This window comes from Amia ocellicauda, chromosome 2 (assembly GCF_036373705.1).
Source record: "Amia ocellicauda isolate fAmiCal2 chromosome 2, fAmiCal2.hap1, whole genome shotgun sequence".
Classification (NCBI taxonomy): domain Eukaryota; kingdom Metazoa; phylum Chordata; class Actinopteri; order Amiiformes; family Amiidae; genus Amia; species Amia ocellicauda.
Window position 1 is genome coordinate 61,476,498 of NC_089851.1, and position 60,948 is coordinate 61,537,445.

Genomic DNA, 60,948 nt, shown 5'->3' on the forward strand with positions numbered 1-60,948 from the left:
AAAAACATACCTAGAAGACTTGCACATTATGATTTCATTTCATTTCATATTTTTAACAAAAGGAATAATTCAATGACTTAAGTGCCAGAAAGTGTTACACATTATTTCCCCATTTATCCTTGTTTATTTATTATCTGAGCAAAAATCATTTGGCAGACATTTCTGTTAAAAAGAGCCCAAAATGACTTACTTCGCATGAAATCCTGCCGAATGAACAAATTGTTTTCTACTGACAGAATATTTGATATTTCATTACTTTCCACTCTTATCATGCCAAGGTGCCAAAGCGCAGGATGGAACAGAGAAACTGCCATATGAAGACCTTCATCAGGGCACCTTATTTTATAAAGAAGAAACATTATGTTTTTAGCATTTCAACATTGGCCATAAAGTCATACGTTACTTAGCCTCCTTCTCGGGAGGGGACAGAGAGTGCCGTTTGTAGGACTATCTCTCTGTGAAGGTTTTGAAAGACACATCTTGAGAAACAAGTAAAGTCATTATGTTCCCGGTAGATAGGCCAGCAGATGAATACAATTACAAAATGACTGATACGCTGTTAAAACATTTTCCTTTATATCTCTTTAACGACAATTTGCTTTAAAAGGCCATTTGCTTTGATGGGGAAAAGGCCTCCACGCGTGAAAAGAATAATGCTTTCATAATACATGTAATTCAGGGTGCTAATGCGAGTGAGAGGGGGAAGCAGTGTGTGTGGAGGGGGAGTGGGTTCGAGGAGATGTACAATTGTCCCACTTCACCCTGAAAGCTAACATGCAAGCCAGCGTTTATGGGCTATAAATTTACCATAAAAAATATGTTTCACACTTGGACCAGAATTGGAATAGACTTTGTATAACATAAGTAGATTTCATATAAAATAAATATAAGGTCCAAAGGACACAAGATGTCACTGTGTTTTACTCCAAATAAACTCCAGGTCATCTTCCAAAACTTATACAGTGGAATTTATTTTTTATATACAAATAAATCCTAAAGTCCAAAACCTAACCTGTCAGTCATGATTGGCCATGTTCTCAAGCTACTTCAGCCTGAGCTCTGCAACTGTCTCTTTCCACTGGGAAGAAGCCATTCATGTTCTCTAAACAGTTTGATGTGCCTCTGTGGGTGACAATGTTGGTAGAGAGTCTGCAGTTCGCTTCCAGTCTCCTCAGGATTCCACTAATAAGCGTTTTTATTTTTTTTGCACTTTTTATGTAACTCTCCGGCAACCTCTTCAAGCTGGCACACCCCCAAGCCACATGCAATGGAAACACAGCGGCAGCTGTTCATAGCACACGCAACCCTCTCACGATGAATCGGCAAACCAGGAAACAGAAGCGCCAAAGTATTTTCAATAGCTTTTTTAGTCTACTATGCCTATAACTACACTTAGAGACAGGACTCCAGATATAGTCTTTACATAATCCACTATGACATATTGAAGAGCTGTGCAGCCTGTACACTCTCTGTGTAGTTTCATCTCTGAGAAACACTGCATTCAATATATCTACACCGGGTGTGAAAGGTGTGAAAATGGCCAGAAAATGTGTGGGTAGACCTCATATTCACATTTGCTCATCAGAAGGTAGTCAAAGGTCAGTTTGGTCCATAAGGTGTTTTACTGGAGAAACAGAGCCAGGATTTCCACATCCAGGAATAGTATCTCATCACATCTGAATGAAGCTTGTGTCTACATAAAACTCAGTTCTCCTGTGTTGATTGAGGGGACCTAAACAGTTTCATTCCCTTCTTCAGGAGAGCAAATGTGAAAGAAGACAGACACCCCTGTCGTTCTCATGCAGAACACATATCTATTTTGTGTGATGCATATACTTTTCATGTTTCACATTTGCCCCCTTTTTGTGTATTTTAAATAAATGGGATATATTTCAGTCTGTAATCTATATATTTCTATTAAAGGCTGAAAATATATTGTAGACGCTAACCTCAGAATATATATTCTGCCTGTAATGCAATTTAATTATTTTCGGTTTTACCTGCAGTGTGCATGATTTGAATCCAAGATACATTTAGCAGGTTCTTAAATATTAGTATAATTATTTTGTGGATTAGACATTGATTTCTATTGCAATACATTCCAACCTTTGATATACATTGCCAAAAAAAAAGGAAAATATAGATTCAACTTACATATCTTTTGTTTTTGTAATGCCAGGTGAGAAAGCTTAAAAGTGTGTGCATACATATCAGTAAGCGTATAAGTTCAGTTCATTCGAATAGGGGTTCATTATCCTTTCAGCAGCTCGAGTAGTTGAACAGATCCACAGGCTAGGTGTTTAAACCATGAATGGTTCTTCGTTATGTCAAGTTCATCTGCATAATGACACAGATCCGCAAACTGGAACAAAATGCTAAACCAAGTTTTATTTGTAGAACTTTTGCATAAATTAGATCAAACAAAAAAAGTGGATGGCAAATATTCAAATGCACCAAACATTAACATAAGATCATTAACTAGCACAGGCCCATATCTCTCTCTCTCTCTCTTTTTTTCATAAACCCAGCCGTCCATTAATAACCTGATCCACGCGCTGACAATCATTACCACTTCACTGGTGCTGATAGGAGCAATCTGCTCAATTGTTCCTCCAGTTCTGTTTGATACCCACTTCGCCTTGAAGGAAGCTAGGCCGACGTACTGTAGCCCAGGTCCACAGTGGGACTGACTATCACGCAGTACTTCTTAACAAATTATTATTAAACCTCTCCATTGGGACCAGGAACAAATTTAAAGTGGAACACAGATGGACCAGTGAGCCACGTGCTCACGCACATGCCTCAACAAACTGATTAGAAATAGATCCGAGATTCCACTGTGATTGGCATGTGTTTGTTGTGGAGACTACTTTTTTGAAGACATGTTAGGGAGTATCTGCACCTCTTCTTAAACCAGTTTTCCACTATTTTTTTTGTCTGGGGGGTGGTTCTTTAGTTGAGAGTTTGTAACACACCTCCAAACATTTCATTATCAGTAGGGGAAACTATGAGCAACAGTGCAATTACATTATTTAAGAACATAATATTTGTGACAGTACTTGTAATATTAGTCCTTTTAATCCGCTGTAAAATAGCACTTCACAACATTTTACCATGCTTCTTGCGCTACTAATACTTGTATTATTGATTTGATTTCCTCCTCGCTTCCTTTCCCGTAGCCCTTGACTGTGACCCAACATCTTGACAGCACTTAGTTTTTACTTTCCAGGATGTATGACCTCACTTATTGTACTTACCTGTGTAGATTGGAAGTTGTAAAATGTATTATACTTTGAATTGCTTTGTATAATGTAAATTTGAAATTGTAATGTTTGATGCCTTGTACTTAACTGAATTCTACACTTTGTATTGCACTTATGTTGTCCTGGATAAGTGCATCTGCCAGGAAATAATAATAATAATAATAATAATAATAATAATAATAATAATAATAATAATAATAATAATAATAATAATAGCATAACAAAGTTTACAAACAAGAGGAGGACATTCGACCCAATGTGCTCGTTTGGTGTCCATTAATAACTAAGTGATCCAAGGATCCTATCCAGTCTGTTTTTGAATGTTCCCAAATTGTCTCTTCAGCCACATCGCTGGGGAGTTTGTTCCAGATTGTGACGCCTCTCTGTGTGAAGAAGTGTCTCCTGTTTTCCGTCTTGAATGCCTTGAAGCCCAATTTCCATTTGTGTCCCCGGGTGCGTGTGTCCCTGCTAATCTGGAAAAGCTCCTCTGGTTTGATGTGGTCGATGCCTTTCATGATTTTGAAGACTTGAATCAAGTCCCCACGTAGTCTCCTCTGTTCCAGGGTGAAAAGGTTCAGGTCCTCAGTCTCTCAGTAGGACATTCCCTTCAGACCTGGAATAAGTCTGGTTGCTCTCCTCTGAACTGCCTCTAGAGCAGCGATATCTTTCTTGAAGTGTGGAGCCCAGAACTGCACACAGTATCCTGATGAGCTCTAACTAGTGCATTGCACAGTCTGAACATCACTGCCCTTGTTCTCAATTCTACTCTTTTGACAATATACCCTAACATCCTGTTTGCCTTTTTTATTGCTTCCCCACATTGTTTGGATGGAGAAAGTGAGGAGTCCACGTAGACTCCTAGGTCTTTCTCATGCGTTACTTCATCTAGTTCTATTCCTCCCATAGTGTAATTATAGTGGATATTTTTGTTACCTGCATGTAATACCTTGCACTTGTCCACATTGAATTTCATCTGCCAGGTGTCGGCCCACAACTGAATGTTATCCCTTTGAATAGCCTGTGTTACCAAGATTGTATCTGCTGAGCCACCTATTTTAGTATCATCTGCAAATTTGACAAGTTTGTTGACTATCCCAGAGTCCAGATCATTAATATAGATTAGAAAAAGCAAAGGCCCTAGTACTGATCCCTGTGAAACTCCACTAACAACCTTACTCCAATTAGAAGCAACTCCTCTAATTGACACCCTCTGTTCATAATCCATCTACTTACATTACCCTGAATGCCTACAGCTTCCAATTTGAGGATCAGTCTTTGGTGTGGGACCTCGTCACAAGCTTTCTGAAAATCTAAGTGTATCATATCATATACTTTCAAATGATCTACAGCTGCAGTTGCATATTCAAAAAATTCTAATAAATCTGCCTTGTCTAAACCCATGTTGACTATCTCCAAGAATATGCTTTTCATTAAGATGCTCCTCTATTTTCTGTCTAATAATTTTTTCCAACATTTTAAAAGTGATGCAGGTGAGACTGATTGGTCTGTAATTTCCTGGCTCAGTTTTGTCCCCTTTCTTGTGGATTGGTATGACATTTGCTGTCTTCCAGTCAGTTGGCACATCCCCTGTTCTAAGTGTCATTTGGAATATTTGAGTTAGCGGCCTATAAAAAATGTCCCTAATTTCTTTAAGTATTGTTGGAAATATACCATCTGGCCCAGGTGATTTGTTTGTTTTTAGTTCTGCGAGTCCCTTTAGTACCTCCTCCTCATTTATCCTGATCTCTCTTAGGGTTTGAAAGGACTGGTTGTTAACCTGTGGCATGTTATCCATTTTTTCTTTTGTAAAAACCTCTGTGAAATACTCATTTAGAACATTTGCCACATCTCGTTTTCCAAGATACCTCAATTTTTGCCCTTTATCTGTTTCACTTCCTCCTTTATTGACCTCTTGCTGTTGTAGTATTGAAAAAAGCTCTTTGCATTAGTTTTAGTTCCAAGAGCGATGTTTCTTTCTATTTCCCTCTTTGCTTTCCTCATCCCTTTCTTAAGATCTCTTTGCAATTCAACATATTCTTTGTAGTTTAATCTCTATCCCTTTTGTATCTGCTATACATTTTCTTTCTCTAGTTTTTTTTGCATACTTCTATTAAACCATTTTGGACACTGTTTTTTGGTCCTCAATTTGGTAAGTTTTGGTTCAAATTTCTCTTGAGCCTCAAGTAGTATAGTCTTAAAATATAATCATCCATTTTCAACTGACTCTGTATCCAGTGTGCTCCAGTCTACCTCTTCTAAGTGCCGCCTCATACCTTCAACGTTTGCTTTTCTAAAATTGTAGACCATTGTTTTAGACTTGGTCCTTGTTTTTTGAAAGAATGCCTCAAAGCGAACCATGTTGTGATCACAGTTTGCCATTGGTTCTCTAATTAGTGTCCCTCTGACTCTATCTTGGTCATTTGAAAAGATCAAGTCAATGCGTGCTCTTTCTGGTTAGTTCCTTGACAAACTGAGTTAGAAAGCAGTCATTTACCGTCTCAACCATTTCTATTTCTGCTTCGGTTGTCCCAACTGGGCTTTCCCAGTCTAAGTTTGGGAAATTGAAATCCCCCATGATAACAGATGTGGCTGTACAATGCAACATCTTTCTGAGTTGGGTGGTCTGTAACACACTCCTACTGCTAATCCTCTGGATCTTTTATTCAAAAGTTTAACCCACAACAATTTTGTTTCATTACTAGGATCTAATTTGAGTTCTTCTGCCTCAATGTCATTTCTGACATATAATGCTACCCCACCACCTCTTCGATTTTGCCTGTCTCTCCTAAACTGTGTGTATCCTTTCAACTTTTCTTTAAGCCATGTTTCTGTCACTCCTACAACATCATAGTCACAGGCCGGCACTGTGGCTTCTAGGTCTAACATCTTGTTCCTTATACTCCTGGCATTGAGGTACAAATACTTCAGGACTTTCCTACTAGCATTTTCCCTTTGTTTTCTTTCCTTAATGGAACATCTCCCATTGTCAGAGCTCCTGGCCCCCTGGTCCCTAGTTTAAAAGATTCTCAATTACTCTGCCCATATGCTCTCCCAATGCATTAGTCCCCCTTCTGTTTAGCTGTGGACCGTCCACTTTGTACAGGTCCCATCTGTCCCAGAAGAAAGACCAATGCTCTATAAATCTAAAACCCTCTTCCCTACACCAAGATTTCAACCACATGTTAAACTTTCTAATCTCTGCCTGTCTCCCTGGCCATGCACGTGGTACCAGAATTATTTCAGAGAAAACTACCGTGGAGGTTCTGCTGTTTAGTTTCATTCCTAACTCTTAAAATTTGTCTTGCAGAACCTCCGTCCTACCTTTTCCTATGTCATTGGTTCCAATGTGGACCATGACCAGTGGATTCCCCCCGGCTTTGGCCAGTAGCCCGTCTACTAGTTTAGGGAGATCTGCAACCTGAGCACAAGGCAGGCAAGATACCATGTGGGTCTCTTTATGACTAGAACACACAGTGTGATCTACACCTCTAAGAATTGAGTCTCCTACTACAACTACATCCCTGTTCTGGAGGGGAGTGGGCACCATGGTGCTCTGGTGCTCAAGTGCCCTCCCGTCACCCTCGGAGCCATCACTGTCCAACTCGGTGTCCAGCAGTTGGAACCTGTTGGGCATTTATAGCTCTTGGGATGTCACTAGGGGTTGTGTGCGCTCTTTTCTGCAGTTACGACCTACTGGAACCCAGCAGTTCTGTACACTTTCCTGCTCTAAGGTCTGAACTCTCCTAGGTTTTGTAGTTCACACCATCTCTCTTATGGGCTGATTGACTAATTCTTCTATATCACTCATACAGCGCAGATCAACAAGCTGAGCCTCAAGATCATGGACCTTGATCTCTAGGACTTCAACATGCTGACAACGTTCACAAATGAAATCTTCTTGGATGAGTTCATTCAGGAAGGCAATCATTCTGCAACCCTGACACTGTAGTGGCCACATGCTTCTAAATTTAGTAAGTTGTTAGTGCCTTAAAGACTGTCTCTTGGTTTTTGTCCCCTAATTCAACTGCTTGACCTTTATTTTTTTGTAACCAAGAAAAAGCGCAGCTGCTTACATACCTTTGTGTTCAGCTTCTGTCCACCAATTGACACCTCACTGACTCACTGACTCCACCTCCAGATTCCAAACTAGATCCCCTTTCCTTCAATCTAGTCTAACCACACAACAGCTGGACTGAATTAATTACAATTAATTAGGAATAAGATTTGCTTCGATTAAGGCAAATCTAAAGACGACTGTCAGAGAATGCTAAGACTTTCTTAAAGTAAAAACACAACAAAATACCTCTCTCTCACCTGTCCTGTTTCTGACTTGGGTAACTCCCAAACATATCTTTTGTTACATTAGTATTATTTCAGTCAGTATGTATTAATTGTTGCTAATGCAGTAGTAAATAAATTAATGTATTTTGTTGCTAATTATTAGCATATGTTAACAAATGAAATAGTTTTGTAGGTCAATATTAGTTAATAAGCCATTAATAAACATGTCATGAATAGTTTAGTATCTATTCATGTAATCAGCCAGACACCATTAATACATAACCATCTTAAATTGCGTACTCTCTGCCGACCAACGATAGGTTGCAAATGCAACCCTAGTTATCTGAAAAATCTGTCAGTAAGTCCAAGAGCAGCTCATGTGGGTGCTCAACTGGAAGGCATAGTTGGAGCTCAAATGGAGCTTGGGAAAGTTCGTCCAGCACTACATCAAGGCACCATGCGGGCAGTGAAGGGGTGGGAGGAGGCCACAGCCGTGGTTTGCACCAGGGGCACGCAACAACTGAAACGCCACTGCTGAGAGCCTAGCGGGCTGGCCGCTGTAAGTGTGTCTCCACCCGTCAACGTTTATGTACACGGGGCCCTGTAACACCAACCAAATACAACATTGCTGTTGCCGGACAGAACGCTGTGTATGCGAGCACCAGGTGCTGGATACAAGCACCGCGTAGGTCCATAGGCTTAACCACACCGTGTGTGCCAGGGTTTTCCCGGGGACACCGGGTGACGCAGAGTCCGGGGTCCAAGAGGGCCAAGGGTAGTAGACCACCAGCCGTAGCGGGATCTAAAACTGAGGCCTGCACACATGGACAAGGAGGCTAAGCAGAGCTTGTTCTCAGCGAACTGAGAGAGCGAGATCTCCTACAGCCACAGCTGTGGGCTGTAGTGCGGGTGCAAGCCAGTGGAGGAGCACCTCATGTGGGCGAGATCTCTTACGACACACCGAGGCTCAGGCCGGACAGCCGGGCATCGGATTTTACTGCTGCTGCTAGCGCTCCTGCTGTGGAGGAAAAAGTCCTGTGGACGATAAACCAACACTACAAGCAGTTGGAATATACACTCACCTAAAGGATTATTAGGAACACCATACTAATACTGTGTTTGACCCCCTTTCGCCTTCAGAACTGCCTTAATTCTACGTGGCATTGATTCAACAAGGTGCTGAAAGCATTCTTTAGAAATGTTGGCCCATATTGATAGGATAGCATCTTGCAGTTGATGGAGATTTGTGGGATGCACATCCAGGGCACGAAGCTCCCGTTCCACCACATCCCAAAGATGCTCTATTGGGTTGAGATCTGGTGACTGTGGGGGCCAGTTTAGTACAGTGAACTCATTGTCATGTTCAAGAAACCAATTTGAAATGATTCGACCTTTGTGACATGGTGCATTATCCTGCTGGAAGTAGCCATCAGAGGATGGGTACATGGTGGTCATAAAGGGATGGACATGGTCAGAAACAATGCTCAGGTAGGCCGTGGCATTTAAACGATGCCCAGTTGGCACTAAGGGGCCTAAAGTGTGCCAAGAAAACATCCCCCACACCATTACACCACCACCACCAGCCTGCACAGTGGTAACAAGGCATGATGGATCCATGTTCTCATTCTGTTTACGCCAAATTCTGACTCTACCATCTGAATGTCTCAACAGAAATCGAGACTCATCAGACCAGGCAACATTTTTCCAGTCTTCAACTGTCCAATTTTGGTGAGCTTGTGCAAATTGTAGCCTCTTTTTCCTATTTGTAGTGGAGATGAGTGGTACCCGGTGGGGTCTTCTGCTGTTGTAGCCCATCCGCCTCAAGGTTGTACGTGTTGTGGCTTCACAAATGCTTTGCTGCATACCTCGGTTGTAACGAGTGGTTATTTCAGTCAAAGTTGCTCTTCTATCAGCTTGAATCAGTCGGCCCATTCTCCTCTGACCTCTAGCATCAACAAGGCATTTTCGCCCACAGGACTGCCGCATACTGGATGTTTTTCCCTTTTCACACCATTCTTTGTAAACCCTAGAAATGGTTGTGCGTGAAAATCCCAGTAACTGAGCAGATTGTGAAATACTCAGACCGGCCTGTCTGGCACCAACAACCATGCCACGCTCAAAATTGCATAAATCACCTTTCTTTCCCATTCAGACATTCAGTTTGGAGTTCAGGAGATTGTCTTGACCAGGACCACACCCCTAAATGCATTGAAGCAACTGCCATGTGATTGGTTGGTTAGATAATTGCATTAATGAGAAATTGAACAGGTGTTCCTAATAATCCTTTAGGTGAGTGTATATAGCACTATATAAACACGACTATTATTTTTAAAAGGCTCCTCTTGTGAACGAAACTGAATCTGAAAGCGCAGCCGGACCTCTGGTGCATGGACGGGATGGAATCAGGATTAGTTATCAATAATAACTAAACACACACAAGACAGAGACGATGTGTAGCGAAAAGAGCTCACGTTCTCGAGTCCAGCGAAATGGCAGAAGAGGACAAACCTGTGCTGACGTCACATTTTATAGAACAGGATGTGGGAAGGGGCCTGTTCTGAGTGACGAGCGCAGGGGCCAAGGGCAGCTTGGAGCACCTACATTTAAATTCAGGAGCTATCTTGAAAGAGATGTGCGCAACAAAACGTTACTGTCCGCCCTGCTTTCTTCCCCCCCTCTCCCCGCTCTACGCACGCTGGATGTCTTTAGGTAGATGTCGTTTATCACAGGCATGCCACTTTTTCGCTGAGGCAAAGTAAATACCATTGGCTTTAGTTCTCATGGCTCTGAAGGAATAGCTCACCCCAGACAACGGTGTTTCCTTTGTTTACCAGGCCGGGCACTATCAGTCATCGTTCTGAAGACAGATACTGTTGTTTTACTGTGATGTTGGTCTACTTAGGGGCACTGTTAGCCCTCACAGAAGCCTGAGGTGAGGTTAATGGCAATTCTTCATTGCAAGTTTTCTTTCTTGCTTAAAATTATACCATTAAGATCTCTCCAGGCCTCCTATAGCCACATCAGAGGTTGCCACTCCTTCTGTTTTCATTCATCATTTATTTTTCTACAAAAATATACCAAACTCAGTGTAGTTTTACCATTTATTATTCCAATGGCATGTTTTGAAGAAGTGTATTGCTTCCTCTTTGATGTATAGGTAAGACTTCACAATAATGGTCACCAATTCTTATGGAATTAATGTATGAATCCCACATGAATTTCCTCATGCACTTCCACTGAGTTCTGATCTTGATCACATGTCTCATTTTTCCATCTGCAGAACAAGAAAACCTTTCCACTAAGTATTACACCCTTTTTTCCCTTTAGAAGGAATGTCATAATAGACTGTAAAATGTGAGGGTCAATATACAAAGAAAGACAATATACAGTTTATTTGATTTGATAAGGGGCAACAAGTAGGAATCAACAGAACAGATACAAAAGTAAAAAATAAATTGTATGTTTCTAGTTCTTGTAAAAAATAACATCTAAAATAATTGTAGTCAGCACAATAATACAGTGTTTTTATTCCATGTTACAGATATTAAACTTTTTGGGGGTTCAATTATTTTCCAATTTTTAAATCCTATACACTTTTTAGATTTTTTAAAAATATGAAATAAAATACATCTGTCTAGTTATCAAGCTATCAAGACTTATACTTTCCTTTATTAAAGTTAGCCCATTTTAAGTAAATAACATCCCAGGTGCAAATTTAACAGTGGTTTTGCCTGAAGTAATTTAGATTGTGAGAGATGGGGAAAGCCATGGCAGCTGTGGACCTCAGCTTCTGTAATCGGAGAAGATCAAGCTCTTCTAAAAGCAAAAAGAAATAAACAGAACTTTGTAAAGAAATCTCTATAAACCTTAATTGATGTTGTTTCCGACACCTTGGAAAGCTCCTTCACAACGCAGACCTCAGCACAGTGACAGCTCATCGCCTCCACTGGCAGTCCTCTCCCATTCAGCCTCTTCATTTGTACAGCGCAGACTGGATTCACACCACCACCTAGTGTCCCATCGCTCCGACGCAGAAGGGATACAGCTTAGGGTTGTGCTTAGTACGTCACTGCTGAGAGTGGAGGACAAAATACAGTTAATCCAAAGATCACGTCTTCATTTCAATTGTCAGCATATAGTGAAGAAATCTGTGCTGGTGAAAATAATAATAGAAGAAGAAGATGATGAACAGTAATTTATAAAATACTACTATAATAATAATAATTGTAATAGTATTTTAAAAACTACTGTTATTTAATCATATTATTATTATTGTCATTATCACAATTCTAACATTTGACCATATTTCTAAAAGATAAACTATAGGTGAAACTATTCCTCTAGATGAAACTTTTGTGAAATCTTAAAATTACATAAACTTTTCAGGAATGATCATATAGTTGAAACTCAGCAGATAACTCCTATCCAATGCACCTGATTTATTTAACAGAGATACAGGTACACACAGTCAAATATATCTCAGGCAGACACATGTATGTCATGGTCCACTATCTTATTAGGATAGTACCTCCTCACAATTACATGAAATCGAATGTATAAAAAGAGAAAGGGCACATTTCCATAAGATGTTACTTAGAAACCAGGCATCTTTTTGTGCCCCTTATTACATTCTTTGGTTTTCTTCTCTGGAGAGACTGAGGGACCTGAACCTTTTCACCCTGGAACAGAGGAGACTATGTGGGGACTTGATTCAAGTCTTCAAAATCATGAAAGTCACCGACTACATCAAACCAGAGGAGCTTTTCCAGATCAGCAGGGACACAAATGGAAATGGCTTCAAGGCATTCAAGACAGAAAACAGGAGACACTTCTTCACACAGAGAGGCGTCACAATCTGAACAAACTCCCCAGCGATGTGGTTGAAGCTGAAAATTTGGGAACATTTAAAAATAGACTGAATGGTTTCCTTGGATCACTTAGTTATTAATGAACACCAAATGAGCATGATAGCCTCCTCTTGATTGTAAGCTTTCTTGTTTCTTATGTTCATTCTGTGTTCAGGGAATGTGTTTGACTTTCACATTGAAGATCATTTTCTCCCAAGAACAATTATGATCCCGCTGAGAAAAGGTGTAGGTTGCTTTGAGTGGGTGAATATGAATAATAAAATGGAGAGGAAGTACAGATATTATACTTTCAAAGACAGCAGCAAAGGTATGCAGTGACCTATACAAGGAAACGACAAGAGGAAATTAAAATATGATTGTATCGATCAAGGGCGAGTGTTGTATAATTACAGTTGTCATTACGAGTTTGGCATGAACTCACTCACAGTTACCAGTGTCTCAGGGGTTAGAGTGGTTCCAAGTGTCTGTTCACCTGTTCACAGAGCACACATAGTAACTATACTGGCTTTAAATGAACAATTGAAAGTGCTTTTCTCAACTGCCTATCCAAATACAATCCCTGACTTCTTGCATCTGCTGGTTAAAGTGGGATTGGGTGTGTTGTTCTGAATCTTGGATATTTGTTAAAGTCACAGGAAAGTGTTGGATCTCGTGATCATGTTTTTTTTCCACAAAAGTACTTTTTAGGTGTCAATAAAATTGTTAGCACAGCCTAATAATATGTTTCTTGGACTGCATTCAGACTGCCTTCGCTTACCCTCCCTCTGGTCCAGACGCATACACTTACACCATTTAGTCTGAGTTAAGTGCTTTAAAATGATCTGACTGCCATACCTATGTGGTAAATCATTTTAGTTACATTTATATTTACTTTATATATATATATATATATATATATATATATATATATATTTACTTTTTACACGTTTTTTGCGTAAAAACCAACAAACTCTTATTCTGTAAAGTGGAGTTTTTTGAAATTATAAATATGCTCTGTAACCCTGACTGTGTTCCCCTCATCCTTTCAGATGTGTTACTGAAAGTGCTCAGGAATATACGTCTCACATTAGTATTACTTCCCTCCTCAACGATGCACGGTCCAATCAGAGCACAGCCATCAAAGTCCTGCGACTGCTTCCTTCAGTAGGGACCCAAGATGGAGTACAGAACCAGGCAACAGATATCCATTCAAGAGGGCCAACAGACAAGCCCCCAAACGCACCTCTAGTATGACTACAGCACAGGAGGCCGAGGAGGAAAGCTAACATCATTCCTGATCTGAACAAGGGAATTCAGATTACATATGTGCATAGTTATGATTCTCCAGGAAATCCAATCATTTTTTGTTTGTTTTTCTTGGCTGTTCATTTAGAAAATATGTGATTCAGTGTCTCCTTTTGTTAAATTTCTATTGTTCATCAAGATGAATCTGACCAGTATTTATCAGTGATGCCTTTTCAGAATGAGTTGAAAACTGATTTTGCAGCCTTTAAGAAAACTGTGATAATTGAAAGGGGGACTCCCCATAGAGTCGAACTAATCTCGAGTCGTGCTCCAGCAGTCGTGACTTAAACAATACGCACAACTGGGATCAACTGGAATGAGGGTTGAAGTCCTGGGGCTCTAGTTCACTCTGCCTTGTTAGCATAGAGGGAAACCACAACACAAGCTTGTAGCACAATTTGAGAAGGTAAGAAAGAGGATAAGAATAAATGTATATGCATGAACCAAAGTAACATCCTTATGACCCCATTCCTCCACCACTGTGTGTCAGATGCATCTTTCTTTCTGTACATCAGCATCTCCGAGCAATGTGGTGTTCAGGGAGGGAGATAGACCAACATACATTAGTAGTTTGAGGACAAGTTATGAAGTGTTAGTCTTCACAATGAAGAATAATACAAGCCCATAGTAAGGTGAGTTGATAAGTCTCTGTGGTATAAAGTATGTAAAGGATATTGCATGTGTTGTGTACCATTGTAATTGAAAACATCAGTCAGTCAGAACGTAATGGGTGTGAAGCGAACCACTTACATTTCAATATTCCTCACTTTAACAGTAGTAAGAGACATCTTGGGCAGCAGTACATTATATTGCCCCTTTGCTGTCTTTCCTCTTCAATTTAATTATATTTAAAAGGCCATAATTAAATTAAATATGTCATTATGCAATGGATTATTTTTTGCCCATTAACCAAGAGCAACTAGATGTTGGGGGGGAGACCACAGCTCATAACAGCTGGGCTCTCAGCAATGCTTGCTCTGTTGGGAGTGACTATGCAAGGGACAGACTCGAACCACAAACGTGAAGGATGGACACAGGTACATATCTAATAGGAAGTCAGAGCGAAGCAGGACTGGTTTCTCTTTCCTGCGAGGCTCTTTCTTTGTATTTTTTCTGCAATTAAATTTTATTACCATATGCAATATGTCATCATTCAATTGCTAATTCATTCCCTCCTTAGTATTATACACAGTTTGGGAAGTTGGTGAGGTTTGAAACCTGAAGAACAGAAGCACACAAGTTCCACAGAAATGACGGTTGACAAATACTGACACCTTTTTTCTCTCTCATTACAGCTTTATTGATAGAAAAGAAAGATGACAGATATTTATATTTCTTAAGTAAGCATGAAGAAAGACACAACATACACTCAAACGCACATATACAATCATATTATATGGTTCTAACCCAAGGTTTAATCCAATACCAAAGTTTCTGAGTGAGAACGAAGCTGAAACTCGTACACTTATAAATAAATATGCAAAGGCTTGTAGAATAGATGAGCATAAAAGGAAGTAATTTTGGCTGAAGTGTCTTGAAATTCACCACACAGTGTCCGTATAGTTCTCCTGAGTGCAATCAAAATTATCTTTTATTCAGTGTAGAAAATCAATACACTCAAATGCGTTTTACACAGTGCTATTGTCTCCTGGCGTAATATTTAATGTATTCCTGCTTATAAAACCAATTTGGCAACATCAAAATACTCTCCACTCCAGTGGATAGCTGTGACAAGATAAGGGAAGCCTGGAGAATTTCAATGTGCCAGGTTTCCTCAAGATCTTCACCTTAAGCTCTACACAGCGCATTTTCCATGTGAAAATAAAATAACAGAAAGATAATTGGGGTTCAAAAAGGTACTGTTCTAGTAAAAGGTAGTGTTTGCAACACAATTCCACTCACACACAAAAACACAAATACGTGCATTAAAGGTATAACTTGTTTCAGGACTGATTTATTATGAAGCTGTTAATAATTTAATATTCGTTTGGGATGGAACTTATCTCTCCTTGAATACTCTCTTTGTGAAGTGATGCTATACAGTGTGTGTGAGCGTGTTTGTGTGTATCCTCAACCATCCCATCGCTGGGGATGTGCCAGGAATCCAGAAATCATGCCACGGGCCACACAGAGGTATTAAATATGTGTTTCACTGTAGTGCGTTAATGTTTCTATATTGTAGTGATGTAGTTATCCTCGTCATGTTTCATATATGTTGAGCATTGTATATCAGGACACCTTTGTATAAAAGTCACCATGGAAACAAGCATGTGCCAACAGTAATATTAATAATCATGTGGGGAGCGTGGGGACGGTATCTCCGACCCATATGTTATTGCACCTAGACACAGGCATGTAAATAGATTGGGGCATTTGTACATGACACTTATTTTAGTAATAAAACAAAACTGGACAAAGAAAGGCAAGTTTTAATATATTAAAGGGAAGTGCAAGCTTGGGGAATAGTGTCACATTATAACAGGTCAGCTTCTGTGTCAGATAGAAACGACCCACCTTATGTATAGCCATCTACATATTTTAGACTCAAATTATTGAAGTGAAGCTGAAGTCTTAGCTCTTTATGACACCTTTGTCTTTTCATTCCTGGGTAAATTATTGATAAATTCCATTGTATTGCCCTGCCCTGGTTTGCATCGATATCGCTCTCCATTCCCCATCTTACCCCCATTACAGTAACCACAATTTATTTCAAAACCCCCCCACCAGCACCTCGCTTCCACTCCCCAGCTGTCCCGAACTGTAAATCCCCTTCCTCGCCACACTGAACACATCTCTAATTCTCGACCTGTTGGACATAAAAAGTGAAGCCTTTTGCACTATTCTTCTTGGCTTAGGGTTATTGAAAAGGAACCAAAGCTTGTTAAATTGTTCCATTTAAATACAATCTGATATTATTTATTTTCGGAAAATAAAGTCCATTGCCTAAAGATTGAGATGAACGTACGTTAATGTCACACCCCTCAAAACGGCACACCTGCCTACATGGGAACTGTACCCGTTGCTTAGTTCTCAAAGTGTGAATCTGTCCACATACAGAAACTGAGACAAATGCGTTTTGTCATTGGGATGGAACTGTGTAAACGTCTAGATGGAGAACTGCTTGACCAAGTCATGGTTTTTGGGCTAGAACCTCACAAAAACATCCAGGGCAGTGAGTGAAACAGCATATTAGCAATTAGAAAGAATAGTCTAGAGTGGGTTTAGAGATACGACATGATGGATTAAGGGAATGGGGTATTTGGGGTAGTAAGTTCATGTTCCAGATTCACACACAGCCACTTAGGAAAACAAAGCAGATTTGTGTTACAGTAAAGCACGTATCTGAAGTCGATCGAGTCGCCAGTCATATTGTTGTGAGGTTCTAGCTGGAAAAACAACAGAGATGGTTGAATTGAAACAAGACCAAATAAAGACTTTGAGTTACCCATGAATCGCAAAGTACAAACCTGTACCCTTTAATTGATTAGTTTAATTTATTATCAGAAGACACTTTCTACTGTACATTGGATACATTTGTAATGTATGGTTTGTTTAGGCCTTTGTCTGAAGGGAAAGGGATACAGAATACGGAGAGTTGTGACCTTTTATAGGTTTATGGAAAGATGCTTTGTTCATATGAACACACCAGCATAATCTCTACTTCCATTGTAAGCACAATGTCAGTTCACTTTCAGGTGGGGCAAACTTCTGGGCTGATCAGAAACTCAGAGGAAATCACCACCAGACATATTCTAACTACACACACATTATTTTTCTTTTTAAGGTGCACATGTAAATGTTTCCAAAGTAGATGTGTGTTCCTCCTTGTATATCTACGTGTTTATCTATTTTCATCTGAAAGCCATAAACATGCATTTACCCGCTAAAAAATCTAAGACTTTAGTAACTCACATACTCCAAGTGGTATGGCAATAAAATAAAAAATAAAATAAGTCGAACGAGCATTATGCCAAACAATGTACCCTAATGAAAGATAAGCCTTTCGTTACAAAACTGACACAAGTTGTATAAAGTTTCTGCTCATTTATGTACCAGAGATCTATTATTATAAGGATTCCACATTGACAGGCAACTTGTTTGTAATAAAAATGCATTTGATAATTAATGATAAAGAAAGTCTAAAGAGTTTAAGACACACTTTGGCACAAAGGCCGTGTCGACTGGTGGCTTAAGGTCTTATGTTTCCTGTAAATCCACAATTCATATGCAGCATGCAGTGATTGCATTGAAGAGCTGAGAGACAGGGGAGCAAAATGACATGTCAGGGATCATCTAGAAGAAAAACAAAGGGCTGTTTTATCTTTAATCCAAATGTAAAACTCTCATACAGCTACGGCTGCAGGTCACCCGTCTTTTAAAACGTCGTTCCAGTCCGCTGGTTGCATCTCTGCGTTTTTTTCTTCCTCGCCTCCTCCTTTTGCCTCAGCTTCTTTCTCTTGCTGTCGAGGGGTCCTGAGGAAAGATGATTGATGAAGAAAAGGAAAAAGAAGGAAAACAAAAAAAGGGCTGTTCAGAGCCCTTTACCAAGCCGCACGGTTTGTCTGCACTTTGTGGGAGGGGATCTCTGTATTTGATTAAGAGTTTCCTCCACTGTGGATGGAAACTGAGCAATGGGAAGCTGCACTTTGGATTTATACTTCCTAGGCAGACAGGGAGGAATAAAATGAGGCCGTTCAATCAGGTGATCAAAGGGCTGAGAGGCCAAATCAGAACTCTGACCTTCCTGCAAATCACTTACTACAAACTAGCACCCCAGCAAGATTTAATTTTGAAGCAGAAGAAAGTGGCTTCTGACAAGGAATTAAAACAAACTTGGATACAGGTTTGTGATGTCATTCACAGGCAGGGCAGGGTTTTGATCTGACAAGACCAAGCTCTGAATTGAGTAGAATTTTGTTTTTAGATTCTACTAACTTGTTGAATAGGCATTCAGAATTGAGGTTGGTTAAGGATGTACAATCTTAACCCCATGTGCACTGTATATGGTAATTGTAATGTTTTCAACTTGGTCAGCATCAATACAGCAGTGAAATCATGAGGAACTGCGTGTCTGTCCTGTGCAAGTCAATCGTTATTTGGGTGACAGTGTCAGTCAGGGATTTTTTGGTGGGGGGGGGAGTTCACATATAGACATAACACACATAAAGACATAATTCGCATATTGATCCCTGACATTATGACATGAAAACGGGGCTTAACCATTTAAATATGGCCAAACTAAACTCCAGTTTGTAATGCAGAATTATGTCACAAGTATGCAATTACAAGGACTAAAACATACTGCTTACCTTCCTTGGACAATTACAAATCTCTACAGGGACAAAGACCCTCTACTACTTATTCATTGGCTTAGACAAGCCCTACATAGAATCCGACAAGGAAACAGCCCATTTCCTGTCAGGGCTAGAGCTTAAATGTTTTTCCAGGTAGCCAGAGATGCACTCATGTGCCAGACACAGACGCTGTGTCTACACCTTCAAAATCAAGGAGAACGCTCTACTTCCTTGCACGTAAATACAGGAGGTGTTAATATAATATTCAAACTTCTTAGATTAAGGCATCTGTACTGTCACCCTCCTTCTACAGTGCATCCTTGTCAAGTCAACATCACTTCCTTTCTTCCAGATTTTGGTGGGCAAGTGCACAGGAAGCAGCAGATTCAAGTGTTAGTGCATTTCAAGGCAAAGCTGCACTACAACACAAGTACAACAAAAGCCCAAGCATGTCAGTGTTTTCAATATCAGATTTGTTAGTGTCTCTGGGATGATGAGGGAGAAGGTCTATCCTCATGGTATGTTTACTGTGGCCCTTCTACACTTTTAACATGGTTTCATGATGGTTGCACTATAGTTTTACAGTGTTTTTCCTATGGTGTTAACACTACAAATAATCTATGGTCTAGTATAGTAAACATGCCTTTACAATACATATCACATGAAGGCATGCTAAACCTATAGAAGCCCACTGGAAAACTATGGTAAAACCATGTTCAAAGTACATTTCCCAGGGTAAACGTGCACAGTAGGCAACAGTCTGTGTCAAAGTGATTCCCAGAGTCACACCTGAGTTGGACCTGGCACCCGTGCACTTTCTTTTAATATCCTTTATTGCCTTCAGTATTTTGGCAAACAACAACTGGCTCCTGAATGGCACAACGTCTCTTCCAGTTATACCCATCTACCCAGCTGGTAAAACAATCTCACAATGGACTACCGCACATTGGTCATCGTGATCAGTTCTGGAGATGAGATTAAACATAGCACAGCACGGCACGGCGAGCTATAAAGTCGACGTGGGGGAGACGTCACAACGTATGTGAACCACAACTTTCCTGCAGTGACCTTTGAAGAGACAAAGCCTATTTCATACTGCATTATCCTACATTCCTCATTAAGCAGAAAAACAACTGTAAATATATTGAAATTAATAAATAACACTGTCTTCATGCTACACGTGTTGATAAAAATATGATTATTATTATTATCTTCCCAAACTACATATTTCAAATAGTATTAGATCAATCAGATACCACTGCACAACCACTTGCCATAGGGCTGATAGAAACACATCCGGGTAAGAAGAACTTCACACCAGGCCGTGACAGTTACAGATAACTAATGGATTTAACGCTGATCTAGAGCACGAAACAGCAGCTCTTGTCTGCGGAGGCACAACGAGTCTGTGGCCCCTCCCCCCCCACGCCGGCTCCCGGGGAGAAAGAAAGGTCAGGATGCGCACCTCTGCCCCCAGTGCCGTGCAGAGCCCCAAGGTCACACCCCTTCTCCTCTGGTGCACCAGGGCCCGGGCCGGCAGGTCTGTGATTCCTGGAGCCCGAGGGCTGGGCTGGGAGGGCGTTCTGCCGCCTCCGGCTGCGCTCCTCTTCCAGGGCCGACTCGCTAGCGATCCCTGCGGGGGGGAAGGGAATTAAAAGCTTTTATTATTATTTACATTGCCTTTGTAAGTTGTTGCTTATATTTCTTAATTTGAAAACAGGCCTGTAACTCCACTACAGCTGGAAACTTTATACCAGCATTTTTCTTCTCTGTTTTTGAACGTTTTATTACTGCCATCATTCAGGAATCCAAAGTGTCAACATCTCTTTCTGCAACATCGATTTTCCAGCTTGGTAGATGTAAAAGTACTGATTGTAACCCACTATACTGTGTTTGTGGTTGATGGTGTCGCTGGTAAAATCATTATTCATCAACACACTAGTGCGCCTCACCAAAAAGAAAGAGGTTAAAGTTCAAACACCCCTTCCAGCTGTCGGCACCATTTCCCTTTAACTTCCTCTCATATCCGCGCATCTCTTCTACCCCATTCATATTTCATATAGCACATATTATTGTGATTAGTCGTGTAAATAAAAATGAGATTTCTTTATTCCCTTTTACTTGGTAATTTACATTTATATTGAATTAGCAGAGAGGCAAGAAAAAAAACGAGAGTGATTATACAATGAGATTACAGAGAGATGACATCGGCATTGTGTGGTGTAATTAAATAGGAGCTGAGGAAGAAAGGAGCCCAGATGCTCTCCACTTTTGCCGATTTCATTTAGAAAGGTCTCAGACATCTTTCAAGCATCCTGTAAATATTTAATAGCGGGGCCTTTTCAGGAGTCACATATCATTAGAAACAAAGATCAAAAACAGTTTTTGAGGGGGAAAGATACAGACTACAATTAATCAAAGGAGCTCTTATGTATGTATGAGTTTATCGGAATATTAAAAAGAAAAGGAAAAACCTGGATTTAAAAAAAAATGCATCGTTCTTTGTGTTAAATGTTTTATACATTTAAAAGGCAGCTGCAAATAAATAAAACACACGCAAGGCCGCTTCCCCATCACCTTGTATGTTGGTGTCCCATATGCTCCACTCTGCTACTCCACATTAAATATTTCATGCCACCAAACTCTTTTCAATAAACATGATTTCCTGTAATGTATTTGTGCATTAGAAGTAGCATAAAATAATTGATATCGGTTAATTTATCAATTATATGATATGAAATAGTTTGCTGAAGGACTCTCGTTAAAACATTATGAATATTTAATTCTTCGGTTATTTTAATGAATCTAGAAAAGCGTGTTCGATCAAAACCATTCCAGCACTGCTTTCTCATTCTCAGGGGTGTGCGATTGTAATTGTATAGATGTCCCATGCACGGTTACAAGGATCAAAAATCACTAGCTTCCACATCCAAATTACTAATTTATAGCAAATATTGATGATGATCAAGTTGCAGTTGTATAGATTGATATGTTTAAAGAAAGACTGAGATTGTGGCCTCTGCAGACATGGTGTCAGAAAACGATTAAAGCACTTTGGATGCTGGCAGAGTACCAAATTAAATAAGATAAGATGATTAGGTCGGTTATACAGGATGTTACACTCCATAGTTTTAATGATAGACATAAGAAAAATAATAAACTTTTTCAGGAATTGGCGTCATTAATCATATGGTTTGCTAAAAATAAAATCTGTGTCACCGATTTGCGCCATTTACTGGCAGCTTCATTAACATAATGTTGCTCTCAATCATTGTTTATAGACTCATCACTGCTTGCAATAAATAGTAAAAGTGGGTGTTAAAGTCAACAGCTGATTAAGATCATTTTGTTTTCTATTATTAAATTTAGTTTGGAACAATAATAATATTAAATGAAAATGCATTCGTATTATTATTGCATAGTTCATTGTTTGTCTGTATACATATGTTTTAATCTCACTATCACGACAGCAGGACAACAAGGACACCAAATAATTTGATTTTCCATTCGTCTCAGTAACAGAAGGAAAAGGTGCAACAGCCAGTGCTCTCCCTCTGTGGAATGATGCCACTAAAGCAGGAGAGTTAAAGGACTGATGCCTTGATCTCACTCTGCTCCTGTTTTTGAATTGCAAATCGTATTTATTCATGCCTGAACAGCAGCACTGGAGATGGTATCAGTTTTTCAATTAAAAAACATACCGGGTAATTCTCAATTGTGTGTTCCTGAGAGGGGAAGGGAAGCTCGGCTGTATTCACATGTTAAAACATCTCCTCTTACTCCCCAATCAATATTTGTTTCTATTATAAGGTCATTACCTGAGCGATAAGATTTCTGCCCCCAGAACAAAACACAAAAAGCAGCATAATCCATTATCATTTAATTACTTTAAACAAAACAAGGAGCAGGAATTTGAAAGTGCGATGGGCGATAATAAGATCTTTTAATACTCATAAAGGCTCCCTTTTATTTTCTAGATCAAAGACCATTTTAATTTAAACTACAGAAATGCACACTAATATCCCCACATCATTATTCATGCATGACTTTAGTAATTGTAGTGATTTATTTGTCTCTCGGTCTTTTCCTTTTTTTCTTCTCTAAATAAATATGCATTAAAGCCTGGAACAGAACACATAATATATATAAATAAATGTATATACTCAGCTTTTAGTTTTTCACTGCGCAAGTGAGAGATTTAGGTCCATATTTGGTGCAAAGACTTTCGGAAAATGTGCTAATTGATATATATAATAAATATATATTAGATAGATTGTGATTGATTATACAAGGTCAGTCTTGATATAAAGGATAATAAACCACCTTAACTGTTAAGAGTGAGTAGCTAGAGAGATTTATTAAATCACAGACCAAAACAAGTGTGGGCGTTATTCGGGGCTGTGATAAGTTATATGTTTTACCGTGTTTAGGACACCCTGACCATTGATTCTCAGACCTGCTTCTGTTATCCTTCCCCCCAGTTCTAGACAACCACCACCACCCCTCTCATTACCAGTGGCCCCTCAGCTCACTAAAGTGAGCTCACGCACACACACACAATGGCTGGATCTGTCACCAGATAACAAGGAGTGACAGTGTCCAGCTGTCAGGGGCAGGGGCTCTCAATATAACCCACAGCTTTCCTTCTCACTGTGAGTGGAGGTGTGCAGGAGTGTTCAGGGGGGTTGATCAGGGCAGTTTTTAATTATCATTATTTATTTATTTATTTATTTGCAGGTGCACTTACTCACAGTATTCACAAGAAACATTTTTAAAGAATTACAAAGTGCAGTAGATTCAGGAAGTTAACCCGACATCCGAGTACAATTGATCTACAACAGATCACAATATAGGACACAATAAAGCTCTATCCCCGCTGTGTCCCTACATAAGTAGTAAAATGACTGAGGGAGAATAGTTTGATCAAGAAAGGGCATAAGAACAAGAGTGCTGAGCAGCCCAGGAGATTGGGTCACACGGAACAATAGGTCTCCCTAATTACAGTGTATTTGAATAGTAGGTACTCAGTAACTACATCTTAGTTACTCCTAAGAACAGTGCATTCTTCATTGGACTTAATGTGTAAAAAGTGGGCCATGCCCAGTATAGATCCAAAGGCATCCTTACCAGACAATTGCGTACTTATATATTTATATATATATATAATTAATAATTTTCACACATTAAGAACATGTTAACAAATGCTTAATTACACCGTTCTTATGAGTAACTAACATGTTGTTACTAAGTACCTACTATGTTAATACACTGTAACTAGAGAGTGTTACCGAGATGAAATCTGTAACCTCAGTATGAACACATGCAGAGAATAGCTGCTTTAGGTTAATGAAGATCCCCCCTAACATGTATGCGATTGTACAGTCACAGATCAGTGATGGATTAGTTGATGCCTTGCCACAGACATCATGCATCGAAACCAGATGCTGGGGTTCACTGCTGTTTTTGAAGGCTACAACATTGATCATTCCTTCTTAAATATCAGACAAACTGGTCACACGTGCCCTACACAAAATCTGCAGCATCTGCATCCTATAGCTGCTTCCAATGCAGGAATAACTAAGAATTCAACATCATTATCAGCTGAGCTCATGGGCGGTGAAACTGGTGGGCTCTTGTCCCTCTGTTGGGGAACAATATGGACTGTGTTTTCTGTGGCTGTGGTGAGAATTTGGCATCAAAGTGAAATGGTGTCAGTCTTAACCATATAAACCAAAGAATCAAACAAAGAAAAAGACTTACATGACAGTTTTAGGCTTTAAAATGGAGTAGCAGGCAAAGGGGGATGAGTGTGCCAAGTATCAGTAAAGCAACTACAAGTACACAAAACAACAAAGTAGAGAGGTGGTGATTGTTGAAAAGACAGCAAGTCAACAGAGAGGCATTAAACTGCTCAGGTCATCAATAATGTCAAATCACTGCACTCACTGCTGGGGGAAATAAGAACTTTATTTTTAAGCCATGAGAGATGTAAGGGAGATGTAGATGGATTCGCTAAATGCTCCCTAATCTGCGAATTGCTACTGTCACCGAACATGCATAACAAATTACAGTTCCTTCTCGAAATCTGGAAATAGATCAGATTTTTTTTTTTCCAAAGCTTGCTGCTGCTGCCCTTTTCGCTTCCAGTGAGGATGTTTTCAAATGCCTACAGGGGTTATTTTTCCAACACATGAATCTTGTGGAAGGGTTTTTGTGTGCAACATTTTCTTTGATAAATCTCCCGGTAGGTGAAAACATTGTGAGTTATGTGTGATTTCTTGGTCCTTCAAACAAACAAACGAATCAAGCCTTTTTATGATTCTGTCAGGTTGTATTCTTTGGCAGGAATAATTGCCTGAACATTTGTTGTGCTTTTTATCTGTACTATCTAAGAGACTTTTATCCCACTCAAATAACTTTCTATGAGAACACTCTATACAGTTAATTTGTTCAGTGATATTTTAAACACAAGGCTCCTGCTCCAACACACACACACACACACACACACACACACACACACACACACACACCAAACAGGGCCAAAAAATTGTGAGAATTACCATAGTTAAGTTCTTCAGATTTGTACCATTAATTAGTGTGGAGCTAATTGAAATGTGATACAAATGGTCTTGTAAATTTCACAAATGTTTGTAATGCCAACTGAGCAGACATTTCTCTAAAAGCTGCCTGAGGACAAGGGTCTTGTTCGGGGAGATTTTAACTTGGCATTGACAGCATTTTCTTTACAAATTCATAACGTTCCTTTGCAATTAGTTATCAATGTATCAGCAAGCTGTGGCATCGCTTTAAACATTATTGAAAAAATTCACACTTGCAGACATGGCAGTGATTGTGAAAAGCTACATTACAGATATTATAACTGTCTCATTACACATTTTTACACACGGCTTTAAATTGCCGATTGACGCTAATTAAGTTAATGCATTTACTCCTACATGCTAGGCCTAATTGTTGCCATCAATGTATTTCTGATTCACGGCCACAGAGAAACCGAGGTCACACGCCAAACTGGAACCATGTTGGCAAATATTCAAATCGTCACCTGCCAAAATGTCACTCATGTGAAGTTAATGTAGAAAGAATTTGGTTTAGATTTTATCCTAATGTTTTGTGTTGGTTCCAGTTGCTCACAGACTTCCCTAATCAGGTCAGTTTCCTCAGCGGTGGGAGACGCCCAGATCTTAAGGAAACACTCCAGCGAAACCAGAACAGTTGGGCAAGAAATTAACTAAATAAATACAAATACAACCGCATTAGACAACTTTACTAGATTGAGAGCTCGGTTGTAACACAAACTAGCAGGACATTGGGTCCCGGGACCAGGAAAGGGAACCTTGTGCAAGGACTGCAGGGAAATGCAATAACACGTGAACAAATACCAATCAATTGGATTCGTATGAACCTGATAAAAGTTGTGGAAAAGCAACTTCGATAAATACATTCTTGTACATCCACCAGCATTTAGCCGGTCGAGGGGCAATAAAGATGTGATGGTTTTCAAAAGCAAGAATTTAACAGGTTTAAGAATTGTGCATGTTTTTTTTTAATTATTTGGAATTCAGTCCTTTGGTGGCCCTGATGTGCATAACAGAAAAACATAAATGCAAAAAGAAAAAAATAAATAATAAATATGAAAACAGCACAATGCAAATGCAAAAAGAAAAACTTTGTATTTGTTTTTCTTTTTACATTGTTTTACACTTCAGGGCCACCGTACATCCTCCTCCTTTATCTTTGGAAGCAGTACAAAAAAAAAAAAAAAAAATTAATTACAGTAGTGAAATACACACTATAACCAACAGAGGGCGATATTGCACTGGTAAAGTCAAAAATGTACTATTACAAACATAAATCAATTACATTTCCTTGTGCCTTTAAATATTTGTAAAACTATCCCTTGCCTTTTATAATATCAGTATACTTTAATCATACATGATTACTGTGACTACAACTACTAATTATAAGAATTCCAGATGCACACACACAGAAAACAACACAAACACACATTCTCTAAGAAATGTCTGAAGAATAGGATCAGAACTGTAGTTTGGACATTATTGTGTAATACAGCACATTATAATATAGTCTACAGTACAATACAGTGTATAATTGTACAGTAAAGTGTGCAATACAGTGAACTACAGTAGCGTATATGAGGATGAAGATGACAGGCTTCTTTAAGGCAACAGACTAGGCCATAAATAATGACTTCTATATGTATACAATTGTGATGTACATCCAGCCTTTCCCCAGGACTGGATGCGTAATGATTCTGCCCAACCCCTGAGACAATTTCTACTTCTGTATGAAACATTTGTGTTCCTTATTTTGCTCCCATATGAAATTGTTTGTTAGTGTGCTATTATTCTTCCCGTTTACACATATTTGAATCACCCATGGCAGTTTTTTCTCCTGTGTGGTCACGTGATGATTTTTGGTAGCGGAAGTAAAGCCTTGCACTCTTGTGTTCTGCCCCACAGTCACTGTCGCTGTGTGCATTATTGCACCAGGGTCAGGTAGTCGGGGTACTATGACGGTAATTAAGAGGTATGCATGATAATAATAAATTAAATTGTACTTCTCCTTAGCTTAATTTACAAACCATCACTTATTCTAATCTGCATACAACCATACAGAATGCATATGCAATACAAATGTACAGGGAAAAAAGTCACAATCTACCTACTTAAATATAAAACTCCCGCACACCCCATCACTGATTCTTATCAACAGAATATGAATAAAATATTAAGCTGTGCTTATATTTGCAATTAAAATATCCCGGATTTTCAGGTTCCCGTCACATTCATTACGGAGCATAAACACTTCACTGGGAGGCTTATAACTCTGACTGAGAAACAGAATCTGAAAAAACCCAAAGCAATGGGAATAGAATTGTACAAATGTTCAGGAAGCACCTTATTTCTTGCCTGAACGGCAGGCAGATCGTGCCCCTGTCATCCTTCCTTCCCCACCACTCTCCTACACAGTGGGCGTGCAGAGACTCCTCTAGCTCTCACAGCAACCCCTTCTGTATCTAAAACTGCTCCTCAGAGTTTTGCACACACAACTTTGCCTTCTCCGAGGCCGTTGCTGAGGACCTGCCGTTCAGTACTTCTAATACCAGCATCCTAAAGCCAGCACTGGATGGTACTCCAATGTGAAGTTGAAATACTGCTTCAGGCTCACATATAGTCTGTTTCACTGTATTCTGTTTTCTGCCCCAGTGATGTCCTGCGGTAGTTAATACATTGGATTTAGTGTGATGCCACTAAACGCCAGCACACCTGTATACTCCTAACATGCAAATTTACTTACAAAGCAAGCATTCATTAATGTACACATAGTAAGACCATTAGTCCACAAAAAATAAAGGAAACGGTAGAAACTATAAACTAATTTATACCTTGCAATCCCAGTAATGTAGCAGGGATTCTAGAGCAGAATTAAGTTATCGAAGTGTTGCAAGTCATTGAATTTGGGCACCTGAGGATGTGGTAAAAATAATGTCCTTGGCGTTATCTGGCGTCCATCAGTGGACTCATTTTCTGTTGTAATCAAGTTTTAAGGCTTTGGAGGCTGCTGTCTGGGATTATCCACCCATGAAGCAAATTGGATAAAGCTCTAATCTGCACTAATGCCAATCCCTTTCTGTGGACAGATGAAGGAATCCACAATACCAGAGCTTTTCTCCCACCACAAGAGCACAGCGCTATCCTCTCAGCCCCATGGTTAAACACGCAGCCCTACTTCATCTATGGACCCAACGTCTCCCGAAGCGCAGCCTCTCCTTCAAGCAGCACAGACCGTGTGCTAGTAATGGTCCTGTGATCGGGCACTGGGTTCTATGCATTGGGATTCCAATAATTCTGAGACAGTAGAGCACATTAAACCTTGCAGAAGCCAGAGAGATGGAGGTGTCCAAACTATAACTATAACAGAGAGCAGGATCCTAAATCGCACACTGTGGGAGCGGCGAGACGCGTGTGGTTATGGGAAGCACAGACCAGTGGGAGAAGTGAAAAAAGTAAAAGGAGTGACTTACCTGTGAGCCATACCTGTGATTCCCACTGTGAATGAAACGTGCAGCAGCAGCAGCAGGTTTATTGTAAGCCTTTAATGTGCGGTATTAAGCAGCAGCAGTGAGGATTTGTGAACGTGTGGCGGCGTGGTTAAATACACCTGCATTGTTAATCACTTAATTTATTCCCAGTACAGGAGACAGCAGAGCGCACGCTGGACTAACTGCTGCAGAAATCTAAATCAGCACAGGCTGGGGGGCTTCAAAGTGTCACCCCCTTCAGAAAGCACATAACACAAATGAAACACAAATGATCCGATAGATACTCAACCATATGTAATCTACACACCCTGGGAAGTTTTAGTTTCAAACTAATTCATTTAATTTGGAAAACCAAAAAAATGTATTTAATTCCCCCCACACCCCGATGTGCGCTTCCCTGGGATGTAATGGTGTCCTTTGTGGGTTAGATTAGTGCATTTTAGTGCAGTTGAAAGCGTGTTAGGGTTGAATTTAAAAAAATCATATAGACAGACGCAGAGGACCCCCTAAAAAGGTCTTCACTCCACCAAATTGAAACCTTAACACACCCGATTTTGCTTCATTTGAGTTACAAAACACTGGAGAATTCAAAATGTGACTTGAAACCATATGTTTAAAGCCATTAATGAGCTCTGATTAGGCAATTGAGCTCATTGAAGTAAATCGGAGTTGGGTCGGAGGAACTGTTACAGTGGAGATGAATTTGCCCACACGGCTCACACAACACAAGTACAGTGAAGAGCAGGTTAGTGTAGCAGGCCACCGGACAGAGTCCATTAGATCAATCACAGCCGATTCCTCCATTTGTGCCCCGATTATTGTGTGAAACAGCCCCCAGTCTTTCCTCAAAGCAAGAAAGTGAGAAATTACGTAAAGCAAGCATATAGGCAAGACCCCCGTTACTAAGAGAATGACGTCCATCGCAGGCATTGTTTTAAAAGCACCAGCTGTTTAAATGCCTTGCACTTAAATCAGCAAGCTTTTAATATTGTCTGTACTATGGCAATTAAATTATATATACACAAACACCTTATTTGGCATTCATTTAGAAATATTACATTTTAATAATATACAGCACATGTAAGTGGAATCTTAAAACACCCTTCATATTTCTAAATAACATATCAGATCATTTGAGGGATAAGTATATAGACCGGTCATGAGTGCGTTTCACATTTTAAGAAAAAACAAATACAGACATACATGTGAGCTACTCGACTCTGAACACTGCCATGTTCATCTTAGTTAAGTGCACATACTAATATTTAGACTATCCTTCCCTAATCAACAGTATTTGCAGTAATGATTTAATTGAAAAATATTATTGTGACCCAAAACTGTAGTGTCTTTTAGTGTTTCTCGTCCGTATTTTTAAAGAAAGACAGACACAGTACTTGGTCTGACACTTACTAATCGCCGTATTCTATCATGTTTTTGGTGGTACTGGTTAGACATGAATTTACATGGACCTAAAGGGCCTCTTGCTTTAGCAGGGGTCTGTGCCATCACGCCAAATCACCACACAGACTCGGAAGCCGTGACGTCCCCAAAAAGGAGGCAACATACATTTATTGATTCCAAACGGTTTTACAAAGTTCACAAAATCCCCCTCGAACCACGTGTGTTCATCTGTATATTATCCAGATCTTTAAGCCTAGGTAAGCAACGATCACATTGAGAACATGAACAGCTATTACTGGCATTCATGCAGGAACGAGGACACTTATGTTTTTAAACAGAACCAAAAAAAATAAAAAAATAAAGCATATTAATACCATTAATTTATGAACAATCTACTGACATTTACAAAAAAAAAAAAAAATTACTGACAAAGGTTAGAAAGTTGTAACATTTTAATATTAAAGCAGGGTTAAGTAAGTTTCCTAATTGAACAGTTCAATCATCAAATGAAAAAGCACAAGTCATGCTTCAGTCAATTGTACATGTTGCTCTGCCCCAACACCAGGTCAAAGGCAATGTGCACCTAAGGGGAAAATTGCAATACAGCAAAGTGCATACAGAAAATAAAATAAAAAACCATAAGAACAACTTCAACAACATCAACAGAACAGACAGAAAACTCTGGTCCTACTAATAGAAATGGTCCCAAATGAAGTAAGTGCAACCTGCAGCACAGGCCGCCATTCACACTATCAACTAAAAACAGAACCGAGTGGAGAGAGTCCATGTCGGGGTGTCGTCTACATCGGTCTACGGTATACCAAACAAAACAAAAAAACAGGAAAATAAAAAAGGCTGACCGACGCGTGCACATGGTTTAAGGTCTATGCTTCCATACCGACAGCGCCCGGTGGGTTACTTGTTATCCAGCCGCAGGATTTGCTCCTTACCATTCACAGTCAGGGATTTTAACTGTCCGTCTTCCTCAATCTCGACACGCTCCTGCCCGTTCTCCACGATCCTGCGGACGAAGGAGAGACAGGTTGGCACTCGGAGGCCTGTGTGCGCGTTCGTCCGCTGCTATGGCTGCGGAGTCTGAGCCGGAGAGCTGAGGCGGGTCAACGCAGCAGCAGCAGCAGCAGCAGCAGCAGCAATAGTAACAGCTTTATAAGGACACTATTCTGCCCTCTAGTGGTGATTCCAGGCAATACCCATTCAGTCAGGCTCCCCAGTTCTAGAACCCAAATCAGAACTACAAAAATCCAGGGCTGAGACTCCTGACCTCTGGGTTTCATTTTGATTGCTCAGTAAACCCAGAGTTACTTTCCGTTTGGAGTAAACAGACCTGTGTGGTTATTTTGGCCTAATGATGCAGCTGTAGATTTGAGCTGGGTGCACATACCTCTTTGTGGTGATTTTCCTGCCGTTGATGAACTTGGTGGAGGTGGAGACGGACCTGAAGTTGCCCATCCCGCCCCCGCCACCACCGCCACCTCCCCCGCCTCCCCCGAAGGAACTGGAGGAGAAGGACGCGAAGCCACCGCCGCCCATGTGCCCGAACGAGCTGAAACCTGGAGGACGACACCAACACAGACGACTTAAAGACGACTGGGAACCACAATCTAATCGCAGAAGGGAAACAGGTACAGGAGAAACAAACATGCTGGATCCAGATACAAAAAGGTAGGAAACGTTTCTGCCCTTCCTGTCCATCTACTTTTTTGGAGATGTCCCCGCCCACCCAGAATAATTTCTGTTCAAAGACGGGACGCCCCCGCGGTCCTTACCTGGGTCGAATCCCGAGAACCCAGCTCCAAATGGGGGAAAGCCACCGAAGCCGTGGAAGAACGTGCCTCCGGGTCGGGTCCTGCTCACCCCGCGTTGGCCCCTCCGGCTGCCAAAGAAGTCATCAAAGGGATCGTCTGTGCCGGGGGGTTGGGGGATTGGGGAGACAGCAGTTAGTGAATGACACACCAGAGCTCTAGACAGGACCACCAAAAGTGTTCTACAGCTACAACCTTGGAGAACTAGCACTGACATTGGGAGAGATGACCCAAGCGTGCGAGATCTTTACTAACAACTGTAAAAGCACAGAGACAGGCAATGTCAGACTAGGTTTGCGTTCACAAAATTGTACACTGAAGCACTGGCATCAGCTAACCATACCTTTGTTCCAGATAACTCCAGCCCTGTAAACATCTGTAACAATAATTTTGGTTTGTTAAATCAACAGCTGGAAGGAGGCTTGAGATTTTCTGTGTGTTCTTTTTTAATATGAATTACAGTGCAGAGAGGCCAGTGGGACAGTTGTAGGGAACTGTCACAGAGACAGATGGCGCCATTGTACTGTGATCCCAGGGAGCCCTGTTAAAGGGCTCTACCCACACAAGCACCTCTCTCTGTACGAGCTGGCACCCTCACCAGAGCGCAGCTCAGAGCCACACAGGTCTCCTGGAGTGCTTGGGTTTGGGTTTGTGTTGGGTTTGTGTTGACTGCACACTGGTCACACGGATCGCTCACAGATTAATAAAATGAACAGCAACAGCTGAACGTACTCTCTGCATTTAAATATAGAAGTGATTCTGTACACAAGAAAGTTGTTTTCCGGAAGCAATCAAATCGTTGCTGCAGATACATAACTCAAGACGGCCAACTCCAATTCCAGGAGAGCCTCTCAGGTCAGTGGTAAACAGAACTGGAAGAGGAATTTAGAAAGTGTGTGATATAGGGATTTGGAGTTGAAAAAGTTGAAGTGACACCCCACCCTGCTCCAGTCATTGCATTATTGCATGAAAACTGCAATCTAAGATGCAGTAGATGTGTGGCCCTTATCCTCCAAGCTGGGCATTGAGTCTTAATTAAGCCCAGAGAAAGTGAGCAAGACCAAAGCCATCTTCCACAGTTCAAGAGAAACGTGCAGAGGAAGACTTATTCAACAATTAATAACACGGAGGCCTCGCGGTCCAGCTGTAGAGGTACAATGCATTAGCGAGTGTGCTTTCAGATCGCTGTTTTGTGTGGCAGACATTGACAAAACAATCCAGAAAAGAGATGAGACTCTTCCTTGTTTGAAGCGAACATATTGATTTATGTCTTGCATGCACTATGCATTCATCCAAAAAAAAAGTACTTCAAAATGGTCTCCACTCTAAAAGAGATAGAAATGCAATATTAATTGCATATGCTGGTTTGGGTCCAGTAATTCTTGCTCAGATTATTAGTGATTGCACCGATTAATCGTCCAGCAATCCGTATCGGCAGATTACAGGCAAAAATTTTAATAAAATTGTTATCTGCCGACTACTTTAAAAATGGCCGATTATTGTGGTGTCTGAAAAGCCATCAACACGTTTTTTTTCCCCCCAGTACTGTGTCAGTGACATAATATAGCGCCAGGCTGCTATGTTGTCTATAAGGCGAGAGCTTTCACACTTATGCCCGTTTTATTAGCAGCATGGAGTGAAATCCACGTACAGAAACTGACTGTTTATTGTTAATATCAGAGTGTATTAAACACTTGGATTTCACAGGACTGGTGCAATGCCTGACTAGTTAAAAATAAACTGAAGGATAATAAATCGGAGCGGTGGCAGATGATTTTATTAATATTTTATGAACAACTGGACGGTGTTTCAGGCTGTTATCCTGTGAATGGTGTGCAGGTCTGTTTATCAGTCCCAATCAGTATGAAGGCGAACACCATTTAGTTAACGTATGCCCATTTACGAGTTAATGAATACATAAATACAGCAGATCTGGGTTTCCCTCTAAAACATTAAGGACTGGTTTAATAAATGCATCCATAAATGCCATGACTGAAATGTTAGTTAACTTTAGTTAAATTATAACCTGCTATATTGTAGCTGCTGTTACTGTTTGATTAAATCGTGAAACGTGTGTATGTTTACACAAAACGAACTAACTTGCTCTGATTAAGGACGTCTGCTAAGTAAATTAAAAATAATGCGGCAAAAAATTAGTAGTAAGAGTAATAAGTTAAGAGAGTCAAGTTGTGCCATTTAAAATACATATCTACTAGGACATCTTGATGATTACAATAACAATTACAATAATAATAATAATAGCAAATATTTGTTTTTCTGGTGCAACAATAACGTCTTCTTACGGTAATGTAATGCTTGTCTGAATATAATGTTGTCTATACACATTTAGCTCTTCTTAATATATCTCTTAACAGAGTTACGCATTTATTACGCTGCCTCCAATCATGTAAAGCATAAAGAATAAAACAGACACAAAAGTCCTCCCACATCAGGCTCTATCACTCGTAGTGTTATTTTCAGTCTTTGTTTTTAAAACTAAACAGTTCTTCCATTTAAGTTTTTTAAACTTTAAAATACAGACAGTGTTAATAAATGGATGTTTACAAGTAAATGTTTTAAAGTTCGTTCTTTTTGCAACTTACTGTAATAAACTACTTTATGAACTAGTCTGTCTGAAATAAATATATATACATATATATATATATATACACATATGTATATATATACATATACACATATATATATATATATATATATATATATATACACATACACACACACATATATATATATATATATATATATATATATATATATATATATATATATATATATATACACACATATATATATACACACACATACATATATACACATACATATATATATATATATATATATAATGTATATGTTCCTTCCCACCTCTTTTCTTGATAACATATGCATAATGCATGAAGCCTGCTACTATAGTAGTGAATAATAATCTTAAGAAGAATTTGAATAAGATGTGCACTTACGTGCATATTTAATTAACCTACTGCGTTAGCCTATATTGTACGTTATTAAATACACTACTCTGTAAAGAAATCACAAATAATGTGTTCTTATTGAAACTATTACCACCGTATTAATTACAAAATGCCACAAACACTTTCATACACTTTCACCCATTCATACAAATCCAAGGTAAAATAGACTACCTCCTTGCAGGAAATAAATGTATCGGCTTTGTAGACGGGTTTCCCTTTGCGTACCTTTCATTTAAAAAAAAATACACCATGTCAAATTGGTGGCGTTTTATGCCGTGTCTGATTGGGGTACAAATCTTTTCTTATTTCAAATATATGGAAAAATAACTTGTATAATTAAAATGAGTTGAAATTAGAAGCCTCATCAGAAGCAACATTTAATTTATGACAGGGTAGAAAGTTACAGAAAGGTACACGACTACCTGGACAACTATGCTATTCAATACAGTATTGGTAATATACTTTTATTTTTCTACAGTAACTAACTAAATGTGTCCAGGTCTCAACAGGAAAACCACGTCATGGGGTTAAGAGATCCAACAGGCATTCCTCTAGTTAAATCATGAATTTCTGCTGTTGCTCTTACAAGGCCCGGGCATTATGAAGGCAGAGTGCTGCCAAAGCATAAATAAACCTCCTGAAAAATTAACCAGCTTGCACTGCTTTGGATTGGTCTGTACAGAAAGCAGCAGAAGAAAACCTGGCAGCAGGAACTGGGCTGGAGGCTTTGCTTAGACTCCTTGGAGAGTAAAGTTGGCAAATGGGACCGACCGGGAGCAACTGGCACAGTATCCCTATGGCCTTCCAAAATAAAAACATCCCAAACACACATAGAACAAGAGATGAGACAAGCCTGGTCTCCAGTGTTTAACTCCAAACATCTCACACACTTAACATCTCACTAGAGCCAACGCATCCACAATAGACTGTGCAAACCCTTTGGAAATGGGATTAAATAAACCACTACTCGACTCATGATGGCCTTAACCGAATTTTGGGAGGTGTTTTCAACTCTTAAACAGGTGGAGATCAGTCAGTCAGGTAGGTGACAACAGGGCTGGGATAAAAAAAAAAAAATCCTCTACCTTGCCCCACCACCACCCAAATTGTTTAGTAAAAACTTACCAAAGAAATCTGCGAAAGGATCTCGCCCACCAAAGAATTCCCTGAAGACGTCCTCTGGGTTGCGGAATGTGAATCCAAAGCTGTCGTTGTTGTGATAGTGCCCACCTGGACAAAGGGGCATACAAACAGATTCAAAATAAGCGATTCTGCAAATGACTACCAATCAGAAGTAGCACTGGCACCATGTGAAATCCTAGCATTGATCAAGTTTGCGTTTTGTAATTAGTGAGTCAGTGCAGGCAGTTACAAAACATGTAAGAGTTCAACAGTGACTCGGAGACTCGGTGGGAAGTGTTTGTCGTCAGAGAAAGTGAGGATTGTCAGTCAACACTGCGAATGGGTTTACGCCTCTGGGCACATTTTGCCGTTGACACTTGACCCACGACCAGAGACGCTTCCTCATTAATAGACACTCTGGTTTTACACTTCAGCTACAAGTTAACATCGAGACCACTGCCGGTGTCGTGCAAAAGGATTTCCTAAGCACAAATACACCTCCCAGCATATAAAATAAGATGCTGGGGTAGAGCCAACCTCATTAAGGGATAACAAATGACAAATGACCACTCAGGGCTCAGAGTAACCACCGACTTTACAAACGGTCGACAGCAATTTGTCTGCCTCATTTGAGTCTTATGAGGTTGAGAAAGTAAAAGCAACAAATGACATGAGAATGCCAGACGCAACTCACCACCACCACCTCCTCCATTCGCACTGAGGCCTTCTTTACCATATCGGTCATAGATGTTCCGCTTATTGGCTGCAAGACAACAGGGAGAAAGAGCAACGGTTGCAGTCAGACTCTCACCGCAGGATCATTACACACAGCCTGAGCACAGTGCGTGTGCTGGGTTCAGCCTGAAACAGACTGGGTGGGTTTATTACAACACGAGCACCACAATCACCATGATAAGCAATCATTACAGGAATACTGTTTACATTGTGAGGCAAAGCTCAAGAGGGGAAAAAAAAAAAAAATGTACACAATCAGTGGCTGTTAGAATCACATTGTAAACAGCTGAAACAGTGAGGGTGCAGAAGCATGTCCAACAAGCATTCGTGTGGATATGCAATGTCTTCAAGTCACCCACTTGACAACTGGAGCGCCTCGTTAGGGCGCCTTTAAAAGCCGACTGTTCCCAGCAGTCAAGCAGAGTGATGACATCTCCTGCCTGGTCATAATTGGACACACTTGCTAGTCATAGTGTCGAGGCAGCACAGAGGATTTGCAAAATCTGCACGTGTTTGGTTTGTACAGCTGTGCACACAATATTGACAAATTAGGTGCCATAAGAGATTCTTTGTAAAAGTCAGTGGGAGTGCAGCGAGCTTCACAACAACACCAACGCTGGATGATCAGCTGCACCATGAGGAACCCCCCCTCAGAACTCTCAAAGGCCACTATTGTTTATCACCAAATCACAGCGCAGCATTTCTGAGCTCCATCAGCAAATTTCACAGAAGGAAAGTTTCCTCGTTTTTTTCTTCCCCTCTTTTGTTAGCAGCGGTGCAGTCCTTCAAGCGCTGCAGAAAACGGGGCGGGGGAGTACTGTGTATGTGCGTGTGTAAAGCATATGTCCTGGAACACGCCAAGTGATCAAACGGGGTATTTCAGATTAGTTTTAATCTGCATCTTGTCTGTGCAATGTGGGTATAAACAGTGGAAGAGTCTAGCCACGCACAGTCCCAGCTGCTTTTGAGGAAGAGCACATTACGCAACGTAAGCAATTAAATGCTACTGGAGCAGAGCAACATGCTTGTTCCAGAATGGAAGTCCAATGGGCAAGGACGGCATGACCATGAAGTTACTGCTTCACCTTTTCAAAGTGGGGGGGGCGCAATGTTTTAAGGAGACTGTTACTCACCATCTGAGAGCACTTCATATGCTTCGGACAGCTCTTTAAACCTCCTCTCTGCTTCATCCTTGTTTTCTGGGTTCTTGTCAGGATGCCATTTCAGGGCCAGTTTTCTGTAGCTGAAGTCAAGACAAAATCACCAAGACAATAGAGAGCAGAGTTACAAAGGCTTGTATCTGCCAGCGCTTGCCTGACAAAGAGAGGATTTATGACTGTTGAAGTTTGTGGTTTCTTATAATAATCTAAAGTGGTAAAAAGTAACTTTTAAATAGAATTTAGGATGAAGAAAAAACATTCCCCAGTATGGGATAACCAAAATGACTTCAAACATGTAATTATTTCTTGATAAATGCAAGTTATTTTTGAACTATAAAACATTGCTTTTGAGCAATATTCCAATATTTACGTTTACACTTGTTTCATTCCATTATTGTATGCAGTTTTTGAGCTTTTTGCTTATTGTAGGCTTTATATAGTTATGTTTTGAGTGCAGTGTTCGCATTTAGAAAAAAAAAAAAGTGCTTTGATGTTATTTATAGCAATAATATTAATGTTTTATGATCATATTTCAATTTAAATACTCCATTTGTGTTATTTAAATGTGGGATTTGATGTTAATGAATAAAACTTCTGAGTTTTATAGGATGGTTTGCCTTTGATTATCATATCACAGCTGTTAAAGAGCTATGAGCAACAATGACTGGCTTTGGCACATGTAGGTAGTTTGAAATATCGGCGCTTCTAGTATTAATAAAATGTTGCAATGTTACATATTACACAGGACAGAAGCATTTAGGAAAGTACAAAACATAAGCCTTTTATCCATACCCCTGCCCCCCCACAACACACACACAAGCCTTTTAATACCTCCCCCCCCACACGCAAGCCTTTTATCCATACCCCCACAATACAAATACAAACATTTAAGTGCATCAGTGAAGAGGAATGTGAACAGAGCTGCAATAATGTGATATTTAGAAAACTACAATCTTTCACATTGGTGTAACCATCCAACTGACCTCACTGCCTTACCTAGTCCTGTTCTGTAATATCGTCTTCAGGAGTGCTGGCAGATTACTACATTTACGCAACAGATCAGTGATTTACTCACTTTGAGTAGAATCAATCAATGTGTGGAAAATCCCAAAGATTTGGTTTTATTTTGTAATTTAGTTTGTGTATCGGTTAGTGGTTGAACAACTGATAAACAATTCTATCAGAACAAAACATCCAAGTCAGCAGTTTTTGTATGCGTTTAATTGTTGCAATAATCTTGCTGCTCCTTTTCTACAACCTAACAGGAGAAGTTAAACCCTGCTGTGCTAAATCCGTTCACTATTACTATTACTATTGATTACAATTACTTGTGTTATTGTTGTTATGTGACAGTAAATCATACTGTGTATATGTATATATGTGCTCTGAGGAAGATAAGTCGAAACGTGTAAGCATTATAATGTTCACTTTTTCTCAAATAAATAATTTGAGACATCGGTGAATATGGACTGTTTTTAGACGGGAGCTGCTGTCCTTCCTTCCTTGACCGGATAATTGTTCTATATAAAATCCCTGGGATAAGGCACCCCGCATTTAAGATTTATTAAAACTATTGTAACGCCAGCTATTTTTAAACTTATGTGTATATATATACACATCTCATAACAACATAACACACGTAATAGTAATCACACAACACTTGCCCTGTAATGTGTTGCATTCTGTATTTCCCATGACAGCCTGCATGTAGTATTTGTTAGTTTTGCTTATTGAAGGATTAACGAAATTCTTGTAGTTTGAATGTCTTTGGTCTTATTTTGTGGCTTGATTGGATAAAAACAAGAAATAGAGATGTATATATCACCCAAACTTCTAAAAATAGAGATTATTTTTAAGTCATATTGCCCAGCCCTAAATCTATATAGGATATGTACTGTGTTATATGTAGTGATCGTGTTCATGAATAAATCACTTACTTAATCATATCCCTTAGCAAACAGTCACATTTATTGGTTTGTGGATGCATTTAATTGTTCTGATGTTTTAGAAGTACAGGAGGTTATATAAAATGATTCTTATTGGGGCAATTTAGATGAATGGGTGTCTGGGGTCACAAGGAGGCCGATTTTGAAAACCCTTGGCGTTTGTAGTTTTTTCTCTGCATTAACCGTGTGTGAGTCAGCCCAGTGGGCAGGGGTGTGAGCTGACGGACAGGCAGGCTACACAAACTGGGTCTCTACAGCACAGCCCGTCAGCAGTGGGACAGGGCCACGCTTCAGCAACAACCCCCTCAACTCACCCAGAGTGATGACCTTAACACATTCCTTTTTTCTCAACATAAAGGTTTTTTTTTTTTTTTTTTTTTTTAAAGAGACAAAACCATAATGCCTACACACAGGCCATTGCCATAACCCTTACTAAGACCATTCCAGATTGAGGAGCTTTTTAAAGACAGCTGATACCCCCGCATTGCACTGCTGGAGAAAGTACAGATCTACAACACAGCTGAAATGCAGGTACTTTCCACTTCCCTAAGTTGACAGATAGGGAATCTAATGGTAAAGGATTAAGTTAATCTAAAATTTCCTTTGCATAAAGTACAGTACTTTCAACCAAAAACATCAGATAAACTGCTCAAGGCATGACAGCTGAAAAATGAAAAGCAACTCTAAATCAAGCTTATTCTTTACACAAGTGCCATCAAAACTGCAAAACACTTATTGTATACATCCATTATCGTAATGGGAAAAATGTCCTGCATTGCATTGGTCCATAACCAAGTGATCCATTAGTATATATACTAAAATGCTCTCTGAAATATGGGAAGAAAACCTTGTATTTTACAGAGAAACCTAACAACTTCACAATTTTATTTTTTCTAGTTTGAGCAACACTGCCTGAAACACCATTTTGCGCTGACGATTCCCCAGCTAGCAAGGATGTCTACACTTTCCCAGAATCATCCAACCAATTCCATGTTAAAATGACCGAGTCACAAGACGTGCTTAGGACCGTATTGAGGAGGGTACAAAGCACTGCAATGGGCTTCATTTCGTGGATGTTTTGGCCTGAACTGAAGTTTCAATCCCCTGAATGCTTTCTTTACCCGCAGAAGAGAGAAAACATTACAATGTAGAACATTTTAAAAAAGACTGCTTTGTTCCTTCTCAAGTACATATCCCACCGCCCTCCTCCAGAGTGGTCTGAATATAAATAAACAAAAACATCAATTCTAGGGTTATAAAGGGTTTTCAAGAAGCATTAAAAGGAAAATAGCTGATTATCAACACCACAGCCCTGAAGAGGTTACACAGCCACTCCAGCCCTTATGTCAGTTGGATTTTATATAGCGGTCACATGGCACGCGTATGCTTGGATAAAATTAGGTCATGACACGACACCCTTCAGAACTCTGGGATACCATCGTCTCCAACCGCCACCTTAAAAATAGACGCCCTTTCAGGACAGGGAGACTTACGCTTTTTTGATGTCCTCTGGCGACGAATTTCTTTGCACTCCCAGAATCTCGTAATATTCCACCATCGTCACGCACAGCTGCTGTCTACCACTGCGTCAACCTGAGAGAGGGAGCGGGGAAGAGGAGGAGGAAGGGACATGCATATATTAGCTCAGGAAGAAAAGACTGAAAACCGAATAGAAAACTAAAAAATAAAGGCTATTTAGTATGTCCAGAAATAAATAATTCAGACCAGTTTCTGCTGAATGCAGTATGCACTTTAAGAAATGAACCGCTGATAAACAGTAGGCAAAGCACAAGCGGTTCTGCAGTGAGGAACACCAGTACACAGATGCTGTTCCTTTAAAGAGTGACATACTGGCAATATTGGCAACTACATTGCACAAATATGGGAGAATCCCCTCTTGGTTTATTGATTCCTTCCTTAACAAGCTGCTTCTCCAATAATACTCTCCTTAACAAACAAAACTGACTATGGCAGATTCCTCAATTTTACTGCCGGGAGCAAGGAGGGGGAAAGTGACATGCTGACAGCTGAAACACATTCACTGCTCTGTCTCGACCGATCACAGGGTCGATGGAGCTCTCGGCTCCTTAACACAGCAACACCCGAGTCAATCCTGCCATGGCAGCCCTGGCTGACTGTACCCCTTGCTGGTTAGGCCATTGCGAGGCAGCCACCCAGCCCAGACAATGGGAATTGTGAACGAGCAACAACTCCACGCAACACGTTTGTCAAAAACTGCGCTGCATGGTCAAACAGGGCTCTAGTACATATTAGTGTATTTCAATCACTCATTGTTGGAGATTGTAATAAATCTAGGTCAGGTAAGTATTTCAGTTTTTATGCCAACAGTGACATGTAGTAATGTACCATTCAGGTGACAATTAGGAATGAGACAAATATCCCAAGAGAAACAAAAACAAAAAACCATTATAAATCAAATCTAGTGAAATTCACACTTCTGAAGTGGAAATTTGCATTGGTACCTAAGCCTTTCCCACATTCCTGCAAAATGACTCATCACCACCTTCCTCTTTCAGCCAAGAAATCGAGCTGAAACTTGCTGTTCATATACTGGGGCCTTGAAACACTCCTCCTATCCCCAGTGCCGAGAGCAGCAGGGTTGAAGCCAATTGAAGATTTAAGTCTAAACTATGCTGAGAAAAGCTAAATTCGGACAACTGAATAGTCCACTGCAAATATTTATAAAAAGCACTTCCATGCAAAGTCTTTCAGACCATTCTGGCATCTTAGGGAGTTAAGACAATCTCAAAGTTGAAGGCTTATTTGAGAGCGTTTTCTATGTTCTCCAAGCCAAAAAAAAATGCATTCCTACCCATCATCCTTAGGGTGCACTTGATCACTTTCTGTACATTGCTTCAGGACAGAAATATTAAATTGGCTTATGTACAAAAACAACTATTCAGAGTTCAAATGATTACCTGTAGTGTTTTCTACTCCATGATCCTTAACCACAATTATTTTTTTAAAGCATATATAAACACCACAAACAAGTGCAGTTTAGATTAGCACTGGGGCGGTTTGACTGTAAATAGTAACAACTCACACAATACATATAAACAATTCAAAGCAGGCAAACGTTTGAGCTGAAAAACAAATTGCTGGCATCGATGTGTCTGGCATTTTAATCATGACAACTCGTTTCGTCACAAACTTCATCTAGATCTTACAAATCATTATGAAGCAGAATTATTAGTCTAAAAATCGACCTATTCGGTGTGATGCACAATGACTGTTGGGCTTAAGTAGAACAGATGTTTGTGAATACGGCCTCACACAGCTCAATGACCCGTCACACGCGGTTCAAGGTGTCTGAGCGGATTATAGTGTGGTGTTTAGAGATGCCGAGGTGCAGGTTTCTACACAGATCAGGCTGCGGTTACTCCCAGGAGCCTGTGTGAGGGGGAATATATAAAGCACACTGTGGGGAATAGTTGTGGGAAGGTTTCCGTGAAGAGAAGATTGGTCTACAACTCAATACAGAGGTGTAAAAACATCAGAACGACATCCTGAATATTGTCTTCTCCCTAGCACATGCACCATGAAATTCAAACAAACCAAGGATAAACTTTTACACTGATGAAAACCATCATAACTACAAACACATAGTACAGATAAACACATACAAACTGTTTCCAGAGTTATCAGCTGCTGTTAGATAAGGCCACTGGTGCACAATATGCACCCTTTTGCAAAACTTGTCCTACCACAACAAACTATTTTGGAAGGAGTGTTTAAAACAGTTGTAAGAAGCAGATGTAATGTAACATTCGGTGGGAGGTGCAAGCTATAGACTTTTTTTTTTGTACAATACATTTCTGTAACTGTTTTACTTCTTTGAAACACTCCGTCTGAGGACACAATAACGGATATCTTCTGATATTGTGGTGATAATCAAAGGACTAGACATTTCACTGGTCTAGTCTTCACATTTTTAAAGCAACAAGCCAGTCACAATTGGTATTGCCAATAAATAATTAAAATTGATTTACAGGAATGAGTTGCCTTTCTTCTTACATCACGAGGAAAGGTATATTTTAAGTTTCTATTGAAAGACAAGAAAATAAAAGAGGACCCATCAGAGATGCTGTAATCTTTACCAGCTTCCATTGCTGATATTATTAATCTAATTCAATACACGAAAGTCTCAAGATAGGTCTCTAACCTGTACGTTTTTCAAGGTGGACTGTGCCGTGCACTGCCCTGAGCACACCCTGGCATCCCCTTCCCAGGTTATGGCACGGTGTCCAGCAAATCATTAAATACTGATCATAAACCAAGTTAGTGTGTTATGGAGCTTAAAAGGGCTCACGACAGCCACCAATCCACCATAAACGCCAAAGAGCTGTTATTTAATCTGTTTGAAACTTATTGAAAAACAAATATTAAAACCTTAAAATCAGAAAAAAAGATCCAAGTATCTGTAACAGGAGAATGAATCTTTAACATCACAGTGTGGCCAGAGGCTAGGATAAAAAGGCCACTGCCCCTGCCTTGTGATAGGACTTAAAGCTCTGGAATGGGCCATCAGCCAATCAGGCAGCTGCCGAGAAGGATGCCAAGGCCCATGTGCAGCTGCTGGGTGGGCAGCGCTCTCACAGCGGGGCGGCAGAGGGGCAGCGTGGCCATGTGCATCAGATCAGTCTAAATCAAGGCGATCGGGTTTCAGCGCAAACTTATCCTTTCCTTACAACAAGCAAACAAACAAGCTACACAGCTGTGCGGAGTGGCGTTTTCCTGGTACTGCATCTGACATACAGACACACACAAACACAAAGAAACTATTGACGACTGACAAACTTTACAATTATTTTGTAACTTGCATAAAGAGTGTCGATTCATTTATATTTGCCCATCACCCATCATTTACATCTGTAAACTGGATTCTGGCTAAAGTGCACAGACAAGCCTCAAACTACTTCAGTTAGCTTTGGATTCACCAGAAAAGGAGTGAACTGTAGAAAACAAAAACACCCACAGTTGCATCATGGAACATTTCTAAAAGCATTTTGAAGGAAAAGTTATTTCAGAATGAAGAACTTAAAAACATACCATTCGTCACACAGAGCAGATAACAATAAGACTACTGCCTTCCAGTCGCAACACAGGTACTAGCAGTCCTGCACAGGTATTGGAGGCAGTGTGGAGTCCACAACCCAACATCAGGTTTAGGATTTGTAATGCACGTGGCGCAATAGTCTGTGCTTTGTGGTTCCACTTTGTACTTTTCCACAGAACAGCACATTCAAAGGCTTATTCCTACCAGGCTGTGCTCCTGCATGTTGCATTGGCACCATGCCCCAGGGCTTCATACATAAATCAACCACCCCTGTCCTTCACAAAAACGAAAAATAAAAAGTCTGCCCTGGAGTGGCTTAATTAGCTGAAGTCACTCTTTTCTCATCACCCTTTGCACCTCTGACCTGCAAAGCACCCAATCGGGCAGGGAACAGTGTGGTGGGCGACGGGAGATGCTCCATGTACCTGGCAAAAATTAGCATGTCAACACCTCACTACTATGAACATTAAAAGGCCAGACCAGATTCCTGTCCAACATGCAAATTTACATTCCAGCTGAATCACCAACTAAAAATAAAGGTTATGTTGAGAACTGTGTGCATGTGATATGCAAAAGTGCAATGATGACACATAGATTGTATACAGGAACTTGTACATGTACTCATGAACACTGACTAGAAACCACTGAAAGCAGGAGAAAATTCCTTCTAAAGTTTTCCCTCTTGAAAACCCAAGCTGCAATTTTCCCTTTTACAACGTAGCTTGAAAATGACAGAAGATTTAGCAAGTCTTCATAATAATCTACTGATGCGTCAAAACAGGATTATGACAAGAGACTATCAGAGAGATTTTACATCAAACTGCATTAAAACAACCCTGTAATGTAGTGGTGTGCTGTGATGAACTGCTGTAGCAGTCTCGTCATCTCAAAACATCTTTACAAAGTCTGTAAAAGCATAAAAAGGGAGATGGAGGAGTCAGTTGGGCATTTATTTAAACTAATCTTCCTGTTTAATTACAAGAATGAACAGCTGAATTTCTTGCACAGAGTAAAGCTGTGCTTTCCAGAGGTCCTCGGGGTGTAACCATTTACTACCACCACTGCCAACGCAAAAAATGCAAGCCCCATGAAGTGTAAATGGAAGCGTTCAGCAACTTAAACCATTACAAGAGAGGCCTTGGAAGGGTCTCCATGAAATGCATTACTTACAAATCCCAAGGTGGACTTGGCTTGTAGAATTCAGGGTGCACGATTTGATTTGATCAGGGTGCACAATCAGTGGCCTGAATCTCTACTAATTAATCAGCATTGCTTCCTCAGAAGAGTTTTGTGCAAACTGTGGTTCAGTCTACCCAAGCAATATATATATATATATATATATATATATATATACAGTGAGGGAAAAAAGTATTTGATCCCCTGCTTATTTTGTATGTTTGCCCACTGACAAAGAAATGATCAGTCTATAATTTTAATGGTAGGTGTATTTTAACAGTGAGAGACAGAATAACAACAAAAAAATCCAGAAAAACACATTTCAAAAAAGTTATAAATTGATTTGCATGTTAATGAGGGAAATAAGTATTTGATCCCCTATCAATCGGCAAGATTTCTGGCTCCCAGGTGTCTTTTATACAGGTAACGAGCTGAGATTAGGAGCACTCTCTTAAAGGGACTCTCCTAATCTCAGCTCATTACCTGTATAAAAGAAATCTGTCCACAGAAGCAATCAATCAATAAGATTCCAAACTCTCCACCATGGCCAAGACCAAAGAGCTGTCCAAGGATGTCAGGGACAAGATTGTAGACCTACACAAGGCTGGAATGGGCTACAAGACCATCGCCAAGCAGCTTGGTGAGAAGGTGACAACAGTTGGTGCGATTATTCACAAATGGAAGAAACACAAAATAACTGTCAGTCTCCCTCGGTCTGGGGCTCCATGCAAGATCTCACCTCGTGGAGTTTCAATGATCATGAGTACGGTGAGGAATCAGCCCAGAACTACACGGGAGGATCTTGTTAATGATCTCAAGGCAGCTGGAACCATAGTCACCAAGAAAACAATTGGTAACACACTACACCGTGAAGGACTGAAATCCGGCAGCGCCCGCAAGGCCCCCCTGCTCAAGAAAGCACATGTACAGGCCCGTCTGAAGTTTGCCAGTGAACATCTGAATGATTCAGAGGAGAACTGGGTGAAAGTGTTGTGGTCAGATGAGACCAAAATCGAGCTCTTTGGCATCAACTCAACTCACCGTGTTTGGAGGAGGAGGAATGACCCCAAGAACACCATCCCCACCATCAAACATGGAGGTGGAAACATTGTGCTTTGGGGGTGTTTTTCTGCTAAGGGGACAGGACAACTGCACCGCATCAAAGGGACGATGGACGGGGCCATGTACCGTCAGATCTTGGGTGAGAACCTCCTTCCCTCAGACAGGGCATTGAAAATGGGTCGTGGATGGGGATTCCAGCATGACAATGACCCAAAACACACAGCCAAGGCAACAAAGGAGTGGCTCAAGAAGAAGCACATTAAGGTCCTGGAGTGGCCTAGCCAGTCTCCAGACCTTAATCCCATAGAAAATCTGTGGAGGGAGCTGAAGGTTCGAGTTGCCAAACGTCAGCCTCGAAACCTTAATGACTTGGAGAGGATCTGCAAAGAGGAGTGGGACAAAATCCCTCCTGAGATGTGTGCAAACCTGGTGGCCAACTACAAGAAACGTCTGGCCTCTGTGATTGCCAACAAGGTTTTTGCCACCAAGTACTAAGTCAAAGGGGTCAAATACTTATTTCCCTCATTAACATGCAAATCAATTTATAACTTTTTTGAAATGCGTTTTTCTGGATTTTTTTGTTGTTATTCTGTCTCTCACTGTTAAAATACACCTACCATTAAAATTATAGACTGATCATTTCTTTGTCAGTGGGCAAATGTACAAAATCATCAGGGGATCAAATACTTTTTTCCCTCACTGTATATATATATATATATATATATATATATAATCACACACATATACACACACACACATTGAAAAAAATAGTTTATTTTGCCATTTTGGTAATGTAGCACTGATGCAATGATGCAAAAGTATATTAATTGATCTTTATTTATAGTAAAAAAGATTTATAGTACAAACGCTTTGCTAATGCAACCTGACCCCGTCTGAACAAAGGCCACAGCAGGGCATTGAGTGATGGCTTCCAGGAACAAACTACAGCACACACCGATCAATTTCAGAAGCAAATGGCCTGAAGCGGACTGCTCCCAACGCTCATACGAGTGCGGTTCAGGGTGTAGGACACTCCAGGAGCGAGGCCCAGTGAGGAACACTGTGGAACAGTCAGCACACTCGCGGGTATGTAGGCCTATATAGATCACGGGTCTCAGTACCTGGAAGGAAGCAGAATCTCAGGTTGTCATGGAAACCGGAGCCCTCGATCGTTACTTATTTTCTAGCAGACGCCCTATCCCAGGGTGACATACATTCACACAAACATTACAGTAAGTGTATTTAAGGTCATCAGTAGCGGGGCAGAACTGGCTGAAGTGCCAATAGTCCAGAAGAGGTTACAATTAGGGGATTCAAAGTACAAATCCATTCATAATCATAGGGATCAACAGAGGGGGAGCACATCAGTCCAGACGACTAACAATGAAGTCACCTGGATAAGAGTATCTGCTAAGAAATCTAATACTAGAGAAAACGCCAGGCACCAAGATCTGAACAATGACTTCGTCCTAGATCTCTATCAATTAGACACATCAAGCAATCGTTTTTTGTTTTGTTTTTTAACCCTGGAGGGGAGTGTTTATCCAACAGGTGAGCTAAAGCACTCATTCCAAAGACATTGTTTTTCTGGCTTAATCTGTGTTCACTTGGAAAATCCCTGTACTTCACTGCCAAACCTATGCCAGTGTAGCAAACATTTTGTCTTGGCACTACTTTGCAAAACAAAGCGAAATGGAAAGTCCCACTCTACTTTCTATGCAATCCTACCTACTCCTACACTGGACAACTCCTTTTCACTTTATGGACATTTATTTTATGGAAAGCTGAGGTACGAAAGGCAGTACGGAAGTTAGTACTTTCTATTTATGTTGAATAATTTATTTTCCCCAGTTAAATTACTTCCCTTGCCAAATCCCTGTACCATTAATGAAATTAGGCTGATGGGTTTTGTATTAATGTACCACCAGACTGTGTGATTCATCAACCATTCCACTACTGGCTGCCGGAGCAGTTACACAATTTCTGACTGTAGTGTCAGAAATCTTCACAACTGTAAGTTAGCTCACACACCCTACCTTGAGTTTAAAAATCACCTCTCTACCCCCTGGGCATTGACTGCGCAGAACCTGGCAAATCTTTAGTAATGCAGTTAGAGATCAATCATTTTTACTAGCACAGCAAAGCACACTGAAATGTGGTAAATTCTCTCTTCTGAGCCAGACATATGCGTCTCCCACCTTTTCTCCTGTTTGCATGTTAAAACAAAGAAAAACTAAAATCAAAATCTGCTTTTTAAGATGGACAATAGGGATCTTTTCAAATCTGTACAGCAGGGATGACATGAAACCAGTTAACTTGACAAAAACAACTTAACTTCACAAGAATACAAAAGACTAATAATCCATAGCATGCTGTCCTCCACTGCAGGGAACCGATGACCACGATTGGGAAATGTAAAACTAGGGCTTGAGACATCTCCATCCCTTTCACACAGCAACACATTAAATCACTAAATATCCAATGAATCCAAGTGGCCGGGCAGACAGTCACAGTGTTGCTCCACTGACAGTGGACTGCGATCCTGTTCTTCAGCTATTTATATCGGCCCGGCAGCTCCCCGCCCTATCAATTTGACAGAGCTGTATGCCCTTGCTGACTGGCACCGACCTCACAGGTTGACAGCTACCCCTTGAACAATGCTCTGCATTCGCTCACTGCTGACTGTGAAGCTACACCATGATTCAATGGATTACTCTCTCCCACCAACCTCATAGTGTTTTCATTGTACATGAAAAAACTATTTTTGTTTAAAATGGTTGAATGAGAAGTTAACAAACCGGTCAAGTCTGATGGCACTGCCCAACCCTGCCCAGCTGGCCAGTGTGGCGACTGGGTCCGTCTCACACTCAGATGAGACTAGAAGTGATGGTGGCTCTGAGAGGAAGTGGAAAGAGCCCAGCAGTGAAAATTGCCAAGAAAGGAGCATCTTCAGTGAGGTGGGGGGTGTTGGATTCAAAATGACAGATACTGAGCCAAGTATCATCATTTGTAAATGATTCAAAGCCCTGGCAGCAAAAAGAGGCAACCAATGCCACCATAGTCTATATCACCATATATTGCCCGTTACATCTAGAATACCTTTTTGGGGCTTGTCACCCACCCCCATATCAACATGTGCATTCAAGTCACAGTCAGTAAAATGGAAGGCTATATAAACAGGCGACGCATGACTGAACAACAATGTGTAATACTTTCAATTAAAGTTACGAACGGCTGAAAAGCTGCAACATCCATCCTTAATCTTCAGGATACAGAAGAGCTCTTTGTAGAAGAATTGTTTAGATTTACCTACAGAGAGGCATTTCAGACCAACAACTTTAATTACCCATAGATCAATTCTCGTGCAGCTTGAGACATTGAGAGCAGGCTATTTTATAAAATCGAATATGACAGCAACAAAGCAGATTAAACCATCAGCAGTCAAGCTAACAAGACCAAAATTATGCAGCCTTTTCATTTATGTGTTAATATAACTTTTTAGTCATTCATCAAAACTCCAATCTGTTTATTTTCTCCCCCTTTACAACACACTAAGTGAAAGTGACAGCACAGGGATTACACTGCACTTTCAATCAATTGTATTCCCTTGTTCAAAATAATACATACATAAAATGAATTTCCGACTTCTCATTGATTACAAGAGGACTACAATCTTATCTCAGTGTAGACAGTTGTGCTGTCGATTAGACAAGCTGCGTAACTTGAACACTATGAAAATGGAAAGGAATGTGTGTGCGTTTAAAATGTTTTTAACTGGTTCAGTTGAAAACAAAACAGACACCCCCTGAAAAAATCCACGGCCCACTTCAATCCCCCTTTGTGTGTAACAGTGTGTATAGGAGTGAGCGTGTGTGCCTGTGTTTACAAAGGTATAAGATAACTACAACATCAGCTGATCAGCTTAGTTGAGCCTAAAAAGACTACATTCACAGAACAGGCATGACCAACCCATGCCTAAGGCTTGAAAAGGAAGACACCTTGTTCAGTTTTCTCAGCAGATGGCAGAGAGACACGATTGCAGGGTGAATGTGGGCCACTTTGCTGAAGAGGAACTCCAAGCACAAAAATGGCAAGTGAGAACTACAGAGCCCACATAAAGAGTTTATAATACTGACTGACTCGACAGCAGTGGTGCATTGCCCACCACCAGCCACTCTAAAAACTGCCTCGATATCACGGTCTTCCATCACTTCTGTTACTCAACCGTTTTCAATGCCAAATATGACTTGGAGCCCTAATCAAGGTGCTGGGATCGCCAATTCAACTCAGCCAAAGCTCAGCATGTTTTGTTGTTTTTGTCTACATCTGCCTATATTCCTTGTCAGGAAAAGGAGCTGTAACGCTACATTTAAAAGCAGGAATCTGGCAACAGTACTGCGGTGCTCTGTCGTCCAAGTGTGCCAAGCGATACAATCACATTGGGCAAACGGAAAACAAACAGGTGGTATTGCAACCGGCTCCACCCGACTACAATAAAACGATGGAAGTGACCCATGGCCCTTGTACTAAGCAGCCCATGAGGCCCTCTTCCAGTGGCATCCACAGTGGCACTTGTACTGGGAGCAGTATGGGTCTGATGGAGGGAATAATCAGCATCTGCACTGTCTGTCGAGGGGGCAATTCTGGCTACGCTCTGCGAGAGTGCAGCTCTCTTCCACATGTCTGCAATTTGGAGCATTTCACTGTCAGGGAAGCACATACTGATGACACAAAAGACACAGAGAACCAGAGTAAGAGAAACAAGAAAACAGAGGGATGGAGAGAGAGAGAGAGAGAGAGAGAGAGAGAGAGAGAGAAAGCAGCTGGCTCAGACACCTGGTATGAGGTTCTGGATCTGCAGTAGCTCAGACGAGTATAGTATTTTATCATGCAGCTTTTTCTTTATTTCAAACATCACATTTCCTCCCCCACAACATTCAATGAAATGCATATGAAGAAAACTGCAGCGATGGTCTGATATCTTCCAGAGAAGGCCACACCATCGAATACCATCAGTGTGTACCGGAGCTGTACCAAAGATAGTACATGTAATGTATTAATTCTAGGAGGAGGTCAATACTAATTTCATCAGATTTCATCAAAGTGCACAACAGAAGTCCTAACTTGTCAAATACAAATGGGCAGCAGTGTTCTGCAAGTGCAGATGGATCTCTAGACAAGAGTGGTTCTCCAGAATCGCCTGCGTTCTGCAAACGGTCAGTGCTGGAGAGGGTAAGATTCTGGGGGGGAATAAGAGCAAATTAAGTATGGACTAGAGTACAGATCACAATATACAGAGAACACACTTCAGCATATCCATTTGCATGTGCACCTACAGCTGAAGCACATGACCAATCCCAGCTCCGGACCACTCGAGCCGAGAGGGGAGGCCTACTGCAGGCGGACAACACTGTACGCCTCGATGACATCTTGAACAGTACAAATCGTCACAAAGAGCCTGGTAACGGAATACTTGACAGAATGGGATACAGTAGCTATCATGTAACAACTCCCAGGGCTAAGAGACATTATGGAAAGAAAAAAACATCCACCCATATTGTATAAGCACTTCATCCAGTGCCAGGTGAAAACGAAACATGCTCAATTGTGCTAGTCAGATTTCCATAACTGGAGGCCGGAGCCAGGCATGCTAATGCCATCACGCCGCTCAGGCAGCAATTCACAATAAGCCAGCTTCCAGAGGGCCGCCGCAATGCCAGAGAGCGGAGATCAGCACACTCCCCCGTCTCCGGCACAATGGGATGATTAAGACCAACAAAGTGTCTACTTCCAAGAGCAGAGCGCATTCAGGGAGGAAAAATGACCCATTCCCACCCACTCTTCCACGCATCCAATTTGCCATCGTTTCATCATTTCGTAACACCCAACAAATTCACAGCCAAGGTCTTTTCCTCATCACAATTAAAAATGATAAAGACCAATTAGAAAATGAATAATTAACTTTAACTCTTGTCAGCTTTCTATAATTTTGAACATACTGTTCACAATCCTGCTTCAATATTTATATCATAAATGCAGTATTTGAACGTGCCATCTGCAACTTGTATGCTTACCTCGACAATACAAATTTGAAAAGACACCTCCACTCTCCCTCTCTCTATCCAATCTCAATATAAAAATCGAGTTATAATAACCGTGGAAAACCTGGATTCTAATTCTTGTAGGGTCGAAACTCTAAAGGAGTAGGATGCATCTTTTAACAGGAAAAAAAACAAGCCGCATCTCCTGTAAGACATAATCCAGGTAGACGGCGAACAACCAAGGGGTAGTGAACACAACATGAGCCAGACTACAACAGGCCTCTGGCTCAGAAGCAGATTAGAGGCAGGATGGGTGCGAGATTTACACACAATTCGATCAGATTTAACAAAGCAAAACAAAAATAAGTGGGCAGGTAGGAAGTCGATAAATCACGCAGATGTAACAAGGAAACAGGGGAGCAATACAAGGTCGAAAAGCAAATTAGCCATTGTACCCTTGAGCAATGTACTTTACCTAGATTGCTCCAGTATACTCCGCTGTCTAAATGGGTAACAATGTAAAAATAATGGGATAAACTGTAACAATTCTAAGTTGCCCTGGATAAGCGTGTCTGCTGAAAGATACAATATGTAGTATTTTGCCAATTTAATTGCAGTGGGTTTATGGAAACTGAACCAGTTTTCAATGTGTGCGTTTCCCTAGGATCCTGATCGTCAATTCCTCTGCCGTTCTTCTGTTCATGATTATAGTAAAATAAAAAGTGTACATTGGTCATTAATGGTCATTCGGATTTTGCCCAAAACAATGAAGGTTTTAGAGTAGTCACTTAGTCACAGACCTGCTATTGAGATCGAGTTGAGTTAAGTTGGGTAACTACAACAGCATATAGGTCAATGGCACTGCAGAAGAGACGTCTCAATTGAACCAGCATAGATTCACAGGTCAATTATAGTGGCTTTGTAGGTTTGTATGTAACCTAGTTCTGCAGCCCTTCACAGACCTAATTTATTTCCAATACATTGCGTTTCATTTCACAGTGAGTTCCACAACTGGTCATGGGAATAGTTTCAGGCATTTAACATTAGACGCTTCCCAAGAACTTGTATTGAACAAGCTTCTGCAATTAGTAATTTTACCTTTAGGCTGGGAATCAGAGCAAAAGAGCTCTTGTCTTCTTAGACATGCATCTATGATTTTTGGGGGGGCACTTAATTAAACCTTGTGATTGTCTTTTCTTAAGACACTCCTTAGGTTACACCTGCAGACCATTTTAAATCTTCTCATGCAGGTATTAAATGTAGGCTATTCCCTGTAAAGTGTAGACGCATGCAGATAGGGATGTCACCACTGTAATAGTGTGTAGTACAATAATGCATATTACATATTATGCATATTACAATTTATGAAACTTAGTTGCCTTTCTACCAAATCACAACAATTCTTGGAGGGATACTATGGCTCGAAGAACGTGTCTGAGGGAATCTAAATATTCATTTACTATTGTGCTTCTTTGGGTAGGAGGGTTAAATATTCAAAGTAAATATTGTGTGTTGGGCATCGTCACACCTTGGTGTATTTACATTACAGTGGCCTCTCTAAGATGCTGTGCTCGACAGCCATGGGCCTGCATGGTTTTCTTTTCATTAAGCGCTGTGTTTTGACAATTCGTCCTCATCAGCGTACTCCTGGAAGGACACAGCTTCCCTGCCCACAGGGTCACTGCCTCTCCTTACCCACTTGCTTTTGGAAAAATACACGTTCAGATGCGTGTCAACACTGAGCTTGATTTAATCTACTTTGTAATAACAACAGGAGGTAAAGCAATGATGCAAAAGCCACACTTCAATATATTTGTGAAAATTGTGTACTGTACTGATGTCAGTTTGGGATTCTTTTAATGCTGCATGTACAAGGAAATATGCAATGCTATGCTTTGTGAATGGCAGTGCCCTTTGCACAGTCTGAGACGTGACCAGATTCCCAGTCTGTGAAGATGCCCTGCACCCTGACATGTGGGCGCTGGGAACACCAGTGACAACCCTGCTGCTTGTGCTGGAAGCGCTCCATATAATCTGAGCCTCATTCTTCCCTGATTAGTGTTCATCTTGAACCAAAATAGCAGAGTGAACACACGCAGCCACAAATAAACCTGCCCGTTAACAGCTCTTCAAGTTCACAATAACCAATTAAGTTACTGAAGAGCCATTACAGCCCAGAAAAACATTCAAACACAGAAGGGATTTTACATATAACATCTTGGCTATAAACCCTCACCACCAAAGTTATTGAGGTATCCTTCTATGACCAACCAAAACAAGATCTCAGATGGGACGAGCATGTGCCCAGCAGCATCAAATTAAACTCAAATCAGAATCATGCACACCCTTAACAGTATATCGCAGCTGGGAACAGGTGAGAACAGGTCAGGCAGGGTTGTTGGATACTCTTGCACTGCCTCTCGCTCGGACAGTGGATCTTAGTGAATGATTTGTTCACTAACTCCTAGCAGGACAGGGTCCACCTGCAAAAACAGAGATCAGCGAAGCGTACTTGGAAAAAAGTAAGGTTATTGCCCAAGCACAAGTCTTCAGCAGGGGTCAGAAAAAAAGGAAAAACAAGGGAGGGAAGGCTACTCAAATTGCATAACAGATTAACATACTTACGTCAGTCCGTGTATTTCTCCTAAAAGGTGCCGATAATAAACAGGAGCCTAAATCCATTAAAGCATTAAACGGCTCATACTGCTGAACAATGGGACTAATGTGTGCAGCCCTGGTCAGTGGTACTAAATCAAAAGGAGAACAAACCTAAGAATCACTCGGTTTTTAGATTTAATTTTCTATGTAAAATTGACCCAGCAGCGTCCCTCGACAGCACACCGCACCGTCAGCTCCTGGACTGGAATCAGCAGGCCAGCATCACTGCCCAATCTCCCATCTCACCACGCTTTCATAACAAGAAACATCACACTGCATGTGTGCTTTACACGTACACCTGTGTTTCGTGATCTGCCAGATAATGATGCCCACGATCCCCAAGAGGAGTGATTTAAGAACCGACTGACACCACTGTCACAATCATGAACACAGCCATCCCACAGCTTTGACACACAGTGAACATGGGGACTCACCTAGACACGGCCATTATAGGTCCATTTAATAGTGATTATTCATTCAATGTACAGCTTTGAAAACCCCACTGCTCAGTTAACAGAAGCTGCACAAAGGAGAACTGAAAGCAAAAGGGGAATAAGAAGAAACACTGAGATGCTTCATGGTTGTTGGTTTGTTTTACCAAGTGCTCTGGATTCAAGATAGGGGTACAACCCACTTTGCACAACCCTGTTATGCATGGATTCTTTATAGCTCAAATGTATTAAATTTCAAAATCATTAAAATGGCAAAGGTTAGCAAAACTGAGACACAACACTCGCCTTACACCAATAGATGTCAAAGTATTCAGTCATTTTTAATTAAAATTACTCAATGTTTGATGCAAAGATTATGTCAAATCTAAAAAATGGCAAGCTCCTTAAATGCATAAAACATTAAGAATGGCAGATCCATTGAGCTTCATAATTTTAGTTCAAAAACAATTATAGAAAACATAATGACAATGGGCCAAAAACTTGCTGGACGTGAAAGCTCTGAGGAAAACAAAGTGAAAGTGCATCAGACGGGAGCCAGGAACTTAGGCAGATTAAAATTCCAGTTGTATAATATATAATTATCTAAACAATTTCCTGATCAATATTAATATAAATGTACTGTTAAACTAATTTTTATGTTAGTTTTCACTTATGAATTCCATCCCCATTAATTCAATGTATTTCTGACTGTTTAGCACTAATAGTTCTGGAAGCTCTCTCTCATGCAAAGAAAAGGTTACCTGTCAATCACTGTGGCTTTCATTCAAATGGAGTTGATGACTAAACCCTTAACTAAACAATAAATCAACCTATTTCAACCTTGTCAACTGTTCAGGAGGTGAAGAGGAGTTCAGTGAAGTAGCCGACAACCACAACCACAGTTGACCAGGGGTGGGGGAGGACAACGCTGCTGCATCAGAATTGACATTTGCATTGTACACACAAAGTCAGCAGATACACGCAACTAAAATCCATTAATATCCAGATAGCCCAATAGATTAAAACAATCAATAGCTATAGAACCAACTGCTCAATACAACTCACCCGAGGGTCAACTATTGCTCGGTGCTCTGTTTATTTAAGCATCAGGAAGGGTCACAGTTAAATTATAGGCAAGGAACTTTTCCAAATCGGTTAGAGAGGCTCCTAAATGAGGACTTTATGGGACTGACCTTACCCTGGGGTGCTACAATTATTCAAACTCCACCATCTACAGCTTTACAAATCCCCTACTACTCAGACATCTCGCTTTCAGGAGATGATAATTCTGACGGCTATTTGTTAACGATGTTGCAAACTAGTGTGTTTGAAAACTGGTTAGTCATGGCATCAAGACAGCAGATTCTTCGAGAGCAGGGCTTGAACAAGGAACACTTTTAGAGAAACATGTTTACTATGATTAGAAAGGACAAGATAAGAGGAAACCAAAAAAGAAAAGGAACATTTCCCATAGCTGGTGTCCTAAATTAGGCTCTTAAAAAGGAATTCCCTGGAATTAGGAAGATTTAAACACCATTAAATGGTCTGCAGGCCTTAGAGACTTGGTCTTCAATTTTTATTGAAGAAACTAACAAGACTAATCTCATTTGTACTGCTTTTACATGCAGATGGCGGAGTCTAAGTTTGTACATAAGGTTTCTAAGGCAAACACTTGCATTTAAATTCTAGAGCCGAGACTCCCACAGGCCATTGTTATTTCTAATAAAACCCCACGGATTTGCGGATCGCCTACACAAATACACCGGTTTCCAGAGGGGATTCTGAAACCAGAATCAACTAACAGCCTACTGCCCATGTAACGGTATGGGCTGTGAGAAAAAAGTTATTGCTTTGAGTTTGTTAGCAATGGAAGCAGGCAGACAGCTATAGTCCACACTATAAATCACCCAGAGATGCAGAATGCATGCAAAAAACTATAATTCAGTTCAGTTATTGTTACTAGGAGTGATCACAGAAAAACCTGTGAGAGTCAGGAAGAAAAAGTCAACCGTCAACTAGATGGTCCAAAGAGCCGCTCCAGCAAACCAGAGTCTTTAGATACTTTTTACCAGGGACAGAGCTGCAGAATGTGGGGTTAAAAAAAATCACACAAGACCTCCGATTACACATTCCTATGAATTACGTGCGTTTAGAAATCACATACAGCTAAACTGGCCGCCACACGCCACTACCGAGCACAATAGAACCAAACAGCAGAGCTTCAATAAGTGGATTAGATTCAGTCACTGAAGGCAGTTCACGGTGCGCTGTGCCTTCCAGACCCCATCCACCCAGGTCAGTGCTGGCTGGTGGACCCACCTCCTGAAGCTGGTTGCTCTCGACTGATTCCTACCCACGTCCTTACTTTCACACTCACAGAAACCACAAGCCGGGTGGAAGGGGCTCGAGAGAGGCCTGGTGCTGACTGGACTACTCATTTTCCTGATCAACTGCCTCCCCTCCCCCAACTGACAATTCAACCAGGAAATGTGAGCTAGAAAGAAAATGCCCATAAATGCCAGACCAGTACTAATCTACACCATCAACACCAATACACCGATATAACAGGGGGGGGAAAGCTGATCTTGCTGGACTGCCACTGAGAAGCCACCTCGGCCTCAATTTATTTTCAGATTAAGAGACATGGGCTTCCTTTCACTTTGGGTTTGTTTGGTTACAGCTCCTCTTCCTCCATGTTTGCAACTTTCTTCAGCGCCAGTATACCTGTTTTTAGTCTGGTATGTGATTTAATTGTAGTCACTGGTAATGCAGCGGGGGAGTTAGGCCCGTCTCCGCCGCGTCCTTTCAGCGCCACAAGCGAGAGCGGATTAACGGGGATTAACAGGCCGGCCGCTAAATGGGAGATTATTGTGCTGGAAACCGCCGTCCAGCACACACTGCTGCCCGACAATTGAGCGCTGCGTTTCCCAGAGGTGTCGGTACAGAGATTTGGGAGACACGAAGCGTCCAGTTTCTGAACACAATCCCAGCCTCGGCGTTTAAACAACGCGATGACAGCGCAGGGGTCGTCCTCGGTACTATACACAACCTGGGGGCCGGAGACGAGCATGCGTTTGATTGCCACACGGTGCGAACCCCACTCTGACACTTACACGAAACAACAACAACAACAACAACATTTAAAATGGCAGAGCTCTTTGTCTGACAAGAGTGCAATACCGCGCTGGACCGAGTGACAAACGAGCCGGGGATCACAGGCAGCAACACGGGCCGTCACACTGCGCACTCCGGGGGAATGACGATCCCGCATCAGCGCTGTCGTTGTTGGTGTACCGGGCAGGTGGCAACACTGCGGCAGCCAGGCGAGCGCTGCGCACAGAGGGACCCCGGACACAGCGGCGCCGTCACAGCCGGGTCTCGGAGCCTCTCTCGGGACCCGGCGGCGCACGAGTGGGGAAAATGGACCGGTGCCCAGCCGGGACCGCTCTCTCTCTCTCTCCGGCAGCTGCCCTCCATGCCCCTCCGCACGGCGCGTCCAGCCCTGACAACCGCAACGCAGCAGCCATCAGGGCTCTGCTCCGCCAACCCCGCTCACCTTCCGTGTAGCTGCCGAAGCCTCCGTTCGCGTCTCCGCCGCGTTGCGTGTCCTCGACCCAGCGAGCGCCGCGCTTCTCCGCACACAAACCGCCTGCGTCCGCCCGGAAACCCGCTGCGCTGCGCTGGAGCCCCGCCTGACGTCACTTCCTGCAACCGCGGCCTCTCACAAATGTCAAGTAGTGGCGGCCGCGGGGCGGAGAGACGTTTCTGGAAATCTGCGGACCGGCTTCTCCAGCTCACACAGCGCGCTTGGGGTTTGTCTTCGGAAAGCGACAGACAACGGGGAGATGAGGGAGAGGGACCGAGGCAGACAGATAAAGAGAAACTGCTGTGCGGCCGCCTATGCAATGGCCGGGGGTTGAAGCATAACGCCATCTGCTGCCACATATGCAGAATGGAGGAGTGGAGACCATTACTGCTGCTGAAGTAAGAGCACAATACAGCAGCCATACCGACTGAAATGTTAATAGCAGGCAAACACTAATTACTAACTCATCACTGACCGCTGTTCTATATATGTGCTATTCCAGTATATAAACAGGGCTGATGGTGTCTTCTGGCTTCGGTTCCATCTAAGCTCCCAGTAGCGGGATTATCTGATTAATGAATGAAATACTCCTGCACAGGCAGTTGTCAGTGAATTGTAAAAGACCTCGACATAATGCTAATTGTGTCATTGATAACATTAATAGAT

At 41.0% G+C, this 60,948-nt stretch overlaps 1 protein-coding gene across 3 annotated transcripts; it reads right to left on the reverse strand.

Annotated features, from left to right (window-relative positions):
• Nucleotides 1-14,971: 14,971 nt before the first annotated feature.
• On the reverse strand, nt 14,972-60,547 carry LOC136711638 (dnaJ homolog subfamily B member 6). 3 transcript variants are annotated; one of them, XM_066688014.1, is made up of 10 exons: nt 60,253-60,547; nt 41,745-41,844; nt 38,279-38,388; nt 37,105-37,173; nt 36,414-36,518; nt 32,263-32,397; nt 31,878-32,046; nt 31,426-31,496; nt 20,456-20,623; nt 14,972-18,169 (listed from the first exon to the last, which is right to left on the reverse strand). In XM_066688014.1, exons 2-10 carry the CDS (start codon nt 41,807-41,809, stop codon nt 18,072-18,074), a joined length of 990 nt encoding a protein of 329 aa, XP_066544111.1. In that variant the 5' UTR covers nt 41,810-41,844; nt 60,253-60,547; the 3' UTR covers nt 14,972-18,071. The 3 variants fall into 3 exon arrangements, with proteins under 3 accessions (XP_066544111.1, XP_066544118.1, XP_066544124.1); XM_066688021.1 differs by lacking the exon at nt 60,253-60,547 and adding an exon at nt 59,877-60,023; XM_066688027.1 differs by lacking the exon at nt 60,253-60,547 and adding an exon at nt 45,322-45,345.
• Between the last annotated feature and the right edge of the window lie 401 nt (nt 60,548-60,948).

What these genes read in the sequence shown, in the direction of transcription:
- LOC136711638 (XM_066688014.1), bottom strand. Translation starts at nt 41,809, where the DNA reads ATGGTGGAATATTACGAGATTCTGGGAGTGCAAAGAAATTCGTCGCCA. An exon ending in CCAGAGGACATCAAAAAAGC is followed by an intron (nt 38,389 to 41,744) that starts GTAAGTCTCCCT and finishes TCTTGACTTCAG; the next exon opens with CTACAGAAAACTGGCCCTGA. An exon ending in TCCTTTCGCAGATTTCTTTG is followed by an intron (nt 32,398 to 36,413) that starts GTAAGTTTTTAC and finishes CCCCCGGCACAG; the next exon opens with ACGATCCCTTTGATGACTTC.